Source organism: Myodes glareolus, chromosome 6, assembly GCF_982192425.1.
Source record: "Myodes glareolus chromosome 6, mMyoGla1.1, whole genome shotgun sequence".
In the NCBI taxonomy this organism is placed as follows: domain Eukaryota; kingdom Metazoa; phylum Chordata; class Mammalia; order Rodentia; family Cricetidae; genus Myodes; species Myodes glareolus.
Genome location: NC_142031.1, coordinates 48137682 through 48209770, shown reverse-complemented (window position 1 = coordinate 48209770; position 72089 = coordinate 48137682). Strand labels below are relative to the sequence as shown.

The window sequence follows — 72089 nt, the reverse complement described above, 5'->3', positions numbered from 1 at the left end:
GTGACTTTTAGAAGGGATTTTCCAACCTAGCTCAGCCCTGGGATCTATGGGATAGCCACAGCAAGGGTTTACCTTATCCTACAATTCCACATAAGGCATTTTGAGAACTATGCTATAAAATCACAAGTGAAGGAAAAAAGACTGGCTGGAGAGATGGCTCAGTGATTAAGAGCACTGGCTGTTCTTCCAGAGGCCCTGAGTTTAATTCTCAGCATCCACAAGGTGGCTCTTAACCATCAATAATGGGATCTGATGCCCTCTTCTGTCTGATGCCCTCTTCTGTCATGAAGACAGAAGTACAAATAGAGCACTCATATATAAATATCTCTTTAAAAAAAAAAGAAAGAAAAAAGACTAAGAAAAGAAAGATTTCTTAGCAACTTTTCAGATGTAACTTGAGAGCCACCAAAATGATATACATAGCTCATACTAAGATGCTTGAATGTGACTCTCCTTTAAGGAGAGGGTACCTACATGTGTGTGTCTCTCACTTTCTGTGATTCTTCTTTGGTATGTCCATTCCCATGCTCCCATACCTGTCTGTCTTCTGAGGATCTCTCTTAAATATTGTGCTCAGGCATATGTTAAAATGACTTTATTAAACTCTGTGTTATATACTGACTACAACTGAAGTTCTTCTATGTGCCTAAGTCATATACATCTTGTTTTAGTTGAAGCTCCTAAAATGTTATGAAAACTCCTGCATATGCTGAGAGTGGAGCTGTGCCTCTGCCCTTCCCCACTGCCATTTTGTGTTATTTTCTAGGAGTAAAATAAACCCTGTTCTGTTTTTATGGAGGTTTTGTGTTTGTTTGTTTGTTTGTTTGGTGAGTATGTGTGTGTGTGTGAGTGTGTGTGTGTGTGTGTGTGTGTGTAGTGTTAGTATCTATCACAATTAACAAAGAACTAAGAATCAAATCTTTAAACTTTCCACTTTATTCAGAAAGTAATGAATCTGGGGAGACGGGAGAAAAGCTCTTTCCCAAGGTTTCCCTCTTTAGCATGTTTTATAACTGATCTGAACAAAGGCAATATATCATTGTAAAATTAATCTTGTCCCTCTGACAAAGTTGGAAGCCTTGTCTCAGAGACTCTAAACTTTCCCTCGCCATTGTCTTTTCATGTGTAGCCAAGAAGGGTCTGCATATGCTAAGGCCACTCCTGAATTCTTCCTTACCTGGCTTTGGATGATATATACCTTTTCTATTTTTCTTTTTTAACTTTTAATATTATATTACACAATTAATATTATTTAATATTTAATATTATATTACACAAAGACAAAAGGCCTCAAGAGAAGGCTCTAGACGCAGAGACACACTCATTCACACACTAAGAAGTCCCATAAAAATACTAAAAAATACTAAACTGAAAGCTCTAATACAAATACAGAGGACCTAGGGGAGACCTATATTGACTCTGTGCTTGCTGCTACAGACTCTGTGACTTCATGTGAGCTTTGTTAGTTGATTTAGAGGGCCTTGTTCTCCTGGTGTCCTCTACATCCAACTCTTATACTTTCTACCTCTTCCCCAGGGTTCCCTAAACTCTGAGGGGAGAAATTGATGGAGACATCCTCATTTAGATCTGCATGATCCAAGGATTCTCTCCCCCTCACCCCGGCTCCATAATGTCTGGCTGTAGATCTCTGTATTTGTTCCCATCTGTGGCAGAAAGGAGCTTCTCTGATGATGACTGAATAAAGAACTAATCTCTGACTATAGCAGAATATCATTAGGAGTCATTTTATTGTTACCTTTTAAAGATCAGTTGTATTTGGTTTTACCCTAGGTCTCTGGGCTATATGGTCTCTGGTTTTTAGTCACCTGAGTAGTGTCGGGAATGGGCTCCATCTTGTGGAGTGGGTCTTAATTCAAATCAGACATTGGTTGGCTTGACCCACAAGCTTGGTGACACCTTTGCCCTAGCATATTCTTTTTGTTTGTTTGGTTTTTGTTTTTGTTTTTTGTTTTATTTATTTATTTAAAATTTCCACCTCTCCCACTTCCCTCCCACTCCCCCACTCCCACTCCTCCTCCCTCCAGTCCTAAAAGCAGTCAGGGTTCCCTGCCCTGTGGGAAGTCCAAGGTTCTCCCCGCTCCATCCAGGTCTAGGAAGGTGAGCATCCAAACAGACTGAGATGGTGGGACTTATCTAATGGGAGCTCACCAAGGCCAGCTGGACTGGGACTGAAGTAGCATATTCTTTTTTAAAAAAGAAAACAAACTGTATTTTTTCATTATATATACCAAATCCAAGTTCCCACTCCCTCCCCTCTTCCCATTTCCTCCACATAACCCCCGCATCGAAAACATGACTTTGGTTGTCACTAATTTTTTTCTTTTTTAAAAAACTTATTTCAGCTTCACATTGGTTTCCAATAGCTATAAAATAGACATTATATTTGAAAATGACAAAGAGGGGTGTGTGTGTATATATGAGAAAGAGAGAGAGAGAGAGAGACAGACAGACACACACACATACACACACACACACACACACACACACACAGAGAGAGAGAGAGAGAGAGAGAGAGAGAGAGAGAGAGAGAGGGAGAGAGATTAAATAAAGATTTCTACATTTAATATTCAGTTCCTGAAAAATCATGCAACTCCTTTTTGTTCCTGGAGTGCTAGTTTACAAACATGTTTAGGGCTCGTCTTTTCTTACTGTAAAGAAGTGGGAAAATTCTATATGAGCACTGGATAATCATTATATTTCCACTAAAGAGCGGTAGTTAAAGTGAGCAATAGGTTGCACAAAATACCTCTTTAGGACAGAACTGAGAATTTTGTTTTATTTCATTTTATTTTTAAAATTAATTTATTTTTCATCCCATCTGCAGTTTCCCCTCCCCCTCCCAGCTGCTCCTTCCCACCCCACCCCTGAATCCCTACCCCCCCCCCCCCCCAGTCACTCCCCTTCGCTTTCAGTTCAGGAAAGGGCAGGTTTCCCATGAGTATGCCTATCAAGTTGCAGTAAGACTAACAACCTCGCCATGTATTAAGGTTGGGCAGGAGTAGGGTCCCAAAAGTCAGTTAGGAGACAGACTCTGTTCCCATGGTTAGGAGTTCCCCAAGAGGACCAAGCCACACAACTGTAACATATATGCAGAGGGCCTAGGTCAGTCCCATGCAAGTTCTCTGGCTGTCAGTTCAGTCTCTGTGAGCCCTTATGAGACTAGCTTAGTTGATTCTGTGAGTTTTCTTGTGATGTCATCAACCCCTCTGTCTCCTACAAATCCTTTTTCTTCCTCTTCTGCAGGATTCCTGAATTCTGCCTAATGTTTGTGTGTGAGTCTGCTTCTGTTTCCATCAGTTGCTAGACAAAGCCTTTCTGATGGCAGTTGGGCTAGGTATCAATCTGGTCACAGGAGATGGCTAGTTCAGGCTATGTATTAGCTATTGCTAAGAGTCTTAGCTGGAGTCATCCGTGTAGATTCCTAGGAGATTCCCTTGTGCCAGGTTTTCACCTGACCCTGAAATGCCCTTCCAGTCATTTCGTATTCTTCTCCTTTCCTCCCCCATCTGGTAGCTCATGTTCCCATCCCTGTTCATCCTCAGTTCACTCACAACATCTCTAATTCTCTCTGAATCCGGAATTGAGAATGTTGTTCTTCTGTTTGATGCACCAAGGGAGAGAGACTTGTTCAGATCCTCCAATATCTAGAAACATTTAAACGTTATTCACATACTGAATTGAGGTGTCATAGAAATGACAATAAATCTTCACTGTCTGAAATACAGAGATACCTGTACTTTAAGTGTGAACTGTGAAGTTTTTATTATCTGCAAGTGCCATTCCCATCTGCACAGGGCAGTGCTGATATTGCTAATTTTGCTCTGCTTTGCCTAAAAGCTGAGGTTTTTCGTTTGTTTGCTTGCTTGTTTGTAATTTGTGTATGTGTATGACTATTATTTCTTTATGTATATCTGTGTACTGAATGTATGTCTGGTGCCCTTAAAGACCAGAAAAGGGCATGAGATTCCACTGGTACTAGAGGTATAGACAGATGTAAGCTGCCATGTGAGTCCTGGGACTTGAATCTTCGTCTTCTGCCAAGAGTAGACAGTGCTCTTAATTGCTAAGTGATCTTTCCTGTCCCTTCTTTGTTTTTCCTAAAGTGAGTAGTTGGGTTTCAAACTGGAGGTCTTTTACTGTCCTGAGACTAATGCTAAGCTTGTACCATGAAATCTCTGAGGTCCACTATTACAGGAACAAAAATCTGATTCAGTGCAGCATCTGAGAAAAAAGAGGGACAGTGGCTGAGAGAATCGCATTTACCAGAAAAGACTCATGGGGATGAAAGCAGCCAAGGCCTCCTCTCCCCTGCTGTTCATTCTGTGTATCCAGCTACTACTAGAGGCTGTCATCAATCCACATGCCTACCAACTAGACCATAAGACCCTTCCTGAAGGTAGAGTTGAGCAATGTGTTATGTGAAAACCACTCCACTGCTCTATTCTAACAAATAATCATTTAAATAACATTTTCTTGCCTGGTAGGATGGCACTTGACAACAAGTCTCATGATCTGAGCTCAATCTTTAGGACCCACATGACAGAAAGAAGTGACAGCTACTATCTCTTATCTGACCTCCACAAGTGCACCCACCAAACACACAATCTATTTTTAAAATGAATTTTAATTAAAAGTCACCTTCCTCCTAATAAAACTTTTTGTTCTCATTGTGTGTCTCTGTGTGTGGTATGTTGTGTGCACCTGAGATTGTGCCTGTGTGTGAACATGCAGAGGCCAGAGCAATTGTGCTTTATTCTTTGAGATAGGGTCTCTCACCTAACCAGAGGTTCAGTTTCAGTTAGGCTTGTTGGCCAGTAAACGTTTGGAACCTGCCTGTTTCTGACGTTGCAATTCTGGGGCTGCAGGTGTGCGCTGCCATGCCTAGCTGTTGATACCAGTGCTGGGGATTCCATCTCAGGTCTCTGTGCTTAGAGAACACATGTTCTTATCCACAAAACTATCTCCCCAGTCCTGTTTGGGTGGTAGTTGTGTTCATTTGCTTGCCTGCCTTATATTTCATTGAGATTGGGATTGAATACAGGGCCTTGCACTTGCTAGGTAAGTGTGCGACAAGTGAACTCTGCACCAAGTGCTTTTATTCTTTGAGCTAGTATCTTGTGTTGCTCAAACTTCCATATCTGCTTTCCGGTGCTGTGACTACAGGGGAATACTACCAAGGCCAGCATTGTACCCAGAGCTTATACTGTGCCGAGTCTGCTGACAGCTGCTGTATCATTTAGGCAATCATGACCATGTTATGAGAAGGCGTTTTACAAATGTAGGAACTATAGCTCAGAGAGACTGGGCAAACCACCTGCCCAGGATCTCACAGGCAAAATTTGCAATCAAAGACAAGATCTCATCATGTAGCACACACTTTCCTCATACTCAAGATCCCACTGACCTTTTGTTTCCACACTCCTGGCATTATAAGTTTACCATAAGGCCTGGCTGAAGCTAAACCACCTGCGAGCCTTCCATTTACTGATGAAGAAACTAGCACCCCATATTACTTTGCTTGAACATTACTTCTTCAGTATACCTCATATCTCCTAAGAACACCCCTGTCCTCTGTCAAGCACCTACTGAGGGAAAATGTCATACTGCAACACACTCCTGCTTTGTCCCCACTATCAGATCAAGGCTATTGTGGAGGGCCACAGAGTATCAGTTTCCTGGGATACCTAGAGATCAGTGATTTCACAACGTCATGCTTCAGCTCCAGTGTGTAGATCCAGCACAAGAAGAAATGAGAGAGTTTAACCAACTTCTATTCCAGATGTGCTTGTGCTGATAGATGTTATCAGTGTGATGACAGGAATTTGGACAGTTGCCAAGGCTCCCATGCTGGTGGAACTGGAGGTACAGGCCTTAATCCAGGAAGCTGTCCTGAATTCACCCCTGCTGGGCAAGGCAGCCTGAAGGAGTCAGAATCAGGGCAGAATGCAAGTTGGAGAACCAGGTCTCAGACCCAGTTGGAGGCTTCCTGATTTTGAGCAAGTTCTCCTCATCGGCATCTCTCATGTCAGTATAATCCTCTGGCTCTTGCTGAGACTGTTGCTCCTTCTGAGAGTGAGTAAGGCTGAACTCCTTTCTTGCCTTTTGGAATGGAAATTTCCCCACCAGCTCACTGTTCCATGTTCCTGAAAACAGCAGAGCCAAGCTAGAGTGTGAGCCCGGTGGTCAGATCCATGTAGATGCTCTCACATCCAAAACTTTACTCTTGTATGTCTCAGTGACTCCCTTGAATCCATTCCTTGCCAGGGATAAGGAGTTGAGAAACATCTGACCCACAGCTTAAAGCAACTACTCACGTCAGCTAGTAGGAGATTGGATGCTAGAGCCACAGAAAACTGCCTTACAGTCTGCTGCCTCCCAGTTTTTTGCTGTGAACTCAAATGAGAAGTGAATTTTCCTCTTAGGTTGTGGAGGGGAGTAAATGGAGTAATTCCAGGTCAGAAGTTGTTCAGGGTAAAGGAGCCCATCTTGTCTCAGAGAGGAGCTGTGAAGGGACTTCGGGCATAAAGGCACTTGTGACATAAGTCACACCTGCTCCAAAGCCTAGTGACTCAAGTGTGATCCCTTACATCCTCCTAAGAGTGGAAGGAGAGACCCAGCTCCGTAGAAATTATCCTCTGACCTATACATTCATGCCGTGCATTGTGAAACACCAACACCCACACACAGCAGTAAAACTTTTTAGGGTTTCAGAGTTTTTTATTGTGAAGATAACAATCACTGGCCTGATATATATATAAGGTTCAAGACAGCAGTGTAGAGAGAGCCATAGTATTGCTTGACTGTAACCTCAGTAGCTGGGAGGTTGTAGCAGAAGAATTGCCAGGAGTTTGGGGTCTGACTAGGTATATATTGAGACTATGTTTCAAACAGGCTAAGTAAGTAAATAGAGTTGAAAACGACAGATGACTTCTAATCCTAGGTACTGAGAAAAAAGAAGTAAAAAATAATAAAATACAAGCATTATAGTAATAGAGATGGACGCCATTCCTTCATTCACACTGTACTCTGGTTTCAACCCACTCAGTAATTTTACGCCGTAAGAACCACTGTTCTAGTTTGCCTTTTATGACTGTGATAAAACACTCTAGCCAAAAGCAATTTAGGGGCGGAAAGAGTTTATTTGCCTTATACTCCCAGATTGTACCTTGTTACTGAGGGAGGTCAGACAGGAACTGAGCAGAAACCAAGAAGGAACTATGCTTGCTGGTTCACTTGCTGACTCATGATCAGTTTGGTTTTTTATATAGCCCAGGCCTCCTTGCCTGGGGATGGCACTTCCCACAGTGAGCTATGTCAATAAATAAGCAAGGTAATCCCTTCTGGACATATCCACAGGCCAACCTAATCTTGGCCATTGCTCAGTAGAGGCTTTCTTATCAGAATGACTATGTCAGGTTGACAATAAGAACTGACCAGGACACCTGTTATCATCCTTAGTGTTGAAGTCAGAGAGAAAAACCACCTTTCTAAAGCCTCACAAGAGCAAACAGGGCTCTAGTGACAACATGTTTTTGTTTCTCTACTGTTTTGTTTTCCTCCATGAGTGTGTTCTGCTGTTGACTTCACAGTCTAACTGGAAACAACAGCAGCTCTCTTCATGCATGATAAGTCCTTCAGTGCTAACAGCAGCTACCTTATGTCTAGCTATTTTGTTGTTATGGTTTTTGAGACATGGTCTCATGTAGCCAAGACTGACTGTGATGTAGTATTGAACGTCTGATCCTCATGCTTCTACCTCCCTCCCAACTTGTGCCACCCAACTCCATCCACCTCTTTACGAGGCTCTACAAGATATAAAAATGTTTTCTTAAGCTGAGTGTAGCAGTTTAGACCTATAATGTCACCACTTGGGGGGCTGAGGCTGGACGATTATGGTGATTTTGAGATCACCCTGGGCAATACGATTTAGTTCCAGGACTGTGTGGGCTATGTACAAGCTCCTGTCTAGAAAAACAATTGGCATGTTTTCCTGAGTTGTTTCACTTTGCAGATAAGAGAGTTGGGCCTCTGTGGGGTAAATTAGATGCCTAGAAGTCACAAACACAATGATAGTTGAGACTTGTACGGAGACCTCAGTAGGACCCCAAGAAGGCTCAGAAATGAAGGTGGATGAGAATGCAAGCTCTGTCTACCTCAGTTTCTCCTCTACTAGAGAAAACCAGGGCCCAGAGAGTCTAAAACAACTGCCAGCGGTTCTCAGCCTTAAGATTGGACTTTATTTCCCCTAGAAAACCTAGCACAGAACTTCTTGGCTCCTTTTTCTCCCTCCCAGAAGGAATAGAAGAAACCATCATGGGAGAACAAAGAAAAACAATGGGTGAGTACAAAGTAGGCTTGTTGTGAGAGTGGGTACGTTTTTAGGCTCCAAACAGGACCGTCTTTGTGAAGTGTTTGGGGCTTGTACAAGGGATGCCTGTGTGAACGGATGGGACTAAAGAGTGGCTGTCAAGTTTTGCATCCTCCCTTCCCAACACTGAAGGGGAAGCAGCTACAGGAGATGGTTCTTTTCTGAACAGTTGAACATCCTGGACCATCAAAGACAGCTGCAGGCAAGAGTATTCTTCGTTTGCACTAAGTCCTCAGGTACCTTTTTTCTACTTCCCAAGGGGTGTTAAAAAAAATTCCTGTCAGGGTTGCATCTGGGAAAGGACTCACATCCTCAAAAGCCTAATATACTTCATTTCTGCATTAATATTCTCATTTGAGAGATATCTATGGACGTGATACCTCTTTGTAGGCAACCTCACATACTGAAATTTGTGACTTTTAGCTGGAGAAACTTTAACTACATTCTGGAGTAAGGGGCTCCTATCCTTTCCCCAGTGTTCCAATTTCCCTTTCCTTTCTATTACGCCCCATTTCTTCCTCAAGCCATGCTTCCACCTTCAGACCTTCTGTTCTCTTCTCTCAAACTTCTCTTTTCCTACTTCCTCTTCCACGATGTTCCCAGAGCCTTGGAAGGTATGTTCTTGATTCTTCTCTGAGTGCTGGACTACCACGCCAACGCAACAGTCACTTGTTTTCAGTAGCTAACCTGCTATTTGACCCCCATCAGCAGCCAGGGCACAGTGTAAGAGGTATCCTTCTGCACAACTCAGGCAGGCGGAGGTAGGGCTCTGCGGGTAGAAGAATAAATGTTCAGAAGGAAATTTGTCAGCTGTTCACATCTTCTCAACAAAACAATAGCAGTTACTTGGTCACTGGGACCTAGGGTCACCCCACTGTGTTTCTGTCACAGCCTACTGTAGCAGATGTGAATTCTCTCTTGTAGTAGGGACTTAAGTCCAATCTGAAAGTTGTTGGTTGTGCCCATAATAGTCCACTTCCACTATTGCAGAGCTGTCATATCTTGTATTGCATATTGACAGCGTAGCATGAACCGTTGGAGACAATTCTCCCTCAGCAGCCCACGTTCCATGATTAAGCCAATCAGTACCTTGCAAACCACACTAGGCCCATGCGTTGATGAAGACGGGGTGGCAGCAGAGTAGCCAGGCACTGCTTTTCTTGATAGAATTCCCTACACTTGAGTTGATGAGGATGTACTGCGCATTGCACACAGAAGAAGATTCGTCCCTCTGGGAGCCTTGCTTGGTGCTGACCCACCTGGCTGTCTTAGGATGTTTAGAAGTGTGTGTGTGTGTGTGTGTGTGTGTGTGCACATTTCTCCTATCTTATCCTTGTGTCTTAAGGCAGGAAAATCCTATCCTTCACATCACAGCAGGTTGAATATTACATATTGTGTGGCTTTGGGTAACAGGGAGACAAAGAGGAACCAAATTCCTAGGGGCTATATATCACTCCTGATAACATTCCAGAACCCAAATATGAGCAAGAAGAAAGTGCCTGGGGGTGTAGGTATGGATGAGACAGGGAATCTGGGAAGATCAGGGGATTCCAGGGACATGGAAAGAACCAGATGTGCAAAGAATTAATAGTCTACAACTGGGCTTGGGAAACTGGTGAAGGAAACCCACAAACAGCAGGGGCTCCCTCCGGACCCCAGGTTAGGCACAAACCACGTCCAAACAGCTGTTTTCACAGAGAAATCCTTTGGTCAGCAAGGAAAAAAAGTAAAAGTGTCTACTTTCTGACTCAGGGAGAAAAATAGCAGCAAATGACCTTGCAGGTGTAATTTTTAAGAGGAGAGAAAGGGGAGACCTGTGTTAGAATGGGCTAGTACGTGGTAGTAAAGGAGATAGGGAAGAAGTGGGAAGGGCACAAGGGATAAGGGAGGGATATTTGTCCCAGTGAGACAAATGACTGCCTCTGGATAGAGAGGAGACAGACATGATACATAGTCAAATGGCAGGTTATAAAGGCAAAGGGGGAAAAACCCCATGTTAGGATGAGGTGTTTAATTTTAACTAGGAATGTTAAGTAGGTAAGACTAAGGGAGATTTTGATTGCTGGACTTTGGTTGTCAGCCTCAGGAATAGGAGTTGACAAAATAAGAGAACAGATCTTGGTGGTTACCTTTAGGAATGTAATATGTTTTTCAAAGGGTAGAGGGAATGGGGAGAAGGGCGAGGTCTTCCAGAGCCATGCTGGCCACACTCGAGCTAGTCAGAGTCTCTTCAACTGGAATTTCTGGACTCTGCATATGTAAGATTAGCAGAAATGGGGAGTAAGGTCAAACCAGGCTGATAGAGGGTATCTTGAAAAGGTGAAATCTGAGGAGCCAAGTTGTCGGCTGCTACAGGAATCAGAAGTTAGTTATGGGTGCCCCCACGTCTGGACTCATAGAAACAGAAAAGGAAAACGTGAGCCCCAGGGGCACAGATACTGCCAGTGCCAAAGATTCAGAAAGAAAGGGGTGGGCAGTGCTTTGAGCGTTTGACTAGGTGCAGTCATACGTGTCCTTGTGCCGGGTCACAAAAATCAGGTATCAACAGAGGGCTTTAAGACTAAGAATTCAAGGCTTTCAATGGGACTATAGGATTGAGACTGGATGATTTAGAGCCAAGAGAAATTCAAATTCAGAGATCTCTGTAAAGAACAGTCGCTTGGGAGATTAAGCGACATGAAAAGACAGGAGTTCAGGGGACACTCCAGGAGTGGATGGAGAGCAGGTCACACTGTTTGCCCTTGTTTGCATTTTAAGAAGGGACATCCCCCCCATAGTTGTCATACCGTACCCCAAGGATCCCCAAGCTGCCAATATCTATTCTCTTGCTCCCTCAGCTCCTCACCCAGTGTCTGAACATCATACCCATCTATGGTACAGCCAGGGGGCCTCATGCTGTGGACAAGGAAGTCTGTGTTGGGCCCCCAGCAAGTACTCTGCAATGGGTGACAACCTAGACCTGCATTTCTTGGCCTAAACAGTTAGCAGATATAGATTTGCTACTTTCCAGGTTCCCTCCCAACACTTGAGCTGGATGGGTTTGTCTTGGCAGGCCTTGTTGGCTGGTCAGAGGCTGCAGTCTGTTATGGTCTGGCAGCTTTTTCTAAAGCTTGGTACATGGGGACTTCCTCTTCCCAGTGATACTTCCTGCTCTCTATCTACCTGCCTTTATCTGAAGAATGTCCCTGGGCCCTGAGGACTGAAAATCTGTCTCTAAACTTGGGTGCGTGAGAGACCCAGGCCCCAACAGGTCTGTAGCCATAGAGAATCCCTGAACACACTGATTCTGAGCCCAGAACCAGTGAAAGAAACGCATCCAGGATCTGGGATCTGAGTCAGGGAAAGAAACACTTTATCCCTGAACCCAGAACCAGAGAAAAACAACCTGACCCCAAAACCAGGGCCAAAAGAACATTCTTTGGCCCTAGAACCAGAACCTGTTAAAGGGATTAATCTTGGTCCTAAAATTAGGGCCTAAAAGGCCAAAAGAACCAGAGAAACAAACACAGTTTGACCCTAAAATCAGAACCATCTCAGCCACTGACGCAAAATTAGCCAATCCCTGAGCAGGAAAATCCGATCAGTCTCTGAGTAGGAAAGTAGTAATTTCCGGATGTTAGCCGAGGGAAGTAGTAAAGTAGCAACTTCTAGCCTAGAGATGTGCTATCACCTTTTCTGTACCTTAGCCCAGGGAAGTACCTACCTCCAATCTAGAGGCATGACCTCTCCCTGATCCCTGACCACCTCATGAGAGGAGCCAATCAGAAACAAGCAACTCCCTCCTACCATAGGGGAAGCCAATCCCAAGCCTGTAGGCTTGGAATTTCCTAAGCCGACTCCTCTATAAAAACTCCCTCCCTGCATCGATTGGGGTCTCTCCTGCTCTGCTTCTGCTGTGCTACTGGTGTTGCTGCTGCCACTGCTGCTGCTGCTGTAGCTGCTGCCACTCTGGAGGGGCGGAGAGGCCGGCGTTAAGTCGCAGTAAAGACTCTGCTTTTCCATCAGATTCAGTCTCGTGGTACTATTTCGGGGATCCAGACTTTGGGTGTAACATGCCTGATTTATATCTAAGATGACTTGGCATAGTTTCCTGCTAGAAGCCTCCCCTGCTGCACATATGGTAACTATGGTTAACATATGGTGCTAGGAACTTTGCTATAGGACCCTGCTCCCATGTAAGAAATCTTATGATAGGCATGGCACTTAAGGCAAATTAGGGCTTATCCCTATGCTCCTCAATCCTACATATTTCCTATATTCTGGAATAAAGCTGAGCTGATTCACCAAGATCCCACCCACAGGGCTATCTCTGTCATATCCATAGCTGCCCAAACCCTGTTTGCCACTTCTGCTCCCTCCACCCTTGTAACCAATGCAGCCAATGATCTACAGGAAGAAGAAGGGCCACAGGTTTAAGCTCCAAGTCCTCTGACTTCCCTTATCAGAACTGAGGGCTCAGTGCCAGGTGACGGCAGGGCTCTATCTGCCTTTAAAGGACCATTTGGTATGTGGAGATCAGACGCATGAGAGGTAATGGCAATGAGGAGAGTCAGAGGGTGGCGGGTAGATGAGACAGGACTCAGGTGAAGGGATAACAATAATGATAGGCTTGTCTCGGGCCTCTAGGACTCACTTTGAGGTGCAAACTGACTTGGGACGTCTGGGCACAGGGACATGTGCCTGTAATCCCATCCCTGGAAAGAATGTGCACTGATGACTGTTGGAGCCTAGTTGGGACTTGTATATCAATTCTGTTTCAAAGTAAAATAGAGACAGACAGACAGACGGGTGGGTAGGTAGATGATATGTTAAAAGGACTTGATGGCCCTGCAGATACTCAGCCTCAAGGTCAGTAGCTTTGACCTCCTTCAAGCCCTGTCTGTACTTGATTTGCCTTTGTACTTCATCCGGCTGAGCTTTCTGCACTCCAGTGTTGCATGATGTGCCTCATGAAACACTCTTGTCAGCAGATACTTCCATGATTTTCAATTGTGGTTTCAAACTCAGAGATTGAACCAGGACCTTAAGAATGCTAGGGCTATGGTCTAATGCTATGCCACTATTATATACCACCAGTCTGTCAAAAACTGTATCACCATGGAAAACTGAGGACTTTTTTTTTAAAAAATGTGTTCAATACATAACAATTCCTTGTACAGGGCCTATGTACTATGTATACATCCACTAAGGGTTGACTGGTACTGGTGTGGTAATAACACCTGTTAAGTCCAGCACAGGAGAGACTTAAAGCTGAGGCTGTTAAGTTTCAGGTCAGCCAAGGCTATAAGACCCTCAGACTCACTCTATAGTCAATCACAGCCCTGAATTCCAGATTCCCTGACCCCTACCTCTCAAGCCCTAGGATCACATGCAGGCCTGTGCCACCAGAAGCAATTTCTTCCCTTTTTGGTTTTTGCTTTGTGTACATTTGCTTGTTGCTTCATTCGCTTGCTGCTTTATTTTGAGACAGAGTGTCGTACTGGCCTCATTCTATGGCTCAGTCTGACCTCAAACTTGGGGCCATTCTGCCTCAGCTTCTTGCACATGAGGGTTCTAGTCATGCAGGTCAAGAGGAGCTGACAGTTTCACGAGGTGTGTACATGGGAAACACAACTGGAGCTATACAGACCCACTCTGCAGAAGACGATCCTCTAACAAACTTCATGGTCTGGCGCCCCGGTTTCCTTTCTTGGAAACCACCTTAATGTAGCACCAATAACAATTAGAACCCAGTGTAAAGATATATAAATCCCAAACACATAGAGCCATTCCTGTTGGGTAGATGGTTTTTGGTCACTCAACGGCTTATGGAGATTTGTTATTGTTTAAGGGGGTTGGTTACAAGTTGTTATTGGTAATAGGAGAAAAAGCTAAACAAAGGAAATTAGATACAAGGTTCTTGTTTTGAAAAGAAAGACAGAGTATATAGATAGGATAAAAGGGTAGATTATTGAATCTGCTCTGAAAAGAAAAAAGGGAGGATATAGATATGATAAAAATAAAAAGGTAGATTATTGAATTTACTTTTTAAAAGTAACTACTAGTTTTAAATGTTTTACATTGGATTGGACTTTTGCATATTGTATGCAAATTTTATATATATTATATATTGATACAAATTTGAGATTAATTTTGTTAGAACATACTGTACATACATTTCTACTCTTGTTCAAGGTATTGTGCCTACAACTCATTTAACAATGTAATGCAAATTTCTTGTCCTTGAAATTATTATTAACTGTTTAGGATAGTAAGGAAATGCAGGTTAGTAGTTAATCACGTATTACAATCGAACTTGTATTCACATTAGGTATGTTTTCAAGGTCAAACAAAGATATATTTTAAATAGACAGGTCATCTTCAAATATTTCATAGATCTACAGACTATGACATTTAAAATGTTCTAAAAACACCAGTTCTTTTTTTTATGACAAGAAGACATGTCTGTTCCTGGCAGCACCAATCTACTTCAGAAAAGATGATTGGCATCGAAGAAACTCCATACAGTTTGCTTTCTTTGTGGCATAAGTAAGCCATTGAGCAAGAAAATACCCTTGCCTCAACTGCTGACAGTATGCTGTCCTAACAGAACAAGCAGGACACAAAAGAGAGTGGCTGACAAACCTTGCCAAGACAAAGTGGGACAGCCCTTCAAATAGCTACCTCATAGGAAAGTCTGTGAGATATGCTAGGTCTGTAAGCTGAAGATGGATGCCTTAAGCTTGCAGAAGAACTTTGGGTGATTGTCCAGGCAGTCAGCTGTTTCTGTCATTTCTCACGATTTTTGGAAGTCGATTGCTTGCACTTCCTGCATACTCAGTTAATATTATTTCCTTCTTGGTCATCTGAGAAAGTTGAAGACTAGATAGTTATAATTTTCCTTGTTTACTAGATGGAGAGAGCAAGTTAAGAAAGAAAGTAAATTAGGTAAAAGACTTTGGACTCACCAAAATAGGATAGATAATGGAGTATTTTCACTGAATTTGTCAAATAGTTCAAATGTACTAGATATTGTTGATGTATTTATTGCCTATATGTTGTATATAGTTATTGTACTTATTATATATAGTTTTATGTTAGTTTAGACTTCCTTTTTATTTTAGACAAAAGAGGCAATATAGTGACATATTTTTTGTGTTTTAATAAATAAAGCTTGCCTGAAGGTCAGTGCAAAACAGCCACACTAGTCAGCCATACAGGCCAGGCAGTGGTTGCATATACCTTTAATCCCAGCAGTCACACTAGTTAGACATAGAGGCTGGACAGTGGTGGCACTAGAGAGGGATATAAGGTGGGAGGAGACAGGTCTCGTGCTGTCTCAATCTGAGGATTCCCAGAGGCAGGATTGCCATTCAGTTTGAGGGAGAGGAAAGAGCCAGTGGATGACTGCCTTGCTTTTCTGATCTTCAGGTTGAACCCCAATATCTGTCTGTCTGTTTTTATTCTTCATGCTACAACACCTCACACTTGAATCTAAAAAAGTAATTTTTAAATTTACAAGAAAATTTAAAATGTCTCTAACATTTCAAATCCAGTTAAGTTTTCACTAAAATATTGAATTATGAATCTGCTCTAAGAACATGTTAAAAAATGAGTTAAGAAGATACTTCATGTTCTAAAAAGTAATTACTTGCATTTACTATTGTTTATCTGGTCTGATCACTCCATAGGGGTCTGACTCTTACTTAAAAAAGGAATTATTATTTTTATATTTAATTTATATAAGATTCTCTTTTATAAAAGGTTAACTTTTAAAGATCATACTCTTGCCTGTACTTCAGAGACTCACTGGCCTCTTCCTGATAGCTCTGAAATTTCACTAGTTAAGGACCTTCTTTATTTGGGAAGGGGTCTCTAAAGGGGCTAACCTTTGCCTACTGAGTCACTGGGTTGTGACTCCCTGACAGTATAACAGAGGAGGAACTGGAGACCTGCAAGGTCCAGGAACCTCCCTTGAAAGACCCCCAATCTGACTTCATGCAGCGGCAGGATTCTGCCAATCTTCCATCTTTTACCAGTTCCGGGGCTGCCCTTACCATGGCCAGCTGCGCTGGCGACATCCGCATCCTCCTAGGGGTCTCTGTCCCCAGCAGCGCAGCACAGGGTGACTTGTATGGCACAGTCTCCCTGGCGTCCAGACCTCAAAAGCTTGGGGAATGTATGACAATACCTGTCTTGCCATTCGCTGGTCACAGATAAAGGATCCCACGATACTGTGACTTCTCGCCCTCTAGTGGCCATTGATTGAAAGTACATGATACCCATTCAAATTGGTGTGAATGAAACCAGAAGGGTTTTGCTGTGGGTCTTTTAAGGCAGGGCTTTCTGAAGAAGATAGAGCCTTGTTAAACAAAGGCACTTAACTTTGTGTACAAATCCGTATAAGCTTATGTTATATATGAATGCACATGTTTCCATTCCTAAATGGAAATAATGTGACAAGTTTTAAAACTTTTCTGTAATTTTGTCCAATTCTCTCTCTCTCTCTCTCTCTCTCTCTCTCTCTCTCTCTCTCTCTCTCTCTCTCTCTCTCTCTTTTGCAGAGGGCAGTCTAAGCTTTGAAATGGGAAGCAACCCCCCAAGATGGGGTATACGACAGACAGACAGACAGAGAAATGTGTGACAGAGCAGTACATTTTTTAAATTAAATTTTAAGTTAGCATGTAATGAAACTGGTTTCGAACAGTAATAGAAAACAAGCTTTGATATTACTAACAAGCTTTGGAGTACAACAGGCTTACTAGTAAACCTACTCAAAGGTCCTGAGTTGAGGACTTGCCTATGTCAAATTGATCTATGAGCATGTCTATACAATGTTACTTAGCTTTTGATGAATTTAGACTATTACTCTTGATAGAGGAAAGGCTTTGGTTACTAACTGTTTTCTGAAAAGGGGCACTTTTCTCTGGCTCCATTGATTCTCCAACATAAAGAAAATAATGTTACATTTATATGAATCACTTCAAAGAATTTGGATATGGACAAGTACTTCAGTATGCAAATCAAAGAACAACTTACAAAATACAGCCTTAAGCAATCTAACCTGTCTAAATAGTCTATTATTTTGTAAAATGTAATAATAGCCCTCCATATAATTTTGATCATTTCCTCACTGTAAATCGGTATTACAATGAGGAAGTGCCAATTCAGAGGGTAACTGCTACACTGCAATGTGAGGACAGTGTAGACGGACAGCATCCACATAAAAACAGGTGAGGTGGTACAGTGCATACCTGTAAACCCATAAACCCATGGCTCTTGGAGGGAGCTACGAGAGAGGCGGTAGAATTTTCAGGAGCTCATGAGCCAGCTAGCCTGGTATGTGCAGTGGAAACCATACAGAGACAGTGTATCGAGCAAGGTGGAAACTGAAGACACAATCAGAGGTACTTTTATGTCAAACAGATGCACTTACACACAGAGACATATGTGCACATATAACAAACACACATTACTTGTATGCACTACGATAAATTCTATTGTTATGTCAATTGTTGCAAAGATATGTTGGATGAGCTGCGTATCTTTTTAACAATATTTTAACTTTCTATTTTTTTGAGAATTCCATATAATGTATTTTGGACATTTTGCCCCATTTCCAACTCTTGCCATAACCAGTTTCTGCTCCCCCCACCCTTCCCAGACAGTACTGAGATATTGTTATTTTTTCTTTCCCCGCTGAGTCCAGTTTGTGTTTGGGAAATGGAGCCTGCCATGGAGTGTGACTGACCTGCTAGGAGTCCCATTATTTAAAAACTGACTCTCCCAGAAGCTATCATATGCTAAAATCACCTCAGCTAGTAATGGTACTTAATGCCCACCCCCTCTAAATGCAGGAAGTTTGTTGGGGGGGCATGCATATGTCTTATTTATGATGTCACTATGGCTATGAGTTCATATGTCCATGTTGTGTCTGGACTTTTATTTATTATTTCCTTTATGTTACTGACTACCTTTGGCTGTTACAGTCCTTCTTCCTCTTCTGAGATGCCCCAAGACTTAGAAGAAGGAGTGTGATGTGCATGTCCCAGTTAAGCTGAATATTCAACCTTCTTACTGTCTGTGTCCTAACTTATAGGTGTTAACTGTCATCCATTGCAAGGAGAAACTTCTCTGAAGAGGTATGAGATACACTGATCTATGAGCATAGCAGTAATTCAAGGCATCATTTTAATACCTTTGTCAGACTCATAGTGGTGAGCTCTCCCGTAGGGCCTATGAACCTGTGATCTAGGCACAGGTTCTTAGACCCTTTAACAGTACATATCCATATGTGCTGGACCTCAGATGTGATGATAAAGCAGTTGGCTACTCCCACAACATTCCTGCCACTCTTGCATTGGTTGGCATATCCGGTCAGATAAGTCATTTTGTATCTTGTAGGTTTCATGCAGACTAAGGGCCACTTTTCTCCTCTAGTAACAAGTCTAGCACGTTCTAGCACGTTCTAGCACGTTCTAGCATGACAAGCTACACAATAAGGATACACTTTCCAACTGAGAAACAACTTGATTTTTCCCATATTGTGACTTAAGCATGCAGTGTCGTTAGCAGCAAAATCTTCCTGTCATGCTTTGAAGAGCAGCCAAGAATACAGGTTATTGGTAGTAACCTGTATTGACTAGGAGACCTATGTGAACTCAGTAGACAACAACTCAGAGAGAGGCAAGCTGTTCCTAGTAGTGGGGTTTTGATTTGCTAGAAATACAGTGTATTAATAAGCTGTGAGATTAATACAGAAGTATTTGGTTTTTGTAGTTGTTCCAAAAGATTTGATATTTCGACTCATGGACTGAATTTTAAACATCTGTAGGCAAATCATGCGAGCTCTTGGGAAGCTGTAGAAGATGAGAGAGTCAAATTTCACATTTTACCAAATCCTGATGACATAACACTCTCATTTTAATTTGACAAATTTATGGGGATATTTTAAAATATAGGTGTCTTGAAAACCCTAGCTTCATACCTATAACAGCTACTGCATAACATTTGCTGACATCTGTAGTTATGAGTCTGCCAAATAAACATTGTTGTGCCTTCTATATGGCCTCAAATTGAGAAACTACTTGTTTATTTAGACCCATGGTATTTGCCATCTAGGAAATCAGCAACAATCCCCATCTTTTACTCACCTCATCTCGAGTACTCTGGGTATATAATATTCCATTCAGTGAAAGAGAACCTGAAGAATAGCTTTTTTGGCTCATAGGCACAGGGTATAAAAGCATTATCCCTAATTACAGATGTGTAAGGGAGAGTAAATCCGGCCCTATATTCATAGGAACACCACTGACAGCCTCTGAAAATGTTGGGACACTACTTGAACTTTACAGATTTCCACAGGTGAGGAAGACTGGTGTGTGAAAACATGGAGAACATGAAGGTTCCTTTGGTGACATTTCAGGAAGCTGTAAAGGCAAAGGAGGGAAGTTTGAATTACTCATCCCCTGAAGACAAAGTACACAGACACTCTATGACATGAACATTTTTTAACTTGTTATAGAATGGTAGGAGTGGACCAGACACAGAAACTTTTATCATTAAAACACTGAACTTTGTCAGTAAATTTCTGGAAATCCTTCAGCATTAAGGTATGACTTACAAGCCAGATGAATAGATCTTAGTCCCAATGGCATGTAGGTGCTTTAGGACTGAAATTGCATCTTATGACAAGGCTCTTCCCTTTGTTTCTGGTCATATTTTCTTCAGGTTATTTTGGACCATGTGATATTATATACAGTTTTCTTCTCTGTACCAGGTGGCCCTAAAGACACATCTTTGTCACTTATAATAGTCTGTTATATGTTTTATTTTCACTTGATGTGGGTAGGGCTGCTCATGAAAGATGCCCACAAGATTACTTAGACTCTAACACACAGTGGTGTGGGAGGTCCCTTTGTCTATGTGTTGCTTTTATTGGTTAGTGAATAAAGAAACTGGCTTGGCCTGATAGGGTAGAACAGAGTTAGGTGGTGGGGGGGAGTTAGGCTGAATGCTCAGTAATAGTAATGAATTTGAAAACACTGAGCTCATTATTTGAATTACAAAAACATAGGATAGTTTAACTAGGCTCCACCAAAGGCAATCATTTGGATGTAAATACAAAATAGTATTGACTGCTATTGTCAGTAAAACCACTGAATTTATCATATTTAAATAGCTGCCTGCCCAAAATTACCTGTATATTGGCTGTTCTGATTGATAGACATTTGTTTTTAAGTTTATAAAAAAAATCCTCTTGTAGTGGATATTTGCTGTAAAGTAAAGGATAACCACGATACAGTCCACAGACCCAGAGAGGTTAGGTAACAAAGAGTGGATGCATGGATCTCCCTGGGAAAGGGAAATAGATCTTGTGGGGGAACTGGAGGGTGGGTGGAGATTGGAGCATGAGGGATCAGGTTGGAGGATGGATGGAGGGGGAGAGTACGGAAAGAGATGACTGGAATGGAGGGGCATCACTTCAGGGTCAGTTAGAAACTTGGTGCAAGGGAAACTCCCAGGAATCTATAAGGATGTCCCCTAGCAATAGTAGATATGTAGTCATAATTGGCCATCTCCTGTAACCAGGTAAGACTTCCAGTGGAGGTATTCAGACACCAACCCAACCACACAAACTTTGACCTACAGTCTGTCCTGCCTACGGCATGTGCTGGAGTAAGGTGACAGAGATTGTGGGAATGGCAAACCAATATCTGGTCCACCCTGAGACCCATGCCATGAGAGTATGCCCATCCATGACATACCTAGAGTGCCAGGACCCCGAGGTTGGATGGTCCAGTGATCTAGGATAAAACCAAACACAATTGGAGAAAAGAATATCAACGTAATGATGCTTAAAAATGTTCTGCTATATTCATAGATTGGTGACTTCCCAATTGTCATCAAAGAGGCTTCATTCAGCAACTAATGGAATCAGATACAGATAGCCACAGCCAAACATTATGCCAAGTTCAGGGAATCTTGCTGAAGAGAGGAGGAAGGATTGTATGAGCCAGAGGGTTCAGGGGCATTATAAGAAAACCCAGAGAAACAACTAACCTAGGTTCTTAGAAGCTCACAGTCTGAATCATCAACCCAGAAAGCCTACATGGGACTGACCTATGTATGACAGCTGTGTAGCTGGGGCTGCCTGTGGACTTCTAACAGTGGAAGCAGGAATTATCCCTAATGCTTTGTTTGGCTTTGGGAAACCTATTCTTCACTGGGTTGCCTTGGCCAGTCTTAATACAAGGGGAGGTGCTTAATCTTACTGAAACTTGATATGTCAAGTTTTGTTGATACCTATGGGAGGCCTGCCTCTTTCTGAATAGAAACAGAGGAGTGGATGTGGGTTGGATGGGGTGAAGGAATGGAAGGAGAAGGGGGGGGGAATTGCAGTTGAGATGTAAAATAAATTTAATGAAAAAATAAAATCAACTTAAGCAAGGCTGGTTACTTAGAATATAAATTATGCAACTATTAGATACAAACCACCTTCATTTCTAAAACTGTGTCTTTTGCTCAATAAAAATATAAACCAATTTAAAATACTAGTACATAACTTTCAAAAAATACAAATGGATCTTCCTGTAAATGGGGAAAGGATAGTATTCTTCCCCTGGCAGGTTATATTACGCCTTCTGTATAGTAACACGAGAAATGTGATATTCTGTTTTTGAAGTTACTCAAACTTAACATTGTGTGTTCCACAACTTCCTATGAAATACTTCTACAAGGATTATATTACCCAAATGACAACATTTATGACAATTATCATTTAGATATAAGTTCATAAATTGGACACTGTGAGGCTCTGTCTGAAAATATTTAGAACTATATTGGGTGTGTCTGTCTTTGCAATGAGGTTGAGATTTATCTGTCTATATTCATTGAGTATTTCAGATGTACTTTCTTCAGCATTTTCTCTTGAAAGTGACTGATTTCCAGATTAAAAAATTTTATTCTAACACCTGCCAGCAAACCAGGTAAGCTGCCTGCAGATCTCTTTTTCCTCTGTTCTTCAAGATGCAATCCCACAGTCTCAGCCCCAGATCAACAGCACAACACCTACGTCAGCCTTCACTGCCCCACTCCTCCCATCTCCTGAGAATCCCATAAATTTTCCCCTCTAATCTCTCTTCACCACTAATTGCCATGTCCCAGCCCCCAGTCCCAGAAGGCACTAACTAAAGGACTGGTTACTAAAGGGTTGGCCCTCCAAAAAACCAAGTAGGGATGAGTCTGTTTCTTTTTCTTCTAGAGCTTTCAGGTGTGCTGTTAAGTCTCTAATGTGTGCTTTCTCCACTTTCTTTATGTAGGCACTTAGTGCTATGAACTTACCTCTTAGCACTGCTTTCACAGTGTCCCATAGGTTTGGGTATGTTGTGCTTTCATTTTCATTGAATTCTAGGAGACTTTAATTTCTTTATTTCTTCCTTGATCCAGGGGCGATTCAATTGATACTTTTAGAATGGTAATGCAAGGTATGATAGAAAGTGGCTTAGGTATAAAATTTTGGATTCATCAAGATAGGATAGATAATAAAATATTTTCTCTAAATATGTAAAATACAAATGGATTGGACATTGTGAGTGTAATTCTTACATGATAATTGTTCTTATTATATATAGTTTTACTATGTTAGAGTTAAACCTGTTCTGTTTTATTTAGACAAAAGGAGAAATGTGGAATATTTGTTTACACTGTGTGAAGATGTGTTACTGTAATTTGTTTAATAAAGAGCTGAATGGCCAATAGCTAGGCAGGAGAGATTGGTAGAATTTCCAGGGAGAGAGGAAGATGAGGGGGAATTGAGGTATGTAGATTATAATGTAGATTATACTAGAGAGACGCTCTTTTTTTTTTGATTTAGGACAATTTCATATTTCAATGGTAATTTGTTGTTAAATGACAATAATGTTTGTAAAAAACTGTGATCCAAATAAATGATAAAAATGAAATTCCAAGTTGTAGGTCTTAGATTAAGAATCCATGCAGGGTGGTGGTGGCACATGCTGTTAATCCCAGCACTTGGGAGGCAGAGGCAGGCAGATCTCTGTGAGTCTGAGGCCAGTCTGGTGTACAGAGTGAGTTCCAGGACTGGCAGAGCTGTTACACAGAGAAACCCTGTCTTACCCACCTACCAAATAACTCTTATGTGCGTATCCCAGGCTGTCTTGTATTGCTACCTCCTAAAAGCATGCCTTTATGTATGTGGAGTCAAATACACAGGTTTTGATAGTTAGCTGAGGGGCAGAAGTTTATCTTTTTTTTCCGTACGGAAAACCAGGTTCTGGTGCCCAAATTCTATTCCCTAGATCTTGGATTTCCAGCAAAGAATTCTTTGGGTTGAGCTGAAGATGCACTAAGTTCTGGGAACTGAATTTACAGAAAGTCTGCTTGATCTCTGAGAAAACAGGAACCAAAGAATCGTGCAAGGAAAGCAGTAGCCATTAGAAACAACCTAATAGATGATGTGTGGTCACAGAGTTCATCTCCGTGGAGGAGAGACACCCTTAAGACGTTAGACATATGGTATAGGGTAGAAGTAACTGAGCCACATTGCAGAATGTAGAAATAAGATAATTTAAGTTATAAGAGCTAGTTGAGACAAGCCTAAATTAAAGGCCAAGCTCTCATAATTAGTAAGTTCCTGTGTTATTATTTGTGAGCTGGTGTCTGAAGAAAAAACTTGCTACACTGGCTATCAACAAAAGCAGAAACGAAAGAAAGTTTACAATTTTATAGATATCGAAAAATTCACTACTGAAGGAAGAAATGACTGAAGACAGTAATTAAGAAGGAAATTAAGACAGGGGAGCAACGGCTGAGCAAGTGGGCCAGAGACAGAGACCGCCAAGAGTCTGGACGTGAATCTGGGACATTCAAGGGAGTAGACCTAAGCCAGGATCCCTGTAGGTCTGGGCGTGAATCTAGAACCTCTGAGGAACTAGGCCTGGGCCAGGTCCTCTGCCAGTTTGGGCATGAATCTGGGACCTCTGAAAAAGTAGGCAGGAACCAGGGATTTCTGTGGGGCCAGGCGAGAGTCTGGGACCTCAGAGGGAAAAGGCCTGAGCCAGGACCTCTGTGGGTCCGGGCATTGGTCTGGGACTTCTGTGGGAGTAAGACTGTGCCAGGTCCTCTGCAGTTCTGGGTGCACCTGAGCCTGGGAACTCTGAGGCAGGAACCAGAAACCTATGAAGGACCAACTCCAAGCCAGGGATTTCTGCAAGGGGATCTAAACCAGGATTTACAAAAACAGGTCAAAGCCAGTAACCTAGGCCAAGTAGGCCTGAGACAGCAAACACCAAGAGAACAGAGCAAAGCACAGGAATGCTGAGCTACCTCCAGGAACACAGAGTAACCAATGGGGAAACTAGAACTGTGGCACTGACTGTACCATGAGGAACAACCCATCTGAGCTTTGGATTCACTGGCACCTAGAATATTATTCAACAGAATCTCAAACACATCTATTAGAGGAAAAGATGAGTAGAAAAGGTAAGAACACATGCAACACCACAAAGAGCAACATAACACTAATAAAACCTAAAGACAACAGCAAGACCTGAACCACCACATATGGATGAAGCAGAAGAAAATGGCCAGAAATAACTTCAGGAGAATGTTTGAAACTCTTAAAGATGAAATGAGAAATTCCCTCAAAGAAATGGAGGAAAAGACAAACAAAAAATTGGAAGACATCAGCAAATCCTTCAAAGAAAACAAAGGAAATCAAACATATAAAAGAAACTATCCAGGACTTGAAAACTGAAATAAAAATATAGAAAACACAAGGTGAAGGAATTATAGAAACTGAAATCATGAGAAAATGATCAAGAACCATAAATGCAAGCATGAACACTAGAATATAAGACATGAAAGAGAGAATTTCAAGCACTGAAGATACAATAAAGGAGATAGACTCATCTATCAAAGAAAACATTAAATCTAACAAAAGCTTAACCCAAAATATCCAGGAAATATGGGACACCATGAAAAGGCCAAACCTAAGAGTAATGAGTATAGAAGAAGTTTAACTCAAAAGCACAGAAAATATATTTAACAAAATCATAGAAGAAAACTTTCCCAACTCAAAGATATGCCTATAAAGATACAAGCTTACAGAACACCACATAGACTGAATTAAAAAAAATTCCCTCATCACATAATAATCAAACCACTAAACATATAGAGTAAAAAAAAGAATATTAAGAGCTGCAAAGGAAAAATGCCAAGTAACATATGAAGGCAGACCTATCAGAATTATATCTGACTTCTCATTGGAGACAGTGAAAGCCAGAAGGCTGTGGTCAAGCGTTATGCAGACATTAAGAGACCACAGATGCCAGCCCAGACTATTATACCCAGCAAAACTTTCAATCATCATAGAAGGACAAAACAAGATATTCCATAACAAAATCAGATTTCACCAATACCAAGCCACAAACTGAACCCTACACAAAATACCAGAAGGAAAACTCCAACCCAAGGAAGTGGTCTCATCAACTAAGACACAATTGATGGTCTCACAGCAGCAAATTCCAAAAAAAAGGAAAAAACACACAAATTAACATCACCAACAATGAAAACTAAATTAACAGGAGATAGCAATCACTGTTCATTAATATCCCTTAATATAAATGGACTCAATTCACCAATAAAAAGGCACTGGCTAAGAGTCTTGGCTCTAGAGGGGTTCCCAGGTGTCCAAGGAGATTTCCCCAACTAGCTCTGTGGGCAGCAGAGGAGAGGGTGCCTGAACTGTCCTTATCCTATAGCCACACTGATAAATATTTTACATATCACCATAGAACCTTCATCTGGCGATGGATAGAGATAGAGACTGAGACACACATTGGAACAATGGACTGAGCTCCCAAGGTCCAAATGAGGAGCAGAAGGAGGGAGAACATGAGAAAGGAAGTCAGGACCATAAGGGGTGCGTCCACCCACTGAGACAATGGGGTTGATCTAATGGGAGCTCACCAAGGCCAGCTGGACTAAGACTGATGGAGCATGTGATCAAACTGGATTCTCTGAATGTGGCTAACATTGAGTGCTGACTGAGAAGCCAAGGACATTGGCACTGAGGTTTGATTGTACTGCATGGACTGGCCTTGTGGGAGCCTAGTCTGTTTGGATGCTCACCTTCCTAGACCTGGAGGGAGAGGGGAGGACCTTGGACTTCCCACAGGGCAGGAAACCCTGACTGCTCTTAAGACTGGAGAGGGAGTGGGGGGAGTGGGAGGGTATTGGGAGAAGGGGAGGAGGTGGAAATTTTTAATAAATAGAAAAAAAGAGAGAGAGAAAAGCACAGGCTAACAGATTGGACACGAAAACAGAATCCATCCTTCTTTTGCATACAAGAAACACACCTCAATTTCAAAGGCAGATATTGTCTCAGAGTAAAAGATTGGGAAAAATATTCCAATCAAATGGACCTAAGAAACAATCAGGTGTAGCTATCCTAATATCTAAAAAATAGACTTCAAACTAAGATCAATCAAAAGAGACAAAGAAGTACATTTCATATTAGTCACAGGAAAAATCCATCAAGAGGAAATCTCAATACTGAACATCTATGCCCCAAATACAAGGGCACCCTCATATGTAAAAGAAACACTTCTAAAGCTTAAATCTTATATTAAACTCCACACACTAATAGTGGGAGACTTCAACATTCCCCTCTCATCACTGGGCAGGTCAGTCAGACAAAAAAATGAACAGAGAAAAAAAGGGAACTAACAGATGTTATCATTCAAATGGACCTAAGAGACATGTATAGAATATTCCATCCAAACAGAAAAGGTGCCTGTTTCTTAGCACCTCATGGAACCTTTTCAAAAATTGACCACATACTCGGTAACAAAACAAACCTCAACAAATACAAAAAAATTGGAATAACCCCATGTATCTTATCACATCACTATGGTTTAAAACTAGAAGTCAACAGCAATATTAATTTCAGAAAACCCACAAATACATTGAAATTAAACAATGCTCACCTGAATCATCAATGGGTTAAGGAAGAAATGAAGGGAGAAATTAAAGACTTCCTAAAATTCAATGAAAATGACCACACAATATACCCAAATTTATGGGACACAATGGTATGTACTCATTCATTAGTGGATTCTAGCCATAAACAAAGGACATTGAGCCTATAGTTCACAAGTCTAGAGAAGCTAAATAATAAGGTGAACCAAAATAAAAAAATATATAGATCCTCCTGGAAATTGGGGCAGACAAGATCGTTGGGCAAAAGTTTGGAGCATGAGGTTCAGGTGGGGTAGGGGGAAGAGGAGAGGGGAAGAAAAAAGGGAGAAGGGAAGGATTGGGGAGAGCTTGGGGGAGTAGGATCGTTGAAATGGAGGAAGGGCGGATATGGGAGCAGGGAAGATACCTTAATTAAGGGACCCATTTTAGGGTTGGCAAGAGACTTGGCTCTAGAGGTTCCCAGGTATACAAGGGGATGTCCCCAGCTAGGTCCTTGAGCAGCTGAGGAGAGGGTGCCTGAACTTGCCTTGTCCCATAGCCAAACTGATGAATATCTTGAATATAACCATAGAACCTTCGTATGGCGATAGATGGAGATAAGAGACAGAGACCCACATTGGAGCACGGGACTGAGCTCCCAAGGTCTAGTTGAAGAGCAGAAGGAGGGAGAAGATGAGCAAGGAAGTCAGGACCGTATGGGGTTCGTCCACCAACTCAGACGGTGTGACTAATCTAATAGGATCTCAGCAAGGCCAGCTGGACTGGGACTGAATGAGCATGTGATCAAATTGGACTCTCTGAATGTGGCTGATAATGGGGGGTGACTGAGAAGTCAATGATAATTACACTGGATTGATTCTACTGCATGTACTGGCTTTTTGGGATCCTAATCAGTTTGGATGCATACCTTCCTAGGCCTGGATGGAGGGAGGAGGGCCTTGAACTTCACACAGGGCAGGATACCCTGCCTTCTCTTAGTACTGGAGAGGGTGAGTGGAGGGTGAGTGGGGGAACAAGAGGGAAATGGGAGGAGGGGAGAAGGTGGAAATTTTGAATGGTATTATTTATAAAGCAATAAAAAACAAAAAAAGATCTAACCTCTGCGAAAACTTGTCTGCAGCTTAGGTGGCATCAAAGAAAACTGACAAAAAAGAGGTCATCTACTAATATTTTCAGAGTATGTCAGGACATGGTGCAACAAAATGAACATTATTCTGTAAGCACTTGTAACCCAGTCAGCAGGATTATATTGGAGGTGAGGTTTCCAATTCTGTTGATATCTAGGAAATTCAATGCTTCTCATACAAATATGTTTCAAAACAGTTTTTGTAGTCACTCAAAAACAAGATTTCTCACCTATAGAAATGTATGAGAGATTGAGATATTCCATTTATTTCTTAATTGTATTACACTGGCTTTTCACATATCTACAAATCTGTGTTTGTATTTTTATAACATCCATAATTAAGGTGCTAATTATGTTGATTGTTACAGAGGCTGCTTGTTTGCTTCCCGGTTGCCCAGAGTCAAGATAATCACACTGAAACTGTTTTAATTAAATCACTGCTTGAGCTATTAGCTCTAGCTTCTTATTGGCTAACTCTTACATCTTAATTTAACCCATTTCTATTTATCTGTGTATCATCAGGTGGCTGTGGCTTACCAGCAAGTTTCTAGCATGTCTGTCTGCTTTGGGTGGCTACATGGCTTCTCTCGACTCTGCCTTCTTTCTCCCAGCATTAAGTTTTGCTTTCCCCACCTAGCTCTACTCTGCCCTATCACGGGTCAAGACAGCTTCTTTATTCATTTACCAAAAAAAGCAACAGCTATACAAAAGAATCTCCCACACCAGTTGATTAGTAATTTTCCAAAGGCATTGAATACTGATAAACTAATTTTCTTTATGTATCTGAGGTTTCCTAGTTATACATGACAATGAATATCACATTCTTTCTATTTGTAGGCTTTCACTCTAGAATCAGTATGTGAAGATGGATTGTAGTTGAGTATTTACTATTAGCATTGGGGTGTGTATGGGGGTAGAGGGTTTTCTTTAGGATTAATTTTCAGATGAATCTATATTTTAACACTAGTTTTGACAAATTCAATGCATTTCTTGGCATTATCTAGAATGGATTTATAGGGTGTATTAATTAATGCCTTATAATAAAGTATCAATCTAACAAAATTGTGAACCACGTGTTTTATCCCTAACAACAATTTTATGGTGGGTAAAAGCTTTTAGGAAAAATTAATGAGTTCAAAACATGTTTTATAGTTTTCCAAGAGGTGAAGTATGCATATATATTTACTCATGAAAATAGAAATACAGATAAAGAACAAAATATGAATGTCACTGAAGTCCATCTTGTTGAATGAATGAGTTTTATTTGGGTTACTTACAGGAATATGTAAAGGGAGTTGTTTCCAGTAGTAAAAGGGACTTAGACAGTTGCTGCCATGAAATTCCAACCCAACTTCGGATACATAGTAAGAACAGTGGATGCCCTGAACACACTGCACACATATAAGTCTATGTACATGTTGGAGAGTGTCATTTCTTGGTAGCTCAATTCATCAGAGGCTCTTCTAAGCAGCATTAAAGTTCTGAGTTTCTTTAAGAAATTTAAGCATAAGAAATCCTTTCAGTTTTGCAGACTTTCCGATGATATATAAAGGCATTATTTTTTGTGTTATTACCTTTACTTCACAATGAAATGTTGTAGTCTCCAGAAAAGAGTTAATCAACAGCACCTTCCTGTTTTTACAATTTTGCATAAATTATACAGTATGAGGTTAAAAACAAAACGTTTTAATGAATTTTTTCTACATTTAGAATTCTTCCTCTGTTTAAACTATAGATATTCTAAGAGTTGAACATTACATAAAGTCTTTCTCATGTTTGTAATATTTCCTGGTGTGGATCTTTAAAGGCAGAGTTGAAGAAAACATACAAAAATCATTTACAACAGAATCTTTACTCCTCAGTATGAATTTTCTGATGGATTCTTAGCTGCGTCTGCTAGCTAAAGCATTAGTGACAGTTAGTACAAGGTTTCTCTCTTGTATGGATTCTCTGGTGTTTTTTAAGAGTTGAGGCACATGTAAATGATTTCTCACTTTCTCAACATGTCTAAGGATTTTCTCCTGTATGAATTCTCTCATGAGTCCTAAGACCTGATATATACTTAAAGAATTTATCACATTTCCTGCATTTATGAGTTTTTTCTCCTGCATGACTTTTCTGATGTGTCTGAAGATTTGAGCTACGTGCAAAAGACTTTGCACATTCCCTACATTTGTAAGGTTTCTCTCCTGTATGAATTCTCTGATGATTTTTAAAATGTGAGCTATATGCAAATGATTTCTCACATTCCCTACATTTGTAAGGTTTCTCTCCTGTATGAGTTCTTTCATGATTTCTAAGCGTTGTGGCACATGCAAAGGATTTCCCACATTCCCTACATTTGTAAGGTTTCTCTCCTGTATGAATTCTCTGATGAGTTCTAAGATTTGTATTAGTTGTAAAAGACTTCTCACATTCCCAACATTTGTAAGGTTTCTCTCCTGTATGAATTCTCTGATGAGTTCTAAGTATGGAGAAATAGATAAAGGATTTCCCACATTCCCGACATTCGTAAGGTTTCTCTCCTGTATGAATTCTCTGATGATTTTTAAATACCGAGAGATATTTAAAGGATTTCTCACATTCCTGACATTGGTAAGGTTTCTCTCCTGTATGAATTCTCTGATGCTTTCTAAGTACTGAGGTATATTTAAAGGATTTCTCACATTGAGTACATTTGTAAGGTTTCTCTCCTGTATGAATTCTCTGATGAGTTCTAAGTTCTGAAATATATTTAAAGGATTTCTCACATTCTGGACATTTGAAAGGTTTCTCTCCTGTGTGAATTCTCTGATGGTTTCCTGCAATATCGCTGGTGTTATAAGGTGAACACTGGGAGAATCCATAAAGCTTTTTGCTAAGGTCATTATATTTACAAGGCTTCTTTTGGATATTCTTTGAGCCTTGATCCATGATGTTCTCATATGTACCACATATGCGATGTTTCTCTGGAAAATGAGAACAAATAGGGCTGATAGGAACTGATAAATTAGTAAGATATTACTAAGATCCTATTAGTAAGATTCAATACCTGATGTTCCCTTAAGTTTCCTAAGACAAGGTAGCTAGCATTTACTAGAAGTAGAGCTCGTAGCAGAGGCCTTCTGTATGTCACTATCATTAAGTGAACAGTAATATAAACCACTCTAGTCATCATTAAACACAAGGATCATTAAGGGGCTTCTATCCTTACTCTGAAGAGGTGGAAAAAATGGGTGACAGAGAAAGGTGCTATTTGAAGGAACATATGGGGATTGTTCTATACAGAGTCATACTGTGTAGCTTTGGCTAACTAGGAACTCATTATACTATCCATGGCTGGGTTACAACTCACCAGTTCCACTTGCTTCAGCCTCCCTAGGGCTAGAGTTAAAATAATATCCACTAGAGCTGAATATACAGACCAGATTTCAAAAATCAATCAATAGAAAAACAAAAACATAGCTACCACATTTTTCTCTATTTTAAAACATCTTTGTGTTTTTAAAAATCAGAAAAAAGTGAAAAGTTTAATTCAGTAGGATAATAAAAATATTCCAGTTGCTAAGAGTACTTCACTGTATCTTCATGTTCTAAGTTTTCAATATTCTTTGAACTTTGAAATTTTCAGTTAAGAGCTAGTTAAGAGGGCTTGAGAGATCACAGTATACAGCATTAGTTGTTCTTGGCAGAGAAAGCACGAGAACATAAAAGAGGCACCGTGGAAATAAATGTTTCTTACCAGAATTTCCATCATTTCTGGTAATCATAAAATATTCAGGGAGTGTACTTAAAAATAATACACAAGGAAAAGGTAAATATAAACAATGAGTCAGGAATACTACAAGAAGAGCATTTTTACCTATAAATACTAGATTTCTGTAGTTCTCCAACATCACATCAATGTATAAAGTCCTCCAAGCAGAATCCAGACATTTCCACTCATCCTGGGAAAAGTGTACATCCAGATCCCTGAATGAAAACAGATCCTGTAATGGAAAATTACCCATTTACCATGTGCTATTGAACAAAATGCTTTCCTACATAACAGAGAAAAGGGAATTACATAAACTTTTGGGATACAGATGAGGAACAAAATTATTTAAAAACAAAAGTTTTCTAGAGATTCTACAGAGATGGGTGAGCAGTTTCAAGCACTAGTTGCTCTTCCAGAGGACCCAAGTTCAGTCCCCACCATACAACTCAGTATAACTCCAGTTCCATGGCATCAAATGCCCTCTCTTGATCTTTCCAGGCAGGAGATAGATAGCACTCATGCATATATTTCAAAGTAAAATTGAAAGTTAATTTTAAAGAAAGATACTTTCTGGGTGCCATTTGTAGTAGGAGCAGCGGGCTGTGTTCCCGCTGCCCAGCTCCCAGCTAGTTTACACCCGAAATAATTACATGGAAACTGTGTTCTTTTAAACACTGCCTGGCCCATTATATCTAGCCTCTTATTGGCTAACTCTTACATATTTATTCAACCCATTTCTAATAATCTGTATCTCACCACGAGGTTGTGGCTTACCGGGAAAGATTCAGCATGTCTGACCTGGCAGCTTCATGGCAGGCAGATCTCTCTGACCCTACTTTCTTCCTCCCAGAATTCAGTTCTGTCTACTCTGCCTATCTAAGCTGCTGTCCTATCAAAAGCCAAGACAGCTTCTTTATTAACAAATGAAAGTAACACATAGACAGATGATCCTCCTACATCATACTCACACTCTATGTTCTTACATCTCTGTGAAAACAGGATGACATAGCAATTTTACAAACAATAAACTTTTATGGAATGTGAAATAACTTTGAGGTATAGATGTAAGGATGTACCTTTATGGAGGGGCATGTTGATATCAATCATTATCATAGTGGATAATCTCACATGAAAAAGTTATGATGAATAAGACTGTGGTTTCAGATGCTTCAACTTTAGTCTTGCTCTAATACAGATATTGATCAATCTGTATCTCAGTCTCACATGACTCAGTTAGGTTGCTGAAGCCCAGGTTCAATGATGCACCCTTTGTAGAACAATGTGAAAGGCAGGTTCAGGGAAGAATTCAAACTCAATGAGATCTTTTTTTCTTAACTTATTAGGAAGGTTTATGAGAGTACATATATCCCATGTTCTAAAATACATAAAAAGTCAAATACTCTTTGATGCTATGAAACTACTTTGAATACCATGAAATAAATACAAAAATCAGCATGCATTAGTACTGTTATTTCACATGCCAATAGAGATAAAAATTTTAGAAATTCCATATATGTTTGCACTACAGAATAGTTAAAAAAATTGTATAAATAAATGGTCTAAGTTACAATGCGACCAAATGAAGTACAAAGATCTCTGATCAATAAGAATATACAAATTTTGTCAGAATTATACTAAATCTTCATTGATATTAAATATTTTGCTGATTATGAGATTGGCTCAATTGGAAATTTGAATCTTGCTATTTCAACCTTTTTTACTTTAATATTTGAGTTCACACATCTAAGAGAATTTCAGATTGTATAAAGAAGTGTTATTTATTATTTTTCTTTCATTTTTCAGCAAGAAGACATAGGGTTATCTCTTCCCACCTTCAAAGAATGTCCATGAGAAATGTAAAGCTGGAGGCTGAAGGGACAGTTCAGTGGTAAAAAGCACTTGCTGTTCTCAGAGAGACCCAGTTTAATTCTATCTATACACATAGGAGCTCACTACAGTGACTGACTCCAGTGCCAAGTGTTTGGTGTCAATGTCAGGAATCCATGTTCATTAGGCAGGCAGGTAATACATACAAAAACATAAAAAGAGCATTCATATATGGAAATATATTATATTTAAAAGAAATAAATGGGAACCTGACCATTGCAAACTTACTTCAGAAGCTTCACCTACATAATACAGTAACTTTGGAGAACAACAATATGGTAGGGAGTTTTCCTCTTTCCAAAAAAAGAGAGGAAACTCATTAAAAGAGGCATTCACTGATGCTAGAAAATTGATGGTTTGTGCACAGCTCTGAAACAACACTTTCTAGAAAAGCCGTACTCTATATGTCACAAGATGCAATATACATATGGGAACCACTTTGCTTACAAATTAGTACTGTGGTACAATGTCTGAAAACTAAAATGAAGGACAAAGAGAAATTAATAATCTATTGAGACATTACCACAGGCCATCCAGAATCAAGAAAATGGTATGAGCAGGAAATCTCCTGAGACAAATAGTTGAAGGAAATGAATAAAACTTTTCAAATCTAAAATGGAAATAGAAACAATAAAGGAAATAGAAACTGAAAGAATTCTGGAACTAAAAATAAAACTAGATAAGCAAACACAAACAACAGATGTAAGCATTACCATCAATACATGGATGAGAGAATTCCCAGGCAAAGATTCCCTAGGAAGGGGAGATATAAATTTTGACAGTCGATTAGGGGCAGTTGGCAATTGAGAATTGATCTACCTCAAGGGTATAATACTCTTGTGCATATACCCAAAGGATGCTACACCCTTCCACAAGAACACTTACTTAAATATGCTCATAGCTGCTATATTCATAATAGCCAGAAAGTGATAACTGATGTCCTTCAATAGAGGAATGGATAAAGAAAATGTGGGTCATTTATACAATGGAGTACGACTCAGCTATTGAAAATAGTCACATCATGAAACATGCAGGTAAATGGATACAACTAGAAGTAATTATTCTGAGTGAGGTAACTCAGACCCTGTATGGCAAACATGGTATGTACTCACATAGAACTTAGCTGTTAAATTACACAGTAGTGGAACTGAACGAGACACCTAGGACAGAGAGGGCCTGAAGAAACAAGCTCCACCAGGAGCAGAAGTCAGGAGCAAATCCAGTCCTGGGAGCCAACCCAGTCCTGAGACACTGGCAGACCAGGACTGAGCCAACAACCAGATCCAGAGTCAGCGATCTCCACCAGAACAGGTCTAATTCCAAGCCAGGGACTTCTGCAGGAGGAGATCTAGACCAAGATTTACAGAAACTGATCAAAGCCAGTAGCCCAGGCCAAAGTAGGCCTGAGACAGCTAACTCTAAGGGAGCAGACCAAAGCACAGAAGCACTGAGCTAACTCCAGGAACAGGAATAACCAACAGGGTAACTAGAACTGTGACACTGACTGTACCACTAGGAACAACCATCTGAGCTTTGGATTCACTGGCACCTAGAAGATTATTCAACAGAATCTCTCCAACCACATCTATTTGAGGAAAAGATGAGTAGAAAAAGTAAGATCATATGCTACACCATAAAGAGCAACACAATACCAGTAAAACCTAAGGACCCTACAAAAGCAAGACCTGAACAACCAAATATGGATGAACAAGAAGAAAATGATTTAAAAAACAATCTCAAGAGAATGTTTAAAATTTTTAAAGATGAAATGAGAAATTCCCTTAGAGAAATTGAGGAAAATACAAACAAAAAAATTGAAATATATCAGCAAATCACTTAAAGAAAACCAAGAAAAAGAAATCAAACATATAAAAGAAACTACTCAGGACTTGAAAACTGGGATATAAATAATAAAGAAAACACAAGCTGAAGGAATTATAGAAACAGAAATCATGAGAAAAAAAACAGGAACCACAAATGCAAGCATGAACAGCAGAATGCAATGGAAGAGAGAATATCAAGCACTGAAGATACAATAGAAGAAATAGACTCATCAGTTAAAGAAAACATTAAATCTAACAAAAGCTTAATCCAAAATATCCATGAAATATGGGACACCATAAAAAGGTCAAATCTTAGAATTATAGGTTCAACTCAAAAGCATAGAAAATATATTTAACGAAATCATAGAAGAAAATTTTTCCTACCTAAAGAAAGATATGCCTATGAAGATACAAGAAGCTTACAGAACAGCACATAGACCGAATAAAAAAAATATCCCCTCATCACATAATAACAGATTGGATACGAAAACAAAATTCATCCTTCTTCTGCATACAAGAAACACATCTCAACCTCAAAGACAGACATCATCTCAGAGTAAAGAGTTGGGAAAAATAAAATATCTCAGAGTAACTCTAACCAAACAAGTGGAAGACTTGTATGACAAGAACTTTAAATCTTTGAAGAAAGAAATTGAAGAAGACACCAGAAAGTGGAAAGATCTCCCATGCTCTTAGGTAGGCAGAATTAACATAGTAAAAATGGCAATCTTACCAAAAGCAATCTACAGATTCAAAGCAATGCCCATCAAAATCTCAGAAAATTCCTCAAAGACCTCAAAAAAACAGTACGCAACTTCATATGGAAAAGCAAAAAATCCAGGATAGCCAAAATAATCCTTAACAATAAAAAAACTTTTGGAGGCATCACAATCCCTGACTTCAAATTCTACTACAGAGATACAGGACTGAAAACAGCCTGGTACCGGCATAAGAAAAGATAGGAGGACCAATAAAACTGAATAGAAGACCCAGATATCAATCCACACATCTTCGAACACCTGATCTTTGATAAAGAAGCAAAAAATATCAATTGGAAAAAAGAAAGCATATTTAATAAGTGGTGCTGGCATAACTGGATATCATCATGTAGAAGAATGAAAATAGACCCATATCTATCACCATGCACAAAACTCTAGTCCAAATGGATAAAAAACCTCAACATAAAGCCAGCCACACTGGACCTTATAGAAGAGGAAGTGGGAAGTACACTTGGATGCATTGGCACAGGGAACCACTTCCTAAATATAACCCCAGCAGCACAGACACTGAGAGAAACAATTAATAAATGGGACTTCCTGAAACTGAAAAGCTTCTGTAAAGCAAAGGACATAGTCAACAAGGCAAAACGACAACCTACAGAATGGGAAAAGATCTTCCTTCACTAACTCCACATCAGACAGAGATCTGATCTCCAAAATATACAAAGAACTCAAGAAATTGAATACCAAAAGATCACATAATCCAAAAAAAATATTGGAGTACAGACCTAAAAAGAGAACTCTCAACAGAGGAATCTAAAATGGCTGAAAGACACTTAAGGAAATATTCAACATCCTTAGTCATCAGAGAAATGTAAATCAAAATAACTCTGAGATTTCATCTTTCATGTGTAAGAATGGCCAAAATCAAAAACACTGATGACAACTTATGCTGGAGAGGTTGTGGGATAAAGGGAACACTTCTGCATTGCTGGTGGGAATGCAAGCTGGTATAACGCCTTTGGATGTCAGTGTGGCGATTCCTTAGAAAATTAGCAAACAACCTTCCTCAGGACCCAGTAATACCACTTTTGGGTATATATCAAAAGGATGCTCAATCGTGCCACAAGGACATGTGCTCAACTATGTTCATAGCAGCTTTGTTTGTCATAGCCAGAACCTGGAAACAACCTAAATGCCCCTTGACCGAAGAATGGATAAGGAAAATGTGGTACATTTACAACATGGAGTACTACACAGCAGAAAAAAATAATGACAGCTTAAATTTTGCAAGAAAATGGATGGAGCTAGAAAACATTATTTTGAGTGAGGTAACTCAGACACAGAAAGACAATTATCACATGTACTCACTCATAGGTGGTTTTTAACATAAGGCAAAGAAAGCCAGCCTACAAACCTCAATCCCAGAGAACTTAGACAACAATGCAGACACTAAGAGAGACTTACACAGATCTAATATGGGAAGTAGAAAGTAGAAAAAGACAAGATCTCCTGACTAAATTGGGAGCATGGGGATCTTGTGGAGGATTGAAGTGGGGAGGGGGGAGGCAGGGAGAGGAGCAGAGAAAAATGTAGAGCTCAATAAATATCAATTAAAAATGTATATAAAAAAGTTAGCTGTTAATAAATGTTAAGAAAGCATAATTCACAGACCCAGAGAAAATAAGTAACAAAGAGGGCTCAAAGTAGGATTCATGGCCTCCCTGAGGTGAAATATATTTTCCAGGTGGATTAGGAGGGATTGGAACTGGAGTGCAAACAAAATAAATGTTCCAAATGATATTCTGCTATATTCATGGACCAGTGCCTAGCCTAATTCTCATCTGAGATGCTTCCTCTGGCAGTTTATAGGAGCATATCCAGAGATCCAAGGTCAAACATGAGAGAGAGAGAGAGAGAGAGAGAGAGAGAGAGAGAGAGAGAGACCAAACTGGAGATCCCCATTGGGTCCCTCCCCTCAGAGTTCAAGGCCAGTTCTTTTCTGAAGGGAACCAGAGGAGTACACAAGAGGAAGACAGGAGGTGTGGGAAGAGTGGAGTAAGAATACCTCATTTGGTCAGGATGAACTGAATAAGAGAAGAATAAAAATCAACATTAAAAATCTGAAAACAAGAAAAGAAAAAAAAAACAAATACCTGGAGGCACATCATCACTTGAGTGATATGAAATGCCAATGAGAGAAACCAGCATACTGCAATCTGCATCTCCTCACATAAGCATCAGTGTCATAGCAAGAGCAAGTCACACATCCCATCTATCAACTCCCCTCTCTATAATGCAGAGATATCTAGTACTAGGATTCAGAGAGTAAGCATCTTCTAAGTCTACTTCTCAATAAATCACTCTGTGACACCAGCAAAAGTTCCATGTACTTGCATGGCCACTTTGATGATCCTGGTTCTAGAACCTTAACCATTTCTGAAATGTAACCTTTGTAGCACATCAGACTTTCCTTCATCAATAATATATAAGGACACAGATCCATCCTCTGTAGAAATTAGGCATCAATATATTTCATTGATTATCATTCACAATGGAATCGCTTTCACAATTGTAGGTCTTGAGTCCATGAAAACTATTTGCCTCACAGTAATAACGCAGAGCAGATAAAACAGAACAAGGCTGGGCTACATAGGTGACATGATTTCAAAGGAATTTTGATAAGCAGAAGAGAAGAGAAAAAGTGTCATAGGAAATACACATATCTGACAATACTGTTCAAGACAAGAGTACTAAAGGTCTTCCTGACTTCAATACACAGGATTTTCAAAGAAATATACGGACACCACACTGACCTGGTGCTCATTTACAGGAGACGCAGCCATTCTCCTTGTTGTGCTTCTCCAAATTTCTGTCTCTGGAACAAAATCTCGAACTCTTGTTGACAATTCCCATCAAGGTATAAACAGCATAAACCTGCACATACTACAACTGTGTCACAGACAATGTCATACCACAGGAAAAGATGCAAACACCCACATGAAACCAGCTCTGCATTCCTACAGAGAGATGAGCATACGCAATTATACTTAGAGGGCTAGAAGAAAACAAATGGTAGGAATCACCAGAGCCTCCTTTCTGTTTGGCTTGGCTTTGGGAACCGTATTCTTCTTATTGAGGACAGCTGTGAGATCACATGGGAACAGGACTGCGGTGCCTGCCTGCTTCCTGCTCATCACATTCTCTGCCTAGGATTGAGCAGGGATACAAAAGTTTGCTCTTCTAACCAACTCCTGCATTCTTCTAGCCTGTGCTGAGCCCAGATGTCCAGGCTGGAGAGAGGGAGCCTCTGAAGATGTAATTGGGAATGAGGGGTCAGAATAGCAAGGGGCACAGGTTCTTACTGACAGATCTGACTTGCCAAGCACAAGAAACTCCTAGACTGAGAGAGATCTGTCTCTCTGCCAATCACAGGATGGGGGTGGAGGTAGCAGGCCTGACTGGTAGATATGATATGATGATGTTCTTTCTCCCTCTTTCTATGTCTGTTTGTTCTCTGAGTCCCCACGCTTTGTCCATTTACTGTGTTTTTACACTGACAAAAACAAGATGTCCTCAGAGGCTCTCTGAGTAAATAAACTTTCCCCCTTCACAGCTCCGTGTCCTCCTAAGTTTTAACTCCTTAGAAAGGCTAGAAGGCTGGCAGCCTGGGTCTAGGGGTTGAACATGACTCTAGTGTGGGCCTGGGTAAAGGGGAGGGGCTGTAGTGAACCCTGCTAGGGTCACAGACAAGGGACAGGCCTGGAGCCAGGCAACCAGAGGGTTGCCCTGATTTAGGATGGCCAAGATTTTTTTCTTTTCTGTTCACTTTTTTTTTGTGGGGGGGGGGGACAAAATGTAGCCCACAGTGACCTCGCATTTCAGGTGTCCCCAAAGATGACCCTGTACTGCTTCTGCTGCCTTCTCCTAGCAAGATCTGGTATTCAGGTCTGTACCGCCACGTCCTGGATCAAGGGATCAAATCTAGAGCTCTGTGAATGCTTGGCAAGCACTCTGCTACTTGAGCTACAGGCCAGCCCCTTCCTAATTTCGAAAGACTGTAAATGAAGGCAGCGTTGAGACTTTCCTCTTCACTGTTACATTGTTTTCCCCAGAAAACGCCGCACTCAACTCCTGGACCGAACTCCCAAAGGACTTTCTTAGCTCCTGGAACGACCTCTGCCATACTGGCCAGCACCACCCCTACCTAGTCCCTGGCCGTTCTCCCACAGCCCTCTGTACGAAAAGGCTGAGCCCTGGGTTCTCCCTTACCTGGCACCATGACCCGACACGAGACCGCTGGAAATACTTGGCAGTTTCGCCGCAGCTTCAGCCGGAAACCGCCAAGCAGTCTCGGCCAATTCAAACCCCTTCTCCAGCTCCGCCCCGCCTCCTTCTCTACGTGCGGCCGTGACGTCAGGTCAGGACGTCAAGGAGGTGGGCAGTTGCAGCGATATGATCCAACTTCTTTAAAGCAGATTTGGAGGATCCTATGCTTTGCCTTTTTTGTTTGTTTTTTGTTTTTCAAGACAGGGTTTCTCTGTAGCTTTGGAGCCTGTCCTGGAACTAGCTCTGTAGACCAGGCTGGCCTCGAACTCACAGAGATCTGCCTGCTTTTGCCTCCCAAGTGCTGGGATGTGTTTTGCCTTTTAAAGGAGGACCCAATCCAAGGGGGAGTGCTTGCTCCAGACACCACTGCGGACTTCATTTGCTGTGTGGTCCGGAAGCGCCCCATCCTCTCTTGCTACCTTGCTTTCCGCCACTGACATCTCCGGAGCCTCCTCATGCTTGCATCCGTCCCAAAGGCTCCGTACAGCATCGGGATGACACACCCGGAGCGTCGCAACTGTTCGTGGCTGACAGTGGCGTGAGTCCGCTGCGAGTCTACCCGGGCGACTGGATCCACAGCGCAAGCGGCGGAGGCTCGGGTGGCCAATGATCCGCAGCCGCATGTGGGAGCCCAGAACCCTGAACGCTGTCGTGTTTACCCTCTGCTTCCATACAGTGCTCCAGGCATCTGCGCGGTAGTATAATGTAATGCTCAGTGGGTGTCACAGGACAGCCTAGAGTCCTACCACCTGTCCTGAACACCTTTCTCAACGTGCTTGGATTTGGGGGCCTTACAGGGGGCGGCAGGGATGCTTGAACCCATTGCTCTTTCCCTGTAAAGATCTTTTCTACACTCTCAGTGGAGCAGGAAGATTGAAGCCTTCCCCCTCCACACACACCTTAGAGCTCAGATTTTTGGGGCCAGATGCTTGGTAGTGGGAGGGTATAGGATAGCCTGTCTCCCTGTGTGGCTGCTGCCCACACATGCTTTGCAGTGACTAGGGGGGCTGGGTTCACCGTTTACGTGTTAAGATTAATGCAGTGTGAAAAGTGAGCTGTCATGGAGGAACTTTTACCTCATAGACTATGTCCTGATTTAATTACCCCTCCAACATTTCCACTACTGTGCCCTTGAGTTTCTTGTTCCTGCTGGATGGAACAGTACTTTCTTACAATAGGCTTATGCCCCACATGGAGCAACACACAGAAATGACTGCTATTTCTATTAAAGATTGTTCTTCTCCCAAAAGAAAATTTTCTAAGGAATGACTTTCCCAATTATAAGGGAACAGGGTTCCATGGTGATTCTTAATCCACTTAACTCTGATTCATTCATGATTATTCCAACGTAGATCAACCAATGTTGGAAGTTCCAAACCACATAGCGAAACTCTAAAATACCACTCAGAAGTTCTGACTTTCCATGTATTGAAGAACCATCTTTTATAATTTTTTTCCACTCTTGATTTTCCCTCTCAGTGTAGCTTCAAGGTCGTTTTTAAAAACGGTAGCTCTCCTTGGTTGGGACTTAGAATCTGTGTGAACTGTACCTCTGAATACGGACTTAATTATAAGAGATGTTCTTTTTTATTTTAAGCTGTGAAGGTAATACATGATCCTTTCATCCTTGTATGACAAAAAAAGGAAATGGAGACCTTTGCCTTTCAGTCAGAAATTACTCAGCTCCTGTCTGTCATCTTCAATACTTTCTATTCAAATGGAGAATTTTTTCTTTGGGAATTGACGTCTAATGCTTAGGATGTGGGTATCCTTTTGTGTTTTGAACCTCTATAAAAATCTGGGGAAGTGTAGTGTGACATATAGTGGGAATGATTGGGAGGAATAATTTAGCACTTGATTCCTCAAATTGCCATAAGTTTGAAAAGGAAGAGACTGTTTGCACAAATGGGATAATGTGGCTGTGTAAATGCATTTATAGGCATTGGACAATACTCTATATGAGGACTTGAAAGACTCTTCCAAGTTGGACAAGGGTAAAGAGCAGAAAAGTGTAACCATCCCCAACACTCAGTAGCATAGAAACTACAGGTGAGTAGGACTTTAACAGCAAAAGATGCTGCTTCCATGACTCCAGTGTTCTACTCAGTTATTGATACTGAGAAAACATTTTGCACTTGAGCCAGTATCTGAGAAGTTAAAGATCAGAGTGATGAGTCTCCATTAAGATGATGGGGCCCCATTGTGATGATTCCACCACTTAAAGATCCACTTTAGACTACAAACTGTTCAGGACTATTTTGAGGTGGCTCCATGAAATGATCCAGCCACACATACTACTTTAGCCAGAATTTGGGACAAGCCCTACACTTTCCCGTTATACAGAGACTGGACAAATGATACACCTAACTCTTCCGGGACTTGACAATTAACCTAAAATTTTCTTTTCAGGGTCCCTAAAGATGCTGTCATCCCCAAGAAGGCAGGAGGTAATTTTAAGAACGTGGCACTGACATTCCTAAAAGGTGGGATGGATGGTTTTTGGTTATTCAATGGGTTATGGACATTTGTCATTCTTTGGGGTGGTTGGTTACAAGTTATTATTGGTAATGGTCAGGAAAAAAGTTAATCAAAGGAGATTAGATTCAGAGTTCTTGTTTTAAAGAGAAAAAAGGGGAATATAGATATAATAGAATAAGGATAAATTATTGAATCTACTTTTAAACCAAAAATGCAACTACTAGTTTTAAATATTATACATTGATATGGAGTTTTATATGTTGATGCAAATTTAAGATTATTTTTGTTAGAACTTACTGTATTTACATTTCTAATCTTCTTCAAGATATTGTACCTATACAGCTGATTTAACAATGTAATGAAAATTTCTTTTTTTATATTTTTATATTTTCATTCAAAAATTTCCACTTCCTCCCCTCCTCCCATTCCCCTCCCACTCCCTCACTCACCCTCCTCCTTCCCCCTCCAGTCTTAAGAGAGGGCAGGATATCCTGCCCTGTGGGACGTCCAAGGCCCTCCACTCTCCATCCAGACCTAGTAAGGTGTGCATCCAAATAGACTAGGGTCCCAAAAAGCCAGTACATGCAGTAGAATCAAAACCCAGTGCCATTATCAATGGCTTCTCACTCAGCCCCTATTGTCAGCCACATTCAGAGAGTCCAGTTTGATCACATGCTCGTTTAGTCCCAGTCCAGCTGGATTTGGTGAGCTCCCATTAGATCAGGCACACTGTCTCAGTGGGTGGACCAACCCCTCAAGGTCCAACTTCCTTGCTCATCTTCTCCCTCCTTCTGCTCTTCAACTAGACCTTGGGAACTCAGTCCAGTGCTCTGATGTGGGTCTCTGTCTCTATCTCCATCCATTTCCTGACAAAGGTTCTATGGTAATATTAGAGATATTCATCAGTGTGACTATGGGACAAGGCCAGTTCAGGCACCCTCTCCTCTGATGTCCAAGGACCTAGCAGGGGACATCCCCAAGGACACCTGGGATCCCCTATAGAGCCAAGTCTCTTGCCAACCCGAAAATGGCTCCCTTAATTAAGATATTTTCTTTCCTGCTCCTATATCCGCCCTTCCTCCATCAACCCTCCCACTCCCCCAAGCTCTCCCCAATCCTTCCCTTCACCCTTCTCTCTCCCACTCTTTCCTTACCCCCACCACACCCCCACCCCCCACCCCCATGTTCCCAACTTTTGCCCGGTGATCTTTTCTTCTTTCAATTTCCAGTAGGATTTATACATGTTTTTGTTTGGGTTCTGAAGCCGCAGGACGACTGGTAATGAAAAGTCCCCAGACTATCTTGATACAAAATATACAGCTTTAATAAACAGAAGTAAGACTTACAACAGCTTACACCAGAGTCCAAACGATCTGTCTGGACGCAGGAGGGGGGGGCTAGCGAGCATGCTTACTAGGTTTATAGGCAGGCTTTAGCCTGAGAGCGGCACGCCCCCAAAACAGAATGTGATTGGCTAAACTCCCCTATCAGGATTCACCTTATTATTTGGCTTCTCTAGCCTTGTGAACTATAGCCTCAGTGTCCTTTGTTTATGACTAGAGTCCACTAATGAGTGAATACATACAATATTCATCTTTTTGGGTCTAGGTAATCTCACTTAAGATAGTGTTTTCTATTTCCATCCATTTGCATGCAAAATTCAATATGTCATTGTTTTTTACTGCACAAAGAAATAAGAGTGAAAATACTGTATAGATTGGCTTTACCAACCTGGACTAGATTTGGGGGAGTCTAATAATAGGCAGTTTATTCCCAGTGTACTTAAGCCTAGTACAATTTGAAAAGAAAGTTTTCTGGTGTAATACAATCCCTATTGCAGAAGCAAGCATAATTTCATTAAAACTAAACTCCGGGGTACTCATTTCTTCTAAGAAGATCATTCTAGAGATATACTACCTGTACTACTTTTAGGGTGTTGTATAAGAATCTTTTTGTACACTGTAAAGATGTGGGTTTTTTTTTTTTGCCATGGTGACTTCATATTGGTCTAATGACAAGCTGAATGGCCTTAGCTAGACAGGAGGTATAGGTGGGACAACTAGACACAGAGGATGCTGGGAAGAAGAAAGCTGAGGTTGTCAATCAGATGCAGAGGAAGCAGCAAGGACATTACAAAGTAAAGTTAACCAGGCCACATAAAAGAACATAGATTGAAAGAAATGAGTTAATTTAAGTTATAAGAGCTCATTAGAAACAAGCTTAAGCTACTGGCTAAGGTTTCATAACTAATAAGTCTCCATGTTTGTGAACTGGCTGGTGGGACAGAAAAATCTACCAATAAATGGCACCCAAAGGCTGAATGCATATTTCTACATGAGACTTAAGAAAACATAAAAATCTCATAAACACAGAAAGCATACAATCACAGTTTATAGGAAATAGATTATAGCTCATATAGCAATGATCTTTAATGAATATGAGACAGCATTCTACAAATTAATCACTCATTAGAAGCCAGAATTAAAAAGGCAATGTAAGTGCACTAGAAACATATAGAGTAACTTATAATCATGACAATATTAAAAGAAATCTTGAAAAATGTTAAGTATTGTGATAGAGTATAAAAATATAGACAAGATGAATAAATATAGAGAGGACTGTAGTGGGAACCAAATATATCTGTATGATTTAGGAACAAAATTAGATTGCAAAATATATTAAAAAGATTGGGGAAGAACAGACGTTTTGCTTTTTGTGTTTTTGTTTTGAGACAGGGTTCTCTATGTAGTCCTTTCTGTCCTGGAACTATCTCTGTAGACCAGTCTGACTTTAAACTCACATAGATCTACTGGTCTCTGCCTCCCAAGTGGTGAGATTAAACTCATGTGCCCTCATTACTAAGCAGAAATACTGAAAATTTTAATCTACAGAAAACGTGACATTAAATAAATCATGGTGATATATGGCTTACTTAGGAGTTAAATTCATTACCTATTGTAAAAGAATATTAAAATGTATTTCAGGAGAAACATAAAGAATCTAAATAGTCTTTTTAAATGGATATTTTGATAAAAGATATTAAGATTACTATTAAAATATTTGAAGCCTTTAGTAATTTAAAGGCCACTGAAATTACTCATTTGTCAAGGGCCTAAAGCCCAACACATGATTCTCTGGATTTGACACAGAACCGAGAAGAAGAGAAGAGATCCAAGTCCTACAAGTTATTCTTTGACAGCCAAACATTACGCACATTCACTGTGGCATACATGAGCTTCCCTGTCTCACAAAAAAAAGGAGAAAAGACAGAGAGAGTGTGTTGGTGTAAGGAAGGGAGAAAAGAAAGAAAAGCTCTTCACCAATATTTAATGCTATCCATTCCCAATCCATAGGAGAAATAAAAATATCCTAAATAAAGTGATTTTATAATTAAAGACAAATTAAGATTGTCTTACATTTCAGGGCACCATTGGTAGACAAGATATTTTTTTCTTTCAAGATAAATATTTTAGTTATTTATTTTAACCAGTAATGTGTCAATGGTTCGTGTTTCAAGTGCTTTGGTATTATTTTGAAAGCTGTGGAGTCATTAGAAGTTGGCAGCTGCGTACAGAAGTCAGTCACTAGCAGTGGGACTGTGAAGAGTAATTGAAAACTAGCATCAGCTATCACAAAAGTTATACTAGCCAGGGGGTCTTATCTAGCTCTCTCTGCTTCCTGTCTGCTGCCATGTAAACAAACTGCCACCTCAGCCTCCCACTTCCATGGATGAAGTCTCTGCTCCTTACCTTTTCCACTATGATGAGCTGAAATCTTTCTAAAACTCTGAGTCTAAATAAAATCATCCCTCCCTTAAGGCATTTTTGTTCACATCAACGCAAAAGTAGATCATACATTGTTTAAGCAGAAAACAGAAATAACTTATGTGAAATTAAATATTTAAATACAAAAGAAATAATATATCTTAAAACTTTCACAGAATGGAATTAGATCTATAGCCACATAACCTGAAATAAAATTCTAGCTTCCTTACTATTAACTCTGAATCCTGCATGAAACACTTAATATTTTTTTTGAAAGTAATTTTATTAAATTATAAAAGTTTCCATTTCCGCCCCTCTTCCCAACACCCTCCCACTCCCCCCACTCCCTCTCCTCCTCCCTCTTCGTCCCTTAGGGCAGTCAGGGTTTCCTGCCCTGTGGGAAGTTCAAGTTCCTCCCCCCTCCCTCCAGGTCCAGGAAGGTGAGTATCCAAACAGACTGGATCCCCAAAATCCAGTCTATGCAGAGGAAACAAGTCCCAGTGTCATTGTCAATGACTTTTCAGAAAGACTCCAGGCCAGCCACATTCAGAGAATCTGGCCACATTCAGAGAATCTGGTTGGATTACGTCCTCGTTCAGTCCCAGTCCAATTGGCCTTGGTGAACTCTCATTAGATCCGTCCCCTTGTATCAGTGGGTGATCGCATCCCTCGCAGTCCTGATTTACTTTTTCATTTTCTTCCTCCTTCTGCTCCTCATTTGGACCTTGGGGGGCTCAGTCCGGTGCTCCAATGTGGGTCTCTGTCTGTATCACCATCCAGCGTCGGATGAAGGTTCTCTCTGGTCTTGCCTTCTTTGCTCACGTTCTCTTTCCTTCTGCTTCTCGTTTGGACCTAGGGAGTTAAGTCCAGTGTTCCAATGTGGGTCTCTGTCTCTATCTCCATCCATCGCCAGATGAAGGATCTATGGTGATAAGCAAAATATTCATCAGTATGGTTATGGGCCAAGGCCGGTTCAGGCACCCTCTCCTCTGTCCAGAGAACAATCTGGGGATCTCTCCTTGGACCTGGGATCCCATATATACCCAAGAGATTCCCTAACATACTACAAAAGCATTTGTTCAACTATGTTCATAACAGCACTATTTGTAATAGCCTGAACCTGGAAACAACCTAGGTGCCCCTCAGTAGAAGAATGGTTTAAAAAAGGTGTGGAACATATACACATTAGAGTTTTACTCAGCGGTAAAAAACAATGACGTCTTGAATTTTGCATGCAAATGGATGGAAATAGAAAACGCTTTACTTAGTGAGGTAAGCCAGACCCAAAAAGAGGAACACGGTATGTGTTCACTCATAAGTGGATTCTAACCATAATTAAAGGTCTTTGAGCCTATTATTCGTGATCCTAGAGAAGCTAAATAAGAAGGTGAACCTGATGAAGATTATTTAGCTATCCGCCAGGAGACAGGAAATAGACAAGAGTCCCAGGTAACCTCGGGTGCATGGGGGGGTGGGAGTGGGAGGGTTGTTGGAAGGGGAGAGGGTTAGAGAGAAGGGAGTAGGGGAGGAATGGAGAAAGCTCGGTGGACTGGGATGGGGGGGAGGGAGGAAGGATGAATATGGGATCAGGGAAGAATATATTTCAACTAAGGGAGTCATTTTAGGGTTTACAGGAGGCAATCTTTTTTTTTTTTTTAATCTTACAAACAATCCCAGTTTCCACTCCTTCCCCTCCTCCCATTTTCTTCACCCCACCTCCAACCATTCCTTACCAGAGAAGGTAAGGCACATTGCTTTCAGGAAAGTACAAGGTCCTCCCTACTGTATCTAGGCTGAGCAAGGTATCCACCCAAAGAGAATAGGTTCCCAAAAAAACAAATACAAGTGGTAGGGATATGTCCTGGTGCCACTGCCAGTGACCCTGCAGTCTGTCCAGCCATACTACTGTCACTCACATTCAGAGGATCTAGTTTGAACCTATGCTGGTTCCTTTGCTGTCCAGCTGAATTTGGTGAGCTCTCATTAGCTCAGGTAAGCTGTTTCATTAGTGAGTGAATCCATCATGGTCTTGACCTCTTTGCTCATATTCTCACTTTTTCCACTCTTCAGCTGGGCATCGGGAGCTCATCCCAGTGCTGCAGGTCTCTGCCTGTTTCCCTCAGTTGCTTGATGAAGGTTTAATGGTGATATTGAAGATATTTATCAATCTGACTACAGGGCAAGACCAGTTTGGGCACCCTCGCCTCAATTGCTTAGAGTCTTAGCAGGGTTCATCTTTGTGGATTCCAGTGAATTTTTCTAGTGCCAGATTTCTTGCTAGCCCCATAATAGCTCCCTCAATAAAAATATCTCTTTCCTTGCTCTCATCTCTGTCCTTCCTCCATCCCAATTATTCTGTTTCCTTGAGTTCTCCTCTCCCCTCTCCTTCTTCTCTCCGCTTCCCTTCTGCCACCCCTTCTCATGCCCATGCTCCCAATTTTGTCAGGCGATCTTGTCTATTCTCCACTTCAAAGTAAATCTATGTGTGTTTTTCTTAGGGTTTACCTTGTTACTTAGATTCTCTAGGATTATGTACCATAGACTTTACAGCTAGTATCCACAAAGTCTCAATTTTCCTTTAAGAATTAACTCAGAATTAACCTTTTTCATGTAAGTTTTTAATTTTTTACTCAGTTTATGTGGTAAAAAGATCAATTCTAAGATATTATCTTCCCTCTGTATTAAAATTCCTGTAGGGAACTGTTTGGAGTGTAATATGACCAGAATGCAGTTAAGATTTGGATCCATATGATCCACATGTGCCTTCTATAACTTCTTTTCAATCAAAGTAAATTCTCTCTAAACTTCAGCTGATAATTCCCAGGAACTATTTAAGTCCTTGTCACTATATAAGATTTTGCTTAAATTAATCAGCTCATCAGGCTTTATTTAAGTAGTGTGGCATAGATGGGAAATGTCTCCTAGCAATCTTTGAAAATCTTTAAGAATCTGCAATCAATTTCTCCTAATTTGCACCTTTTGGGGGGTATAATTTTGGGAAAACCTATTTTAAAACATAAATAATTGATAGAATCTTCTCTTTGCATTTTTTTCAGGAACAATTTGTAATCCCCTACAAGGCAAATTTTTCTTTACTCCTTCAAACTTTTTTTTCTAAATTATCTAAATTTGAATCAAATAGTAAAATGTCATCCATATAACAGTAAACTATAGATTCGGGAAATTGCTTATGTATCATTTTCAATGGCTGACTTACAAAATAGCCACAGGGTAGGGCTATTTAACATTCCCTGTGGGAGAATCTTCCACTGATAGCTCTTAGCAGACTGAGAATTATTATAAGAAGGCAACCTTTTTTCTGTCTTTTTTTTGTAAAGGTATAGTGAAGAAACAATCACTTAAATCAATAACTATAAGAGACCATCTTTTAGGCACTAGAGAAGGCAAAGGAACTCCAGACTGTAGAGAGCCCATTGTCTCAATCACCTTATTAACTGCTCTTAGATCTGTTACCATTCCCCATTTTCCAGATTTCTTTTTAACAACAAATACAGGAGAATTGGTTGATTCTTCAATATGCTGAAAATCTCATTGTTCCTGTTCAAGCTGCTCTAAAGCCTGCAGTTTCTCTATTATTAAAGGACATTGTTTAACTCATACAGGTTTGTCTGTCAACTATTTTAAAGTTAGGATTGTTGGTGCCTTTGAAATGTCAACAGCTGTTGTTCCCTGTTCTTTTACAGCTTGAATGGTTGGTGACTGTTCTTTATAATACCCTATAGCATTTTTCCAAAAACAAACTTTAATTTACGGTTTGTTTCTAAGATTTGGTGAATGATAATCTGAGTATTCCTTTGTGGTAACAAATCACGTCCCCACAAATTCATTGCTGGTTAGTCACATATGCTTTTGGTATTCCTTTTTGTTCTTCTAGCCATACCACCTGAGGTAATTTTTGATTCCTAGAAACTGAACATTTGTGTCCTGAAGAGGCCAATTTGGATGCCAAGATTCTGGTGAAATTATTGTTACAGTCACATCTGTCTCTATCTGACCTTTAATTACAAAATCATTTATTACATTTTTAATTTGGTCTTTTTTCATTTATATAAGTTCCAAAATATCCAAAATATTTGATTTATATTTTCTCTCTCTTCGATAGCTGTTCTATTATCCAGAGCAGTATTTCTTTTTACAGTAGGCATTAGGTTCCTTAATTGCTCTGGGAAGGAGTTTCCTCTATGATGGTAGGAAATAACTGAACCGGATTTGGCATAGGGGCCTTCAAGAAGCCCCTCACAGAGTTTTCCAATGGTAAAGTATTACCTTAAATATTCCTTTTTGACCTATATTCATTATTCCAATGCCTTTCTTTGGAAAATCTTCCACATAATCCAAAAGGGAAGGGCATTCTGGGTAGATTATACTTAGAAAAAACATTGTTTCTAGGGATGCCCTACTTACAATCCCTTTTAAGGTGATCTTGTTTGCCACAATTATAATGCTTGACATTTTGCTTTTTCCTCAAACCTCTTAAAATCACCTCTCTTATTCAGCCCTCATCATGGTCATGAGATTCAATGTAAATTTTATCTTGAATCCATTCTTCCAAAGGTGTTACCTTGCCTTTAAGAGACTAATTATCCTTTTGCATAGAGAATTGGCAATTTCAAAAGCCAGAAATTCAATTATTATTTGTCTAGCTTCCAAACTTGGTATCATTATATTTATTGTTTAAAAACAAAATCTATAAAGGGTTCTTTTGGGCCCTGTATGACCTTAGTAAATGGTTTAATCTTTTCTATTTCTTCAATTCTTTCCCAAGCATTAAAGGCTGCTGCAGGTCATAAAGCCAGTATGTGACCATCATATGGTAATTTCCTTCTCTAAGAATTTGGTCTTGGAAGATTTCCATACCTCTATCTTTACTCCATTTTTCAACAGTCTTAGCCTCTTTTCTGAACCAGCTACTCCATTGTAATTGTGAAGCAATCTCCAAAAGAGCTTGAAACACCTCTATCCAGTCTTTAAGAATAATCCTCTCACAAACTGACCATGAGTTTAACATTTGTTTCACGAAAGGTGAATGCATGACATATGAGAGACTATTGCTTTTTGAATCTCCTTAAATCTAACACTGGCACAAGAGTCTATTTAGTTTTTATGCTATCATTAGGCAAATTTTGTATGGGTTCTGGATATATTAGGGTTGGTTTTTTAAACCTCCTCTCTAACCTTATAATGCGATGGTGAAATTGGTTCTCCATTAAATTCCTCTGTGTGGATTTGAATATCTCTATGGCATGTTCTATTAAGTTTTTCTGTATCTTAGCACTCAGATTAACCAACTATTTTTAGTGATACAACAAAAATTATAATGTTTATCATTGACATTCCATAAATCCCATCTAATTTAGTTTTCATTTTATTTAATCATTCAATTTTCAAACTGTCCAGTGTATTATAATGCAGAGACACAAATCCCTCCAATGTAATTGTTTCCCATTATTTAATGTGAAGAAAAACTCTTTTAACTAATTCCTCTCTTCAAGTATTCTCATTTGTCTTACAAAATCTGCCAACAGTGTTGATGAAGATGAAAAGCTTATTGTTGCTTCCTAAAACAGTAAGAAGCCTGACTGGATTTCACGACCGTTAACTAGTTTGGCAGCAGCCTGAGAATAGGGTTCAGGGAAAGCCTGCCAGGAAAGAAAAAAAGAAAAACTCACCTGGTTGAGGGGTGAGTCTGGTATGTGTAGCTCTGGCCTATTGGTGGCTGTTAAGCCACAGGCAAATGGCTTTTTCATGAATTCATACCACAAATGTTGGCACAAAATTTAGCACAAATAATAAAAACCCAGAGAGAGATCTTGGGCTTCAACCTGAAGATCAGAAAAACAAAGCAGTCAGATACTGGCTCTTACCTTTACCTCAGACCAAAATTTGGTGATCCTGCCTCCACCAGTCCTCAGACTGAGACTGACCTGATAAGACCAGACTCCTCCTGTCTTATCTATTCCTCTCCAGTTCTGGGATTAAAGACCTGTGCCACCACCACCCATCATCTATGGCTAACTAGTGTGGCTGATGGCATTAAAGGTATATGCCACCACTGTATGTCTGACTAGTCTGGTTGCTTTGCACTGATATTCAGAGTAGCTTTATTTATTAAAACACAAATAATATACCACTATACAAGGCAATATTTTCTTTGTTTCTTAAAACATTTTAAGTTATGTGCATTTGAGTCAACCAGTACAATATCATCCATATGATAGCAAACTGTAGAATGAGGAAACTGTTTATGAATCATTTCCAATGGCTCTTGTATAAAATATTGATGTGGTGTGAGTTGTTTAACATCCTTTGTGAGAGAATTTTCTACTGATCCTTTGTAACAGGCTATGAATTATTACAAATAGGTACCATGAAGATTAATTTTTCTTTATCGTATTCTTGCAAATGTATAGTAAAAATTGCAAGATTTTAAATCAATCTCTATAATAGGTCTTCACTTAGGTATTAGAGAAGGCAAGGGATTTCCAGGCTGTAAGGGGCCAATGAGTTGAATTACTTTATTTATGTCTCTCAATTCTTTAAATTTGTTAAAGTTATGAATTTTCTAGGCTTCTTTTAATGACATATCTTCAATATGCTGAACATCTAGCTGCTCCTGTATCAGCTCTTCTAATGCCTTTAATTTTTCTGAACGTAAAGGCCATTGTTCCTCCCAGACTTGTTTCTCAGTTTATCATTTTAAAGGTAGGGCTGTTGGTACCTTCAAAAGATTACCAACTGTTGTGTCCTATTTATAAACAACTTGAATAGTCTGTGACCACTCTTAAGAATATTTTCTAGTATTTGTCTCAGCCGCATTCTCTATTTTATGCTTTGTTTCTGTGATTTGAGGAGTATTGATCTGTGTTTTCCACACTATAATAAATCACATCACAATAGATTCATTGCTATGTTGTCCACACATGTTTTTAATTTTGCTCTCTGACCTTCTAACCCTATTTTGCCTGAGATAAAATTCCAATTCCTAGAAGTAGAAACTTTTCCTCCTGAAAGGACCAATTGGATGCCAAGAGTTTTGCACAATTATAGTTCCACTTGCCCCTGTGTCTACTAAACCCTCCCCTGTGTCTACTAAACCCTCAAATTCAGTGCTATTAATTCATATCTTTAACTTTTGTCTTTTATCATTTATCATTTTTCCCATTCTGTAGGCTGTTGTTTTGTCTTGTTGACTATGTCCTTTGCTTTACAGAAGCTTTTCAGTTTCAGGAGGTCCCATTTATTAATTATTTTTCTCAGTGTCTGTGCTGCTGGAGTTATATTTAGGAAGTGGTCTCCTGTGCCAATGTGTTCAAGTATACATCCCACTTTCTCTTCTATGAGGTTCAGTGTGGCTGGATTTATGTTGATCCATTTGGACTTGAGTTTTGTGCATGGTGATAAATATGGATCTATTTTCATTCTTCTACATGTTGATATCCAGTTATGCCAGCACCAATTGGTAAATATGCTTTCTTTTTTCCATTTGATATTTTTTGCTTTTTTGTCAAAAATCAGGTATTCGAAAGTGTGTGGATTAATATCTGGGTCTTTGATTCAGTTCCATTGGTCCTGCTGTCTGTTTTTATGCCAATACCAGGCTATTTTCAGTACTGTAACTCTGTAGTAGAATTTAAAGTCAGGGACTGTGATGCCTTTAGAAATTCTTTTATTATGCAGGATTGTTTTGGCTATCCTGGGTTTTTTTTTTTCTTCGTTTTCATGTGAAGTTGAGTACCATTCCTTCAAGGTCTGTGAAGAATTTTGCTGGGGTTTTGATAGACATTGCATTGAATCTGTAGATTGATTTTGGTAAGATTGCCATTTTTACTAGGTTAATTCTATCTACCCAAGAGCGTGGAAGATCTTTCCACTTTCTGGTGCCTTCTACAATTTCTTTCTTCAAAGATTTAAAGTTCTTGTCATACAAATCTTTCATTTATTTGGTTAGAGTTACTCTGAGATTTTTTTTTATGCTATTTGTGGCTATTGTGAAGGGTGATGTTTCTCTGATTTCTTTTTTATCCCATTTATCATCTGTGTACAGGAGGGCTACTAATTTTTTTGAGTTAACCTTATATCCTGTTACATTACTAAAAAGTTCCTTGGTAGAATTTTTGGGATTGCATATGTAAACTATCATATCATCAGCAAATAATGAGAATTTGACCTTTTTTCCAATTTGCATTCCCTTGCTTGTTCCTGATTTTAGTAGGATCATTGTGAGTTTCTCTCCATTTAGTTTAATGTTGGCTATTGGCTTGCTGTATATTGCCTTTATTATGTTTAGGTATGTTTCTTGTATTCCTGCTCTCTCCACCGCCTTTATCATGAAATTGTATTTTATCAAAAGCTTTTTTAGCATCTAATGAGATAATGTGGTTTTTATTTTTTTCAGTTTGTTTATATAGACAGCTTTTCATGTGTTAAACCATCCCTATATCTCTGAAATGAAGCCATCTTGATCATGGTGGATGATAGTTCTGATGTGTTCTTGGATTTAATTTGCCAGTATTTTACTTAGTATTTTTGTATCAATGTTCATGAGTGAGACTGGTCTGTAGTTCTCTTTCTTAGTAATGTCTTTCTGTGGTTTGAGTATCAGGATAATTGTAACCTCATAAAAAGAGTTTGGTGATGTTCCTTCTGTTTCTATTGTGTGAAACAATTCTAAGAGTAATGGTATTAGTTCTTTGAAAATCTTGTAAAATTCTGAGCTGAAATCATCTGGTCCTGGGATTTTTTTTGTTTGGGAAATTTTGATGACTATTTCTTCAGCAGTTATAGGACTGTTTAATTTGCTTATCTGGTCTTGCTTTAATTTTGGTAGGTGATATTTATCCAGAAAGTTGTCCATTTCCTTTAAGTTTTCTAATTTTGTGGAGTACAGACTTTCAAAATATAACCTGATGACTCTTTGGATTTCCTCCATGTCTGTTGTTATGTCCCCCCTTTCATTGCTGATTTTGTTAATTTGGATATTCTCTCTCTGCCTTTTGGTTAGTTTGAATAGAGGTTTGTCTATTTTATTGATTTTTCTCAAAAAACTAACTCTTTGTCTCATTGATTCTTTGTATTGTTTTCTTTGTTTCTGTTTTGTTGATTTCAGCCCTCAATTTGATTGTTTCCTGCCATCTAGGCCTCCTGTGTGAGTTTCTTCTTTTTGTTCTAAAGTTTTCAAATGTTTTTTTAATTGGCTAGTATGAGATTTTTTTCAGCTTCTTTATGTAGGCATTTAGTGCTATGAACTTTTCTCTTAACACTGCTTTCATTGAGTCCCATAAATTTGGGTATTTTGTGTGTCATTTTCATTGAATTTTAGGAAGTCTTTAATTTCTCCATTCATTTCTTCCTTGACCCATTGATGATTCAGCTGAGCACTGTTTAATTTCCATGTGTTTGTGGAATTTTTGGAATTAGTATTGCTGTTGACTTCTAGTTTTAAGCCATGGTGATCTGAAAAGATACATGGGGTTATCCCAATTTTTTTTGTATCTCTTGAGTTTATTTTGTTACCAAGTATGTGATCAATTTTTGAGATGGTTTTGTGAGGTGCTGAGAAGAAGGTATATTCTTTTCTGTTTGAATGGAATGCTTTATAGATGTCTGTTAAGTCCATTTAAATCATAACATCTGCTAGTACCCTTATTTCTCTGTTAATTTTTTGTCTTACTGACCTGTCTAGTGGTGGTGAGAGTACTGTTGAAGTTTCACACTATTAGTGTGTGGAGTTTAATATATGATTTAAGCTTTAATAGTGTTTCTTTTACACATGAGGGTGCCCTTGTATTTGGGGCATAGATGTTTAGTATTGAAATTGCTAGGAATTTTTCTAGAAGTCTCTGAATTTCATAAGAAACATGATGTTAGTAACAAGGGTTTGAAAAATGATTTCTATTACTGGGCCACAAGCCAATGAAATTAAAAGTGAAATCCTACTTGATCTTTGTATAAAAATACTCCACTCCCTGCAGGAAGTAACACAAAGGATATTTAAAGAAATTAAATACGTGTGTGTATCAGAAACACAGAAAAATGGAAACTGTGCCACACTGAGTGGGTACTCAATAAACTGACAATCCAGTCTCTTCTCTAGGGTTATGTGTTTTTGTCTTCGAAGATACGTCATCACCTAATTTAGTGTTGGTTAGTTTGAGAACAGACTATATGCATTATGCACCCACAACTCTCCTGTAAACTTGTCCTGTTCTGTCCTTGAACTTGTTGAGCCAGTCCATCAGCAGTTGCCTACTGAAAGAAGTCAGACTTCTTCAAATTTCATCATTTTATTATGAAACCGTGGCTCATGTCACTATTTGTTTGCCTCCCCGATTATCGTTCTAACCCCTAGTCACTCATTCTTCCCTCTTTGAGGTCACAAATACTTTTAACTGCTTTCAACTGAAAAATGAAATGATGAGGGAGGATCAATAGACTGACATAAGGGGTATTGTCAATCTAAAGAGACAAGATAAACTTAATTGATGGTGGAGATTATTGTCACTCCAAGGGATGATCTCACCTGTTTAAGCATTTGCTTAAACAAGATGGGCTGGACCCTTTCAGAACTTAAGATTCTGGTCCTGCTGACAGAACAAAGCCTATGGGCATAACATTTATCTTGCAGAGGTGTGCCATTTCTTTATACACCTACATCCCCTGCCAGTCAGAAAGATAAAGAACTCTATCCCCAAAGAATAACTTTTTCAGATAGCCCACATAGAAGGAGGTTATCCACATATTGAATGTGTCTATATAAGACAGTTTTACCATGTCCTGGAAAGATCCAAACCAAATAATTGAGGGTTATCATGAAACCATTGACAGAGGACTTTTCGTGTGACTTAATCCCATTTTTCTGGTAGGATCTCTAAAAGAAAAACAAAGGTGAATTTGAGGTGTAGTGGAATACAAATGAAAGCACCTTTGCAATTATGCATGAACCTGTCCTGCAGATGCCTGCCCCAGGCAAGGAGAAAACGGTACTCTGTCCAGGAACATTAGGGTTGAGCAAGAGAAGGAGAACCACAACCACAGGCATATCTGAAGAGGTTAAGGTCATGAGGAATGGGCTGATATTGGGGACAGAGGGGTATTTGGGCCAGAACTTCTGACATGGTCCATATCTGGGTCTGGGGCCCTGCTGCAGCCAAGGTCTCTGTTGATGCCCATGCTTCTTTCTGTCACCTCGAAGGCAAAGAGTATAGGGCTACAGAGAGTAGCCCTCACCACCCCACTGGCTGCAACCCTAGGGAGAACTGGCCCTGCCCCTCACCAGCTGAAGCACTTGAGAGAGTGGGACCTTCACCTCACCTGGGCAGCACAATAGACTGACTCTGTTTGCAGAACATGGGAAAGCTGGCCTTGAGGTCATGATAATGGGAGAACTGATCCCACTTCCTCTTTTGCCATGTGGTGGTGAGTGTGAGGGAAGGATGCTTTCTTTTCCCCACTATCACCTGTGTCTTTTTCCTTTGCAGCTATTAATATTCTTTCTTTATTCTGTATGTTTAGTGCTTTGATTATTACGTGGCAAGGGCACTTTTCTTTCTGATCCAGTCTATTTGGTGTTCTATAAGCTTCTTGTATCTTCTTATGCATATCTTTCTTTAGGTTGAGAAAGTGTTCTTCTATGATTTTGTTGAATATATTTCCTGTTCTTTTGAATTGGACTTTTTCTCCTTCTTCTATCCCTATTATTTTAGGTTTGGTCTTTTCATGGTATCCAGTATTTCCTGGATATTTTACGTTAAGGTTTTGTTAGATTTAAAATGTTCTTTGACCAATGAGTTTATTTCCTCTATTTTATCTTCAATACTAACAGTCTCTCTTCTATCTCTTGTATTCTGCTGTTTATGCTTACATTTGTGGTTCCTGGTCATTTTCATGTTTTCCATTTCCAGGGTTCCCTCAGTTTGTGTTTTCTTTGTCTCTGTTTTGGTTTTTAATTCTTGAATAATTTCTTTCACCTGTTTGGTTGCTTTTTCTTGGTTTTCTTTTAGGGATTTGTTGAATTCTTCCAATTTTTTGTTTGTCTTTTCCTCCATTTTTAAGGATTTCTTTATTTCCTCTTTAAGAACCTGAAACGTTCTTCTAAAGTTATTTTTAGGCCATTTTCTTCTGCTTCATCTGTATGGGGGTGTTCAAATATTGCTGTTTTAGAGTCACTAGTTTTTGGTTGTGCTGTGTTGTTCTTTGTGGTGTTGAGTGTCCTTTTACCTTGTTGTTTACCCTTCTTTTTCTCTGATTAGTGTAGTTTGAGCCATTTCTCTGGTGATCACTCTTCCAGGTGCCAGTGAATACAAGACTCAGATGGTTGCTCCTCATGGTGGAGTCAGGGCCACAGTTTCAATCACCCCAGTGGTGCCTTGGGGCTCCTGGAGGTCACCCTGCAATCCCAGAGGTCATTCATGCCTCCTTCCAAGGAGGTCACTGGTTGAGGCCTGCTTCTGCAGAGGTTTCTGGATGGTGTCTGCTCAAGCAGATGTTGCTGGCTCATACCTGCTCCTACAGAGGTTGCAGGCACTCCACATGGGTGAACTCCTGCCATACCTGTTTTCCTACTGCATAACTTCCATGACCTCATCCAGCAGCACTCAAGCACACTCTAGCTACTCTTTTTCCTTTAACAAAAATCTTTTCACTTTGCTTTTTAGTTTTTCTGAGAGAATCCACAGGTTGGATACATTGACACCATTTCTGGACAGCTTTAGTGGTTCAACCGCAACACCTAATGGCCAACTCTGTTATTACATGTTAAACTCTCAACACTTGATCCAGTCATATTCTCACCTAAGACAGGATTTTAATGGAGGTAAATTATTTGTTATTAGATTGTCATTTGTAAAGCACTCCCAAGATAATAGCAGGTAATATCACCATCCAGGAATTTAAAGACCTTTTTGTTTCTACCATGGATAGAATTGTAGAAGAGGAATATGACCTACCTGAGATTGATATATTCTTGGCCATAGCTGTTACTAGTTTGATATTCATATTATATCCTTAAAGAAATGATTAGATAACAGAATCAAGAATGAGAAACTTATAGAAATAATACAGACTCTACAGACAGGTAATAAGAAGTTAGCTGACAGGATTCACACTGTTGAAACTGACGATCAAAATCTCTTAAAAAGTTATGACAACCTAGCAGATAGAACATCCCTCTTGGAAGACAATCTACATGCCATCCAAATAATCTCTAAATGTGAGAACATATCATTAATGAAAACGATTAAAATCTTGGAATCACATGTGCATAATAAGAACCAGACATTAACTGATTTGATGAAATCATTAGAAATATTCACGGTCAAGAAATTCAGACTCTGCAAAAGACAGTTATAAAAAGATTTGAAACAATTGAAGAACTTGTCAGAACTGATAAGCAGGAAGATGAACTAAATATAAAAGACAATAGCAAAGTCAGAGTCAGAGATGATTTACCCAGAGTTTTATCTACTTATTCTATTAGTATTTCTGAAAAGTCAGCAAACATTAAAACCCCAAAAGGATATATAGAATTTAAAAGGGAGCCTGTACGTATAAAATATCTAAAAGATATTAATGATGCAGTAGTTTTTCATAGTATGCATTCACCAAAGGTGAAGCAGTTAGTAAAGACATTTGTTTCAAGAAATAATGTTACTCCACATGATTGGCTTCAATTAGTCTCAGTTGTATTAGAGCATGGTACACAGCTACAGTGGAAGAGTTGTTGGAGAGAGGAAACTAAGGCCCATGAACATCAAGGCAGAGTCAGAGGTTTTGAGGCCTTCCAAAAACAAATGCTTGATGGGGGGCATTATCCTGATGCAGATACTCAAGCTATAAACAGTGAACACATTCTGTCTCTGTGCCATAATTGAATTGTATACTAAGATTTTATAAGACATAAGAGAACTCTTCAATGACTTTCTGAAAATAATGATTAAGGCCATATAAATAGGGATAGAAGATACAGAAGATAGATGAGTACTCATTGAATCTCTGGCATTTGAGAATGCAAATTGAGAATGCAAAAAGGTACTTGGGCTTTTAAAGAAAAGATTGGCACCAATGGATGAATGGATCCTGAACACAGCCAATGTTGAGTCCTTTAACTATAATACTGAAGATTGGATAGAAGTGATTTCCAAAGATATGAAGACACATCAAAATATCAATTATTTTAATTGTAGTAAAATAGTCTATCAGAGAAGGTGTAGACTGGGCATTTCTAGATATAATGTTTCTTCTAGGAATAACCCAAATAGAAGGCCCCAACCTTCTGGATTATGCAGAAGAGGCATCAAAGGCTGACATTGGACTGTAATGTAGAACTCTAAAATAACTCTAAAGCCATTTCTGACAACTCTGAGGCCTCTCAGCAGTAGTGCCCCCCTCCCCTGGGGACTAGGAATCTAACAATTAGTCTTTGTGAATGTTCTCCAGAAACTGGGGCAAGATAATCTTTAAGATGTTGACTCAGTTCCTGATGTACATGCCAGGTGGGAGGCCTCCCAGAGACTTGATTTGACCCAGCCCCTGGGAAAGGGGTCAAAGTGACCCTCAGATGTTTCCTCTTACCTGGCAACTGCTCTCCAGACAATTATTGGTAATATCCCTTTTGAATAAGCTAATCATAATAGTCAAAGAACAACTTCCAGACACCCCCTTGCTTTTGTGGCTTTTTTCTTTAAAAGTAGCCTATACCAGCTATTTAGAGTCTTTCTGGCCTCTAATGCTGAAAGACCCTGTCGTGACAGAATTAATAAAATCCTCATGCTTTTACATCAACTGTGGTGTGAGATGTGGTCTCTTGGGGCAACTCCTCAGTGTTTTGACTCTAGGGTCCAACAGGACCAATAAATATAAATCAACAAAAGACAAACAAAGCAACCCATTACAATTGACCAACCCTATGCCAATATTTGGTAAGTCAGACATCGGAAAGGATATGTAAGTAGTTTTCTTATTATATAATTTGCCAATACATAGGTGACATTTTACTATTTGATTCAAATGTAGATACTTTAGAAAGAGTGCTCGAAGAAGTAAAGAAAATTCTGCATTATTGGAGATTATAAATTGCTCCTGAAAAATACAAAGATGAGATTTTTTATTATTTTGATTATAAAACAGATTTATAGGAAACTAGACACCAAAAAGTGCAAATTTAAAAAAAAAAAAGTCCATTGCAGACTTTTAATGACTTCCACAGGTTGCTAGAAGACATTTCCCATCTATGGATCACTATTGGTTTGGAACCTAATGAACTGATTAATTTAAACAAAACCTTAGATGATAACAAGAATTTAAATTGTTCCAGAGAATTACCAGCTAAAACTGACAGAGAATTGACTTTGAATTACAGGAGGCACATGTGAATCATGTGGATCTGAATCTTATTTATGTTTTGATCACATTTCCCTCCAAATATTCTCCTACAGGAATATAAATACAAAGGGGAAATATTATCTTAGAATGCATCTTTTTAACACATAAACCAATTAAAAATTCAAAAAAAAATTGGAAAAGGTGTCTGAGATAATTCTAAAAGGAAAATTGAGACTTTATCAATTAGCAGGAATAGACTCAGTAGAAATTATAGTATCTTTCAATAATGATGAAATTGGCTAAAGAGTTTGTCGTAACACTTTTTGCGAGAGGCTAGACCTAACTATCAGAAAAGCAAGAGAATTTTACTTATAAAGAGAACCACTTGGATCCTTTCTCACATTGTAGGGGACACATCAATAACTGGAGCTCCTACACTATGTACTGATGCAAATAAATCAGGAAAGATAGGTTGCAAATTACAAGATTTAAGTAAATGGAACAAAGCCCTTATGATTCTGTCCAAAAGTCAGAATTATATGCTATTCTTATATATTTTAAAGACACTCTCAACATAGTTACTGATTTGTGATGTGCAGAAAGAGTTGTTTTGCTTATTGAAACAGCTGAATTTATACCAGAGATACAGAATTGACTTCATTATTTATTCAGTATAAGATATAATCAGGAGTAGGCATCATCCCATATATATAACACACATCCAATTCCATATTCATCTGCCTGTTCCTCTAGCAACTAGCTCAAAGTACTGCATAAATTGACCGGTTATTGATTGGGAATGTGCTGAAGGTCCCAGAATTTCATTTTAAAAATTATGTCAATAACAAATGTTTTAAAAAGGACTTTTATATCTCATGGCAACAATCCAAGGAGATTGTAAGGAAATGTCCTACTTGTTCTTTATACAACCAACCACCACTACCTGCAGGAAGTATCCAAAAGGGTACTCAAAGGAATGAAATCTGGAAGATGGATATGTTCAATTTTGTAGAATTTGGAAAATGAAAATATATATGCCACACAATTGATTTCTATTTGGGTTTTCAGTGGGCAACTACTTTGAGTTTGGAAAAGGCTTATTTGGTAATTACACATTTACTAAAAATTATGATTATCATGGGTATACTTGCACAAATAAAACAGACAATGCTTCAAAATATGTCTCTAAGAAAATGAAAAATTTTTTTGCTTGTTATTATATAAAGCATATTATAGGCATAACACACTATCCTATATGTCATGCAGTTAGAGAACAAGCAAATTGAAATATAAACTATATGTTAAATAAACAGAAAGGGATGACAAATACCCCCAGAAATAGACTGCAAAATGCTTTATTAATTTTGAATTGTCTTAACGCTAATGAAAAAGGAACAAAAGTAGCATATGACAGAAAAAATTTCAGAATTATATCATCCAATGTACTTCAAGGATGTGTTGACCTCAGAATGAAAGCAAGAAAATGTGATACACTGGGGAATGGGTTTCACTCTTCTTTCCACAGGAGAAAAAAAGCAATAGATATCAAAATTAATCAAGATTTGGTTTGAAAAGCAGAAACCTCTTGATAAAAAGAAATGACAGCTCATCTACTGACATGACAATCCTCCAAGTTGTATGGAAACCTTACAATAGTTGGGTCAGGGTTCTGTTCTTATCTCTCAAAGAAAATAGAAAATATCCATCTTCAAGAAGTCAACAGTCCTTGAACATATAGACACCTAAAGAAAAAAAATAGTTATTCACTAAGAATCACCAAAGAAAGAAAAATCTGACTTATGATACAAATTTTCAGGGTCAAAAAATCTCACTACCTAAACATACATATTTCCTTATTTCTCAGTATAGTGGTAGTTTCTACTCACTTAAAATCAAAGCTGACTTTGGAGTTGTACTGTGTCTTTCCTTCTCAAAATCCAAGCATGTTAAAAGAAAAATTCATAGTTCCTGTCTTATATCAGGAGAACCAGCTGGTGTGGGAAAGAAGGAAGATTTTAAAAAAATCTAGGGAGTAGGGTTATCAAAACTCTGTTTTCAGCAATTCTTCTTTTTCCCACACCTATTTTTGTCTCTATAGTACCTTTATTTGAATATTTGTCTATTGAAATTCAAACTTTACATTTTAACATAAATAATGTTTAAGTTTTCCACAATGACAAATAAATTTTCCTACAGTAATCTCTGAAGTCTCCAGAAAGAAAATGGGGGTCCCACAATAATGTTTCCACCTGCTTTATATGATGTCATTGAACTGATAGTACTGCTCAAAGATTGGTTTGGGGCCATGAACTGCTCAAGATTATTTAACTTGGCTAGCTGAGATGGTGCAGCTTCTTACAGTGATATGACCAGAATTTCAAATAAGAACTTCAGAAAAACACTACAGACTACTCAGATACTATCTACAAGTGTACAAGACAGTAATACTGAGAATTTTAGTGCTTACAGTATCCCATAGAAATAGCATTGCCCCCATAACAGTTGGAAGTAATTCTAGAAAACAACATCCCCTCTCTTGATATGTTCAAACACAAAAAATTTTATCTCTAAAATAAAATTACAGAATTTATCTTCATGATTAGAGACAATTGTCATCTGTGAAGGGTTGGTTATAAGATGTATAAGAATGGGGACAGAAATGATATAGGCTCAGGGATTTATTTTGGCAAAGAAAAAAAGGGAAAATGGATGGGATGAGCTAATAGGTAGTTAGTGTATCTACTTGTGAACTATTAGGTATAGTGTTGTAAAAGGCAAGCATGCTGTTTTTCATCCTGCTCAGCTCCCGGCCACCCAGCTAACTTTACCTGAAATAGTTACACGGAAACTATTCATTTAAACACTGTCTAACCCATTAGTACTAGCCTCTTATTGGCTAACTCTCACTTCTTGATTCAACCCATTTCTAATAATCTGTATGTCACCACGAGCTCATGGATTACCAGGAAACTTTAACATAATAAAATTACATATAACAAAACAAGTATCAAATAAGAACTACAGTTACAATATTTATATCTATTTTATCTTTTATAACAATGGAAAACTATAACTATCTATCTATTCTATTTTATTATGTTAAAGTGAAAGCCTTTCTTTTTTGTTTAAACAGAAAAGGGGAAATGGTGTAGGATGATCTTTTTTTCTGTGTGTTGCTTTCATTGATTAAATAAAGAGACTGCCTTGGCCTTTTGATAGGGTAGCAGCTTAGATAGGCAGAGAAGACAGAAAAGAAAGCTGGGAGAAAGGAGGCAGAGACAGAGAGCCACCTGACATGAAGCTGCCAGGTCAGACATGCTGAATCTTTCCCGGCAAGCCATGACCTTAGGGTGACATACAGATTATTAGAAATGGGTTGAATCAAGATGTGAAAGTTAGCCAATAAGAGGCTAGAACTAATGGGTCAGGCAGTGTTTTATTTTTTTTCAACTGTCTGAAATTTATTAAATTATAAAAGTTTCCATTTCCGCCCCTCCTCCCAACACCCTCTCACTCTCCCCACTCCCCCTCCTCCTCCCTCTCCATCTCTAAGAGCAGTCAGGGTTTCCTAAACTGTGGGAAGTTCAAGTTCCTCCCCCCTCCCTCCAGGTCAGGAAGGTGAGTATCCAAACAGACTGGATCCAAAAAATCCAGTATATGCAGAGGAAACAAGTCCCAGTGTCATTGTCAATGGCTTTTCAGAAAGACTCCGGGCCAGCCACATTCAGAGAATCCGGCCACATTCAGAGAATCTGGTTGGATCACGTACTCGTTCCGTCCCAGTCCAATTGGCCTTGGTGAACTCTCATTAGATCAGTCCCCTTGTATTAGTGGGTGAATGCACTCCTCACGGTCCCGCCTTTCTTGTTCATGTTCTCCCTCCTTCTGCTCCTCATTTGGACCTTGGGGGCTCAGTCCAGTGCTCCAATGTGGGTCTCCGTCTGTATCACGATCCATCCTCGGATGAAGGTTCCCTCTGGTCTTGCCTTCTTTGCTCACATTCTATTTCCTTCTGCTTCTCGTTTGGACCTAGGGAGTTAAGTCCAGTGCTCCAATGTGGGGCTCCGTCTGTATCACCATCCATCCTCGGATGAAGGTTCCCTCTGGTCTTGCCTTCTTTGCTCACATTCTCTTTCCTTCTGCTTCTCGTTTGGACCTAGGGAGTTAAGTCCAGTGTTCCAATGTGGGTCTCTGTCTCTATCTCCATCCATCGCCAGATGAAGGTTCTATGGTGATAAGCAAAATATTCTTCAGTATGGTTATGGGCCAAGGCCGGTTCAGGCACCCTCTCCTCTGTCCAGAGAACAATCTGGGGATCTCTCCTTGGACCTGGGATCGCATTTATAATCAAGTCTCTTGTAAACCCTAAAATGACTCCCTTAGTTGAGATATATTCTTCCCTGATCCCATATCCATCCTTCCTCCCTCCCCCCATCCCAGTCCCCCTAGCTTTCCCCATTCCTCCCCTACTCCCTTCTCTCTAACCCTCTCCCCTTCCAACAACCCTCCCACCCCCCATGCACCCAAGGTTATTTGGGATTCTTGTCTATTTCCAGTTTCCAGGAGGATAACTACATGATTTTCTTCAGGTTCACCTTCTTATTTAGCTTCTCTAGGATCACGAATAATAGGCTCAAAGACCTTTAATTATGGCTAGAATCCACTTATGAGTGAATACATACCATATTTCTCTTTTTGGGTCTGGCTTACCTCACTCAGTAAAGCGTTTTCTATGTCCATCCATTTGCAGGCAAAATTCAAGATGTCATTGTTTTTTACCGCTGAGTAAAACTCTAATGTGTATATGTTCCACACCTTTTTTAACCATTCTTCTATTGAGGGGCACCTAGGTTGTTTCCATGTTCTGGCTATTACAAATAGTGCAGCTATGAACATAGTTGAACAAATACTTTTGTAGTATGATAGGGCATCTCTTGGGTATATTCCCAAGAGTGGAATTGCTGGGTCCTGAGGGAGATTGACTCCCAGTTTCCTGAGAAACCGCCACACTGATTTCCACAGTGACTGCATAAGTTTGCATTCCCACCAACATTGGATAAGTGTTCCCCTCACTCCACATCCTCTCCAGCATAGGCAATCGTTGGTGTTTCTGACTTTAGCTATTCTGACAGGTGTAAGATGGTATCTCAAAGTGGTTTTGATTTGCATTTCCCTGATCGCTAAGGATGCTGAGCATAACCATAAGTGTCTTTTGGCCATTCGAAGTTCATCTGTTGTGAATTCTATGTTCAGTTCAGTACCCCATTTTCTAATTGGGTTATTTAGAGTTTTAGTGTCTAGTTTCTTGAGTTCTTTGTATATTTTGGAGATCAGACCTTTGTCTGATGAGGGGTTGGTGAAGATCTTCTCCCAGTTAGAAGGCAGCCTTTTTGTCTTACTGACAGTGTCCTTTGCTTTACAGAAGCTTCTCAGTTTCAGTAGGTCCCATTTATTCATTGTTTCTCTTATTGTCTGTGCTACTGGGGTCCTACTTTGGAAGAGGCCTCCTGTGTCTATATCTTGTAGACTACTTCCCACTTTCTCTTCTATCAGGTTCAAAATGGACAGATTAATGTTGATATCTTTAATGCATTTGGACTTGATTTTTGTGCATGGTGATAGATATGGATCTACTTTCATTCTTCTACAGGTTGACATCAAGCTATGCCAGCACCATTTGTTAAAGATGCTTTCCTTCTTCCATTGTATACCTTTAGCTCCCTTGTCGAAAATTAGGTGTTCATAGGTTTGTGGGTTAATATCTGGGTCTATTCGATTCCATAGGTCGACTTCTCTGTTCTTATGCCAATACCAAGCTGTTTTCAATACTGTAGCTCTGTAATAGAGTTTGAAGTCAGGGATGGTAATGCGTCCAGAAGTTCCTTTATTATATAAGATTGTTTTGGCTATTCTGGGTTTTTTGTTTTTCCATATAAAGTTGATTATTGTTCTCTCAAGGTCTGTGAAGAAGTTTGATGGTATTTTGATGGGGATTACATTGAATCTATAGATTGCTTTTGGTAGAATTGCCATTTTTACTATGTTGATTCTCCCAATCCAAGAGCAGGGGAGATCTTTCCATTTTCTGGTATCCTCCTCAATTTCTTTCTTCAAAGACTTAAAGTTCTTGTCAAATAGGTCTTTCACTTCCTTGGTTATAGTAACCCCAAGATATGTTATGCTATTTGTGGTTATTGTGAAAGGTGATGTTTCTCTGATTTCCCTCTCTGCTTCTTTATCCTTTGTGTATAGGAGGGCAACTGATTTTTTGGAGTTGATCTTGTATCCTGCCACATTACTAAAGGTGTTTATCGACTGTAGGAGTTCTTTGGTAGAGTTTTTGGGGTCGCTTATGTACACTATCATATCGTCTGCAAATAACGAAAGTTTCACTTCATCCTTTCCAATTCGAATCCCCTTGATCTCCTTATGTTGTCTTATTGCTATTGCTAGAACTTCAAGCACTATATTGAAGAGGTATGGAGAGAGTGGACAGCCTTGTCGTGTTCCTGATTTTAGTGGAAAGGCTTTGAGTTTCTCTCCATTCAATTTGATGTTAGCTGTTGGCTTGCTGTATATTGCTTTTATTATATTTAGGTATGATCCTTGTATCTCCAGTCTCTCCAACACCTTTATCATAAATGGGTGTTGAATTTTATCAAATGCTTTTTCAGCATCCAATGAAATGTTCATATGGTTTTTTTCTTTCAGTTTATTTATATGATGGATTACATTGATAGATTTGCGTATGTTGAACCAGCCCTGCATCTCTGGGATGAAGCCTACTTGATCATAATGGATAATTTTTCTAATGTGTTCTTGGATTCGGTTTGCCAGTATTTTATTGAGAATTTTCGCGTCGATGTTCATGAGTGAGATTGGCTTGTAATTCTCTTTCTTGGTTGTGTCTTTGTGTGGTTTTGGTATTAGGGTAACTGTAGCTTCATAAAAGGAGTTTGGCAAGAACTCTTCTGTTTCTATATTGTGGAATACATTAAGGAGTATAGGTATTAGCTCTTCCTGGAAGTTCTGGTAGAATTCTGCATTGAAACCATCTGGTCCTGGGCTTTTTTTGGTAGAGAGATTTTTGATAACAGCTTCTAATTCTTCACGACTAACAGGTCTATTTAGATTGTTCACCTGTTCTTGGTTCAACTTTGGTATATGATACTTATCTAAAAAAATGTCCATTTCTTTTACATTTTCCAACTTTGTGGCATATAAGCTTTCGTAGTAAGATCTAATGATTCTCTGAATTTCCTCTGTGTCTGTGGTTATGTCCCCCTTTTCATTTCTGATCCTATTAATTTGCATGTTCTCTCTCTGCCGTTTGGAGGATTTTAAGCCCCGAAAAAGGGAGAGAGGAAGGGTAGGGGTTCCAGGCAGAAAGCCGGGATGGGGTAGGAGGCCCAGGCAGTGTTTTAATGAATACAATTTGTGTGTTGTTATTTTGAGGCATAAGCTAACCAGGTGGCTGGCTGGGAGCCAGGCAGTAGGAAGTGGCCCACTGCTCCTTTTACAACAGGTATAGACAATTCATAATGGTATATACTCTTGTATATTGACACAGAGGAAAAATTAACTTTGTATTCCTTCTAAGATAATTTGTACATTGATAAAGATTCGAATTTATGTTTGTTATATTGAATATGCTTCTATTTCTGCTTACAATATTTGTGCACCTATGCAGAGTTATTTTGTCATATTTCATGCATGCATGTTAATACCTCTGCTTAACATACTTTGTGTATTGATGCAATTTTAGGATATATTTATCATATTGCACTACACCTTCCTACATCTGATAAAGATACTTATATATATATATATATTGTTTGCATTTTGAGGTCATTGTCCTCATTTGCTACATATCTGCTTAAATATTGTTTAATTATATAATGTGAAGTCTTAGTCTTTAAACTATATATGTTTTAAGAATTAAAAGTCAAAATTCATCCAAGTTTGTCATACTTATAGTTAGGCTAATCAGGTTCTCTAGGTTCAGATTGTTTTCTTCATAGATAGGTTATGTTCAAACACATCAAAGAACTGTATAATATGGCATTTAAATAACTCAATATTCTGTTGACATGAGACATGATTGCTTCTGGAAGCACCATTCTGAGAGAATGTTGAGCACCAACGACACTCCACTTGGAGCTTGTTTTCTTCTTGGCAAAACTGCCCTTTGGGCAAAGAACTGCCCTTGCCTTCACCACTGAAAAAGTACATGCTGTCTAAACTGGACAAGCAAGATACAGACAAAAATTACTGCCGAATCTTGCCAAGATGGAGGACAGTCTTGAATATTCCTGTTCTGAAAATGGTCTGTCACTTATGCTAGGCCTTAGCCAAAGCTGATTGCCCCAATGTTTCACAGGAGACTTTGGGTTATTGCCAAGGTATCCAAAGCTGTCCCTGTCATTTATTGCACCTTCTGAAAGTAGCTTGCTTGCAATTTTGAGTCTGCTTACTCAGATAATATTATTTTCCTTCTCAGGTCTCTGATGGGGTTGAAGATTAGATAGTCATAGGTACTCTATTCTTCTCTCATAACTTATCTAAGACATTTTCAATGTAAGACTTAGATGCCTCAGTATAGGACATCTATTGAAGTATTCTCTGTTATTTGCTAATTATCTTAGACTAATCAGACATTTAACATGTGTTTCTTGCTTGATGTTGTTCATGTTAATTTTAGTTCTATTTTTGTATATGTTTTTGCCTTTTCTTTTTCCTGGACAATACTTGATATTTGTTCTTATTGTATATAGTTTCTTTAGGTTTAGAACACTCTTATTTAGACAAAAGGGGAGGTGTTGTGGAAATTTATTCAGTTAATAGCTTTTTGGATACTTGCATGGTCTGAAGTATTATAAGAGCAGTCAGAAAACATGTTCGTGTTCTCTCTTGGTTGGTAGTTGGAGTTGGGTTCACAGCTTCCAGCAATGACAGAGGACTATGACTCTCTACACTTATTGTGAGTTTTTCCCCAAATAAATAAATAAATAAATACTTGTTCTCCTTTATTCCTGATTCTTTTGGACCTTCATAATTACACCTACATGAAACTTTGTGATGAATACTATATTACCTAGCTTAAAGAAGCTGTCACAGGGTGTAAAATACACCACATCTAAAAATATCAGAAATTAATACCATCAGTTATTTACTGCCTGATCAGCATTGGGATTATACCAAAAATTGTCAAAGGAAAGACACCACTGGTCTAAGTTACTAAGATGGAAATCAGAAATAAAAAGGAAGAGAAAAGCATCAGTTGACCAATCACATGGTTTGTTGCATAGAGAGTCAGGGAATCTAAAATGTAACAGAGTTCAACAACCAAAACATAATGTCCTTTGTCAGTGAAAATAAAGAGAACTTATACAGTCACATTTCAAACTATTAAGTTTCCAAGAGGTTTATTATACATGCTTATTTCTTTCCAGATGTGGTCATGCACTAGTTCAGCCTCAGAAAATTGGTCCCTTACATGAGGGGGCTGGCTTGTTGGG

The 72089-nt window shown here is 39.5% G+C and overlaps 1 protein-coding gene across 2 annotated transcripts; it reads right to left on the bottom strand.

Annotated features, from left to right (window-relative positions):
- Positions 1–19695: 19695 nt before the first annotated feature.
- Positions 19696–41052, bottom strand: LOC125404168 (zinc finger protein 54-like). 2 transcript variants are annotated; one of them, XM_085690735.2, is made up of 7 exons: positions 40934–41052; positions 39478–39607; positions 32338–32464; positions 31247–31444; positions 29774–29985; positions 21136–21174; positions 19696–19797 (listed from the first exon to the last, which is right to left on the bottom strand). In XM_085690735.2, coding segments are annotated over exons 2-5 (357 nt in total). In that variant the 5' UTR covers positions 39508–39607; positions 40934–41052; the 3' UTR covers positions 19696–19797; positions 21136–21174; positions 29774–29983. The 2 variants fall into 2 exon arrangements, with proteins under 2 accessions (XP_085546861.1, XP_085546860.1); XM_085690734.2 differs by having other exon boundaries at positions 29774–31444.
- Positions 41053–72089: the final 31037 nt, after the last annotated feature.

What these genes read in the sequence shown, in the direction of transcription:
- LOC125404168 (XM_085690734.2), bottom strand. Translation starts at nt 39,507, where the DNA reads ATGGCTGCGTCTCCTGTAAATGAGCACCAG. An exon ending in CTCCTGTAAATGAGCACCAG is followed by an intron (nt 32,465 to 39,477) that starts GTCAGTGTGGTG and finishes TTTCCATTACAG; the next exon opens with GATCTGTTTTCATTCAGGGA. An exon ending in CAGAAATCTAGTATTTATAG is followed by an intron (nt 31,445 to 32,337) that starts GTAAAAATGCTC and finishes CTCATTTTCCAG; the next exon opens with AGAAACATCGCATATGTGGT.